At 35.7% G+C, this 72,089-nt stretch overlaps 1 protein-coding gene across 1 annotated transcript; it reads left to right on the plus strand.

Moving 5' to 3' along the window:
* The first annotated feature begins 19,852 nt into the window (after positions 1-19,852).
* LOC145674679 (uncharacterized) lies at positions 19,853-58,939 on the plus strand. Its single transcript, XM_081744906.1, has 2 exons — positions 19,853-19,985; positions 57,529-58,939. Exon 2 carries the CDS (start codon positions 57,546-57,548, stop codon positions 58,557-58,559), a length of 1,014 nt encoding a protein of 337 aa, XP_081601032.1. The 5' UTR covers positions 19,853-19,985; positions 57,529-57,545; the 3' UTR covers positions 58,560-58,939.
* The last annotated feature ends 13,150 nt before the right edge of the window (positions 58,940-72,089 follow it).

The following is a 72,089-nucleotide window of genomic DNA, read 5'->3' on the forward strand; positions in this document are numbered from 1 at the left end:
TACGTTCAAAACAAAAATTGAAATAAAATGAAATATTTATGTTTAACGTCCCATGGTTATGCCGGTTAGGCTAAAGGAGACGGTGATAATGAGAAAGGAGTGAAATGGTGGAATGAAGAAAGTGGGAGGAAACGGGAGAACCCCGAGAAAACCCACCAGCACGGCGTTTGTCCACCACAAAGTCCAAACGGCGCGAGCTGGGATCGAATTAGGGACCCGAAGCACCGGAGGTGAACGCTCTACCACTGAGCCACCGCACCCCCCAAAATAAAAATTATTCATGCTTCTGATACCTATATAAAAATGGAGAGGGAGAGAGAGAGAATAAATATGGTTGTATTTTTCATAGGACCAAAGTGGCTTAGTGGTAGAGCGTTCACCTCTGGTGCATGGGGTCCTTGGTTCGATCCCAGCTTGCACAAAGTCAGATTTGTGGTGAAGAAACACCGTGTGCGTTCGTTTCTTCAGGATTCTCCTGTTTCCTCCTACCTACATCGTTGCACAATTTTCGTTCACTTCTCATCATCACCGTCTCCTTTACCTAGCCGACATAAGCATGGGACGTCAAACTTAATTTAATTTCATTTCATTGAAAAAATTACTATAATTCATAATCTGCATCTTTATAAAGCAACTTTAACAATCATATGGATGTATAATGCTTAAATTGAATTAAATCGCAATTGCAGTAATCTGCAATATTTTAGGTTTCTCATTTATTTACATCAAATGTTTAGTTATTTGATACTTTATAGCAAGAATATTAACTGCTATATAAGACACTATTATATACCTGTGGCGTGGAAGACCCTGGTTTGATTCCCAACGGGAGCTCACGTTTTTCGGTTTCTATGTTAATCAGTAGGTCCCGTCTCATATAGCCTCGCTGCTGAAAAGGGCGCTAAACTCAAAATCAACTCAACTCAATAATTATCTATACATTGAATTTAATAATAAGGAGGGAGGCCGAATAAAGAGGGAGACCTTAAAATATAAAACGTAGGGTCAGTGTGAGTCAGAGAGGTCACGGGGGTGGTGTGTCACAGTGAGTCACGTCCTGTTGACCCACGATCCACTGACCTACTCACAAATCTTGACCCAAATGACTCACTCCATCTCTGGACTGTACACACAGATAAAGCAGACATATATGTAATCTGACCTTACTTGGCCTTCACTAATTTAAGATAATCTACAAAAAATGAAAGAAAGCAATTTCAAACGCAAAAATATAAAAATGTATTTTCAACGGAACAAAAAAAAAAAGTAACTGCCAAGATTTGAACCCGAATTTCTGCACTCAGCAAGCAGACGTCTTACCGACTTACCCACGGCATATCTTCCGATTTCTGGTTTTGAAACTTTATTTACACTGCGTGTGTTACCTAACAACGTTACGAGATGTCCTTACTGTCGTGTTAACACGCGTTCCGTAAATTTACGAAGTCGCTCTTTTAATCCAAAATCAATTCGACACATACACATACACACACACACACACACACACACACATATATATATATATATATATATATATAGATAGATAGATAGATAGATAGATAGATAGATAGATATGTTGGTGCACCAGTAAGCTCCCAAGAGTACAGATTAATTTATTCTTGATTTTAATCTACAGAACAAATGTTTTTTATGAAAGCAAGGGGACTGCTACCCATAGATGGCTAAGTGAGGTAAATAAAATTTAAACTTCAAATGGATCTGGGGTGATTCACCGACAATGGCTGATTTAACACGTTTGATAACAGCGCGGGTAATAGCTGTTTTATAGATAGAGCCTGTGTAGGTAAGTGGATACCGCGTGAGACTGTTATTCTAAGGGTGTGGGGTTCGAGTCTCGACCTAGACTGAGTTATTTTTTTTTCAACACTATAAATGATGTTCGCGTTTGATACTGAAAGAGATTTATCCTATGAAGGGAGAAAACCCACGATGGGGTCAGGGGGAAAGACGGACACTGTTTATCCTTAAGTGTTAAAATTTAATTTATTCCCATGTCTTTTGCTCTTTCCTTTCCCTCTTTCCTTCTTTTCTCATTTTGTTTAGCTTTCCATACTTTTTCGGTCTCTGCATGATGCGTATTATTGTTTTCGTTTCCTTTGCATTAATTCCTATCTCTTTGATCTTAAAGTGAATGGATTTTCTGCAGATTTATCTCGTGGTTGTTTCTCTAAGTGATGCTCTCAGATAGTAATACTTTTTCCTCCAAATGGAGGAATATCCTGGCATGTTATGTTTTCGGGCACGTATTTGCTGTCATGTTGGTTGTCCAACTATCAGACATCGAGTGAAACTATTCTCCTACTGGAAAAAGCTATCATTTCTTATGTATCCAACCTCCAGTTTCTACTGTCGCTGACTGTACCACGAGTTATATTATAGTTACCACAGTCTATGTAAAAATGTTTTTGATGCTTCGTGTCTCTATCTGTGAACAGTGTGAGAATCTCTTACGTCTCAGCCTTTTCATCAACAGTGAATTTCGTGCCTTTGCTCTTCATATTTCCTGAATTTGCCCTTCTGGGGGTTCGCCCCTGCACCCTCGCCTTTGCTCAGCCTACTTCTTCACACCTCTTATGCTTACAATTCTCGAATTTCAAGTTTCTTTTCCTATTTCAACTATCTAAAAGATAAGATTTTGTATTCCAGGAAAACGCCTATTTAAATAACATGGGGATTTCTTCATCTCCCTTTAGACTCCTTAAAAATTAAAAATATTCAATTTCAGCAATTCCCCTGTAGGTTAGTTCCGGGAGGCTACAATCGTGCCAAATTTTATCATTCTAATCCTGCCGGAAGTGCCTAAACATTTTGGGGTGTAGAAGACGGCCAATATAAATAACATGGAAAGGGTTTTTCTGTTCCCCATAAAACCACTCTAAATTTGGAAATTTTCATTTTAACTGATTGACTTAGGTAATATTAACGAAAACGTTGAAGCATACCGAATTTCACGTTTGTATTCTAATTTCAAGTACCTAAAATATGAGATTATAAGTCCATAAAAGGCCTATTTAAATAGCATGGGGAATTTCTTCATCTCCCCTTTAGACTCCCTAAAAATTAAAAACATTCACTTTTGGCAATTTTTGTGTCGGTTAGTTCCTAAAAACTACAATCAGTCAAATTTAATCATACTAGCGCTACAGGAAGTGCCCTATAATTTTGGGGTGTAAAAGGTGTCCCATATAAATACCATGGGAAAGATTTTTCAGTTCCTCATAAAACCACTCTAAAGTTGGAATTGCTTATTTTTACTGATTTACTTATGTAATACTAATGAAAACGTACAAGCATACCGAATTTCAATTTTTATTCCAATTCCAAGTTCCTAAAACATGAGATTATATGTAAAAAAAAAAAAAAAAAAAAACCAAGACCAATTTAAATAACATGGGAAAATTCTTCATCAGCCATCATCATTTCAACTTTCTACGTCAACCGGAAGCACCCCTTTAATTTATGTCAGTTCATGTAGTTTTATATACAGTTAGGATATGTTGGTGGCAAATATTATTAAGTTTACAAGCTATTTAAAAAGTGTATATCATTGGAAGGAAAACCCGAGGCGGTATGAAACTGCGCAACATGCGCTTCATGTAATGAACTCCGTAATTTTACAATGTGAAAAGGTAGAGAACAACTAAGTATATTGAAACACCAACTATGTCTAGTGATGTAGCAACGAGGATTCAGCATCAAGGATTTCGGGCCCTGTTGATACTCTTCGTATTTAGGTAATGAAAATTGAGATGTTAGCGATCGTGATTTTGTAGTTCGGGTAAATGAATTAGAATCTCGTTTGAACATAACTCTCTGACAGATATTTAATAGAATAAATCCTTCCCGCTGTTCTAGTGGCTAGTATGTGCGCCTTTCTTGTACAGGGTCTTGGGTTCGATTCCCGGTGGGAGAGCCCTTGGGAACTAATGTGGATGTGATACATTATGACTCCTTTAAAAATGTACAATTCCAGCAATATGCCACAATTTAGAATCGCAATATACGATATTGACATAGTGAACTACAAAAAGAAGTGAAATATGAACAAAAACACCAGAGGTGCAAAAAGTGCAGCCAAGTTCTTCAGTCTCAAAAAGTGTTGAGATAAGGATGGATGAGCCAAGTTCCTTGGCCACTGCATCTGAAAGGAACACTGGAACTTGGCGCGAGGTGTCAAGGAAAATGATGTTAAGGAACCTTAGGGATAGTGGTAGTGGGCGTGCTGGGTTTGGAACCACCACCAACCAACCTTAAGAATATCAACTTTGCTAAGGTGATAAGGCACATATACAGTATACTGCAGTAAGATTGGTGGTTGAAAACCCAGACAAGGAAAACTTGTATTCCTCCACGAAGTGTCAAAGTAAATGAAGTTAACGAGCCTTAGTGATGGTGTTTGTGAGCGTGGTGGATTTGGGGGGTCACCAATAGCCTTAGGGCTGAAATGTCCCGACCGTGAAACTAGGAACAGACATCATAATGTATTCGAAAATGTTAGACACCTCGCGCCAAGTTCCAGTGTTAATTTCAGATGCAGTGGCCAAGGAACTTGGCTCATCCATCCTTATCTCAACACTTTTTGAGACTGACGAACTTGGCTGCACGTTTTGCACATCTGGTGTTTTTGTTCATATACAATTTAGGCCGTTGTCTCTATTTCGGGACGCATCTAAAATACAATACAGTCTCTGAATCAAACACTTAAATTCTCCAGAAAAATGAAATGAAACCTTATGTTTAACGTTCCACGGTTATGCCAGTTAGGCTAAAGGAGAAGGTGACAATGAGAAATGAGTGAAATGGTGGAATGAAGAAAGTGGGAGGAAACGGGAGAACCCCGAGAAAACTCACGAGCACGGTGTTTGTCCACTACAAAGTCCACACGGCGCGAGCCGGAATCGAACCAGGGACCCCAAGCACCGGAGGTGAACGCTCTACCGCTGAGCCACCGCGCCCCCTCAAATGCTCCAGATATAGCACTTATAGATTAATTGACCCAGATGGGAATCGAACTCACGACCTTACGATTTGAAATCCAATGGTTTACCATTGACTTGAACATTACGGAAGTTAGAGAAGAAATATTTAGAGAGCTTCTAAATGTGGTGTTAGATGAAGATGGAGAAGATAAAATGGAGACAGAGAGAGATGGAAGATGGAGACAGAGAGAGCAACATACAAAGAAGTGTTAAAACGGATAGAAGAGAAGAGGACACTACTAGCCAAAATCTTTCGTAGGAAGGCCAATTGGATTGGACACATCTTGTGAACAAATTATCTTCTTCATACCGTCATAGAAGGAAAGATGGAAGAAAAACGAGGAATAGGAAGAAGAAGAGCGCAACTGATTTGAGGAACAGAAGAAAATATTGGGAGTTAAAAGAGGAAGCCGAGGATCGAGAAATGTGGAAGAAACATTTCCAGTCCTAAATCTAAAATTAAAAAAAAAAAAAACTCTTTAGTCCTGGGACCTGCCGAAAGGCAGAATACTTAATAATAATAATAATAATCTAAAATACGTCCCAAGAATTATGAGAAAATATTTACAAACATAAGGCCTTCAAATAATTTATCTGACAAGTCAAATAAATAAATAAATAAATAAATAATAAATGGAAAATAAACTCAATTTATTATACATAGCTTTTTTTTTTTTTACACGTTGCTCTACAAGAGCAGTTTTGTCATTTTCTAGTAAAATATCTAACAACATAGTAGAAAAGATATCGAAACGGATAACTGATTAACAAGGTGTAGAAGTGGAAAAGTCTCCCTCCTATCTTAAGAAGATTGAAGTGAATGTACATATTTGCACTAACGCGTCAATGTAAAAACTAACTACTCTCGACAAAAGGTAAAACCTCAAATTATCTTTGGTAAAATAAAAGAGCTTAAGTCAATGTTAGAAAAATCTTATCGATAGTAAATGTAGCAATGGGAAACAGAAAACTATATAGAGTAAAAAGTAAAAAAGAAGAAAAGTGGAAGCTACCAACTGAAATTTTACTTTGTATTTTTTCACCTGTTAATTATCAACTCACATACAGTTTAATTCATCTTATGTTTCCAGTTCTAGATCTAGTATACTAAAATACAGTCACGTAGAAAGTGGTACGAAAGATTCAGAAAACATACACATCCAAAATTTTATTTTAAAATCATCTGAAAGAATTATTCACTTTCATTCTTCGGTGTTAATTACTAATGATGTATTTCGCAAAGGGTCAAATATCTGGACGTTTAGAATTATGCGGGTCACGGTGGCTCAGCGATAGGGTGTTTACCTCTGGTGCGTGGGTTTCCTGATTCGATCCCCGACCAAGTAAGTTTGTGGTGGACAACGTCGGGTCTATGGGTTTTCCCGGAGTTCTCCAATTTCCTTCCACATTTCATTCTACTAATTCTATCATCATCATTCTCTTGCCTTAACTATCTTTCTCTGTTACCCTTAACGGCATAATCGTTGGATGTTAAACTGAAAGATTTCATTTCGTTACTTGAAGTTTTACGTCCCACGTTTATACCGCTTAGGCTAAAGGGGACGGTGATGGTGAGAAATGAATAAAATGGTAGAATGAAGAAAGTGGGAGGAAACGGGAGAACCCCGAGAAAACCCACGAGCACGGTGTTTGCCCACCACGGCTCGAGCTGGGATCGAACCAGGGACCCCTAGCACCGGAGGTGAACGATCTACCAAAGAGCCACCGCGCCCTCCAATTCATTTCATTACTGTGACACTAACTCTTTAAAGTGCTCACGGGGGCGCGGTGGCTCAGTGGTAGAGCGTTCATCTCCAGTGCTTGGGGTCCCTGGTTCGATTCCAGCTCGCGCCGTGTGGACTTTGTGGTGGACAAATACCGTGCTCGTGGTTTTTCTCCGGGTACTCCCGTTTTCTCTCACTTTCTTCATTCCACCGTTTCATTCATTCCTCATCATTACCGTCTTTTTTAGCCTAACCGGCATAAGCGTGGGACGTAAAACTAAAGATTTCATTTCATTTTTCCTTAAAGTGCTCATAATAAGTGAGTGATCCTCAGGGGCCGGGAATGATAGGTGAACTCATTCTTCAAAACAGAATGTATATAAAGTTCGATGGCATTCGAAAGATTGTAAAGAACAACGACTGGTAACAATCACGTATCGATATCCTAAAGGGATCACGAAGGTGACACATCAAACTACATGTTCAATCTTACTTATTTACTTATGTAAAGTTATCTGAAATTTCCGATTACTTTCAGACAGGCAACTACATATGAAAGTATATTATTTTATCGATTTGGTGTTTCGATATGTGCCATATATTCCCAATTATTTTCACTTGTGTGCTACAAGCCTATACCGACAAATATTTGAAATCGACAGAAAAGCTTAGACTACCACGAAATTAAACTACTGCTACTAATTAAATTACACTATATTTGGATTTAGGACCGGATTCGGATTCTGCTATGTGTAAAACTTACAAAAAAATCGAGCTTACATTAGTGTGACTATGCTGACGGACGCACGTGTGTGTCTGGAAAATAGTTCGGCAAACAAATTCCTGTACTTAGTAGGTAGCATTCAGTTGGTGCCTACACGGGGATCTATGAAATTGTGCATGCTATTCGTTAACTACTTCTTGAGTTGAGGTTTCTATTAGTTAGAATGTGCTGTGTGGTTCTCCACGCTGATATGCCTTGATAAGCTTTCGAAAATAAAAATCAAATGAAATATTTTAGTTTAACGTTCCACGATTAAACCAGGACATGGCTAAGGAAGACGATGATTACGGTAAGTGAATGATGACGAAAGAATTAGTGGTACGAAAAAGTAGGAGGAAACGGGAGTACTGCGAGAAAATTCCGCGGATACGAGGTTGTACACCATGAACTTACTTGACCAGAAAATGAACCAGGAACCCTATGCATCAGAGCTAAGCACTCTACTACTATACCACTGTGAGGCCAAGACAAAAGTAGAATATGAACAGTAAACAACATATTACCTGCAGTAGTTTAAACGTGCAGGGCCGTGCCGTGGAAAATCAGCGCCCGGGGCGGGAGTATACCATCCGCCCCATACATATATTCCAAGCAATTTTTCCTACCTTTTTCCTCTTTTCTCCCGAATTTTTCGCCCCCTTACCTCGGCGCCCGGGGCCATCGCCCCGTTCGACCCCGGCACGGCCCTGTAAACGTGCACATCATAAAAAAATATTATTAGTCTCTAAATGGAGGAGTATTTTGTAACGTTTTTAGTTTTATTAACCGTAGTGTAGTACCGACACCATGTTTTAATACTCTGTAGATACTAACACAGGTTAGTTTGCACCCACGTAAATTTTGGGTGCATAATTCTGAAGAAGCTAAGATTATCAACATGTGACGAATCTGTAATACAATATAGTTCTTATGACATATTTTTTATCGTAAAAAGTAAATTTTGCATTAAACGTTTCCTTGGCAAAATAATACTTTTTGGTACAGTCCAATGTTAATTTCTTATTTTAAAAAAAAACTTCTAAATTAATAGTTTAATTCAAAATTCCATAGCATACCACAATAGAAAAATAATAAGAAACACTATATGAATTTAAAAAAGTTTTAATACTCTATAGATACTAACACGGATGAATTTTCACCCATGTTAGTACTCTACGGTCAAGCGGTTCTCACTTTCATTGCAAATGATGACTTACATCCAGGCATGTAGCCAGAAATTTATTTCGGGAAGGATCCAAATCGAATATGAGGATAAATTATATTAACATTTATAAAATTCATCACTAAAGTTAGACTAAATTTTTCAGAAAAGTTGGGATTTCGGAACAGGTCCGGACTCTCAGGACCCACCTCTTGGCTACGTCCCTGGTTACATCTTAATTTTCAATTTAATACGTATGAAAATGCTTGTACTTACCTAGCAAAACTGCGTACCAGTCTCCAGTCCTGAATCCAAAATTCTGCAAATAATGAAATAAATCTCACAGTGGCGTCACTTCAGGGAAGTCACACTGATATAACTTTAAATGTTATTGCTACAATTAAAGAAAATAAAAATCTTCGAAATATTTCAGTTTAACGTCCCATTATTACGAATGCTCTTTAAGCTAACGAAGACAACAATTAAGGCAAGTGAATTATGATGGAAGAATTGGTGGAATGAGAATATAGAAGGAAACGGGACTACCTCTAGAAAACCCATGAACACGATGTTGTCTACCACAGACTTACTTGACTGCGGATCGAACCACGAAACCCACGCACCCAAAGTAAGAGTTCTACCACGCAGCCACCGTGCTCCCTGCTACAATTTAAAGAGTAGAATACTTCATAGAACTCAATAAATCTGTACAGATTAATTAGTAAATCAGATAAGCTTCTTGCTTCATATTCATGGCGAAAAAAATAAAATAAAGTAAAATTTTTGCCAATGGGACTTCTCACAAGAGCTACTACTGTAAAGGAGATTTTTTTATGTTGCATGGCGTTATGTGGCTAGTAAAATACTGTGTTAATACAGTTTCGGTGGCAAATAAACCACGAAAGTGAGTTTCCTTGATAAGTGGCTTTTCATTCGACTATGGCGTGGAGGACTGGGTTTGATTCTTGGTGGGAGAGTTTGTAATTCGGATATCCCCGTTCACTTTTCATATGTATCATGTACTATACTAAAAAAAAAGAAAAGACATAGAGAAAAATTAAGAAATTCACCTCTGAAAAATTTTGTGTCCAGCACTGAGTAATGCAAAGCCACCACTATGTTAAATATAAAAGTAATTAGAACATCTTCGAATTATGATCAATTACACATATACACAAACCCGTGGCGCAGCCTCCCTTCTGAACTGGAGGAAAACATTTATGAAGAAATAACAATGAATATAGAAGCACTATCTTTTTGTGAAGCACTAAAAATTACCGCTAAAATATACTTCATAAGTACAAATACTTTTTCCTACCTTTCTATTGTAGCTGTACCTCCGATACAAGAATTCAAGCTGCCGCACTACCACAGAATGAATATCTCGTAACGTATGTCGCAGAATTAGAATTGACCACGAGATGTCACGACCACTGATGCAGGATTAGACGCTAGATGGCAGGAACATCAAGGCATGATTTCGCGCCAAATGCCACGATCGGAGTGAAGTGTAATGCAGACAGATGATCTACTTATACAAGAAAATCATACGTCACAGTTTCGCTACCCCCACTCTGCCCGCTATATCCAATAAGATCGCAATGTTTTCACCCAACTTTCATGACGGAAATGAGAGTAGCCAATCAGACGTGCCCAGTGTTGAATTCAGACATGTTAAAGGGGGGCTTGAGCTAAGCCTCCCTAGAGTATATATGTGACCCCCTAGAATATCTATACACATACATATTTGTTTTCCGTTTTTTTTTCTGAATAAAAGTCTTAAAAGCAAAGACTTTTTTTTTTTAAAAAAAAAAAAGAAAATTAGTTTTTTCTTTTGCCCAACCTAATTGTTCTAATTAAGAAATCGCGTTCTCTTATTAAGTAAAAGTTAAATAAAAAATTTGGAAATTAGATACAGGTGCACACAAACGCTTTACAACGTTATTTACAAAAAATGACAATATGTTGGGTATTGCAACCACCCAGACAATAATAAGTTGCGAGTTTTGTTGCGACAGATTCTTACTGCACTAGTGCAATCTATAACAGAGGCCCTCTTAAATTTTTATTGCCCCCTTGAACAAAAGTCTAAATTCAACACTGGACGTGGCGATGTTCTGTTTTTATTTTTTATTGTTTATTTTTTGCTTCATTGAGATAATAGGATGAAGATAGATATGGGCAGATTTTCTATTTTATAACATCCTCGGTATAGTGCACTTTGTATTCATATTTCGTTTTTCTTTTTTTTTTCTTTCAGACTGCTTTTTATTTACTTTTCAGCAATGGTAAATAGAAAAGAGGAAAATATGGTGATCGTGAACAAAATCAAATTCTAAATTTCAACGAAATTACATGCTTCATGACCTCTATATACCAAGGATATTAACTGGTAGCCACTCACTGGTCAGTTGGCCAGTGGCAAAACCAGTGGCTAGTTGAACAGTGGCTACCAATTACTATTTGGTACTAAAATATTCACCATCCTTTTAGGTATCGATCAACACCAATTCTTATCTCTCTGTAATTTATGGTTACTTAAATCTCCCGAAATCGGCCATTTCTTGGCCAATATCTCGGGAATGGTAAGAGTGACATGAAAAATTTGATCATTTTTTGATGTTTTTTGATGTTTTTGATGCTCTATTAAATGTAGGGTTGAAAAAAATCACAAATAACAGACAGACAGACAGAAATACACACAGACATAGAGAATTCAGTAACGAACTTTTTAAGGTAGAGACTTTTCGGGTGATTTTTTTTAAAAAATGACTCAGTCAATTTTTATCATATTTCATATATATATATATATATATATATATATATATATATATATATATATATATATATATAATAACCTATAATGTTGAGTATGAGTTGTTCTCTTAGGTTAAGGCTTCCTTCGTAAACGCCTATAATGTTTATCATATTTCAGAAATAAGTGTTTCAGTTATAACTTCAGTATGTCGTAATTTAGTTTATGAGATTGGAGCGAGAAAGTATAGTGTCGTATCCTGTACCTTTTATCTAAGAAACTACAGGCATTAATTCTAGGTGCAACCTGAAATCAACATTTAAGTATATACGTCTTATCTTTACTACGTTGAGCTCCTTCGTGGCTAAGCTGTTAGCGTACGCAACTTTAGTGTGGGGAACCTGGGATTGATTCCCGGTGAGAGCCCAACTGGTTCGGATTCCAAGCTAAGCTGTAGGTCTACGCCTCATATAGCCTCGCTGCTGAAACTTATGTTATACTCCTACATACAAAGAGGCAATGCCATTAGCATATTAAACTCCTTCCCATCTTCACCCAAGCTAGACGAAATTTTTTATCTAAAATAAATATAAACATTTTCTGAATGTTAATAATTGCTACTTCAAAGACATATACAGTATAAAATGATATTTTTGTTTATTATTGTGTGACTGGGATTATGGCAAAATCTAAGTATAGAGGACTGAAACACTTATTAATCATCATGTGTTATCCTTCGTTTCTACAATTGTCGGTTTATATAGTACCAAAATTATGTTTAATTTTTACTGTTTGGTGTTTTAAATATGCTAATTTTGATGTTTCTCTAAATGTATTAGTACTTTTGTATATACTATTTTTTTTCTAGAAACTTCATTAACCAGAAATGTTATATGTGTACACTAGTAAAAAAATTGAGAAAATGCAAAAGATAAAAAAACAATAGAATTATTGTTAAAAATAGCAAATAATTGTTGTTGCAACTAAGAATACTAAAACAAAAATGTTGAATGTATAACAATAAATAAATAAATCAGAAAGTGAAAAAAAAAAATGTTATACTCAAAATCAACTCAACTCATCTCTTCACTACGTTTCCTTCTAAACTAACAAATGTACTTACCTTCCCTCGCCTATCTAGTGGCTAGCACGAGAGCCTGTTCCGTGGACGAGTTCTCGTGTTCGACTCCTCGTAGAAAGGCTTTGATCGCTTTACACTTATTCAGGACACATTTCAAACAGTAGATATTTTCTCTACATAATTTTGCTGTTACTAACAGACGTAAATATAAACTGTCAACAAACTAGAATTATGTAGATCTAAGAGAGGGAGAAAGAGAGAGGGGGTGGAGAGAGAATGAGAGGAACGCCAGTATTCGATTGCAACATAAAATCATTATGAATTATCAGGTAATTGAAACGAACGTAACTATCGTCCACCGTTCGATTCAACCGACATGTGTGTAACCGTCCGTCTTCCTCTACTATGATAACTCTTGTAAAATTTGTTTGATTTCATGAAACTTAGTATAGACCTTCCTCCAAATATACAAACGGCCCCGTCTAATCACTAACGCTCTCGGCCTTTGGTGTGAGCGGTTCCGAGCTCGACTCCTCGTGAGGACACTAGGTCGAAAAGTGTAAAGCGTTTTCAGGCCACCAATCCTGTGTTAGGTTTTCCTGGGTTTTCAACATCACACCAGGGGAATGCTGGGATGATACACTTCTAGTGACATATACTCAGACTACCTTCCAGAGAAAGAATTCAAAAAAATATCCCTTGGTTCTTACGAATTCTATTTAGGTTTGGCTCTTTTTCTGTGCATTTTCACCAGTCAGGGATAGAAATTGACCTATAATATTGCAGTATGTATATGAATATTTTGTTGTAGATAAACAAAACATCTAGAATACAGGAAATTACGGTAAATTAAGTCATAGAGGATGTAGCTGGATTAGACGGTGAAAGTACCCTAACACGGATTGGTGTGATATTTATACCAAGGGTACCTTATATCCAAAGATAACTTGGACCACAAAATCAAATTCCTACAAACTTCGACGTTATTGTTGAAAATTCGGAAATCAAAAATCGATCATACCTCTAAAACGACTTAAGTTACGAGGATAAAACAAAATATGAATTTGCTTTGCTTGAAGGACCTTACCGAAAACTATAATCGAAGTGTTTCTCCCTTCAAATTTCTAACGAAAAGCGCGTCGAAAATATTCGAATTAAAATTTTTTGCTTTATGTTTGAGTGACCATCTATTTTCCACCATAGAAGCTGCATCAACCCACCTATAATATATCTTGATCATGGTTGGATACTCGCGGTGCAACTTGGTGTAAAATGAGCTAAACCAAATTCTGATACGCCTGGAAGATATGCACCCAGTATTACGCCATACGTGTTTTGGCCGGCACGATCACTGCGAGAAGTCAAAGATGGTGGAGTTTGATTTTCTAAATCGTCATGAATGGTTCTACGTGGAGGTATAACTCTGATAATCGTATCTCTTCCAGAAAAAGCGTGAGAGCACTAGTGCATTGATTTTCAATCTGTCTTACTAGTTAGTAGGATACCAATATTTTAAATCGTGGTTTACATAAATACAAATTAACCCTACATATAATGTATGGCCATATATAATGTACAAAATATTATAATGGACAAAATCATAATACATAAATATTCAAAATGTTTTTGTAATGTCTTTTCTGTATTAGAAAACATTCCAAGGAAAATGAAAGGCACAGTATATGGAACTTTCAATCTTAATCACTATGTGCCTTTATTACTGGAGTGACAAGACCGGTGACACAATTTACTTAAAGTCTTTGTAGGTATCTTAGCAAAGTATTGAGCACGTGAAAGGAATGTTTGTAACATCATATTAACAACACCAAGCTATTCGATTCTCATGTGCGCACTCACAATTATACAGCTTTAGACCCGAATACCCTATTGTAGTTGGAACAAAATTAATATAACACCTGTATGTCTTATTACTAGTATGTAGAGATCATACCTTGCATTTAACGGTGTGGGTATTTTCTTTCAGGAAATGGAGATTGATGTTGTAATCTTCATTCATCATTGCATGAGTTGGTTTGATTTTGAGTTTAACGTCCCTTTCAGCAGCGAGGCTATATGAGACATGAATCTACTGATTAAAGTGGAATACGAAACACATGAGCTTCCGCCAGGAATCGAATCCGAGTCTCTCACGCCAAAGGCATGTACACTAACCGCTTAGCTACGAAATAAACTCTCGTTCATCATTTCAGCTAAATAGAAAACTGACTGAGATGTCCAGTTGGTGACGTAGAAGACAATACTTGTCCAAGCATTCCATGAAAGGCCTCAAGAACCTAACGAATTTTTGTAACATAGCGGGAAAAGTTTGCTTCAGCCGTTCTCAATTGCCTGCGCTTACGTTTTGTAGACATTAAAACTGTAAATCCTCTTTCTTCCAAATATTCAGCTGTATCCCGAATGCTGCGATTCAAGCAATAAATATTACCTTATACCACGAGAATCGCTTGTCCGTTTGGATCTTATATGTTGGCCCCACCATATCTACAATATAAACAGTCTTAGTATAAATAGTAAATGGCTTGCATAGAGGCAGCGTTCTTTTTTTTGCCCAGGGTACAATTTTCATTCATACTCATTATTCGACCTCTTGCCGTGTTGAATATATCTTCTATCAACGATTAATACCAAAATGTCAACAGTATTATGAAGTTTCATTGCCACAATTGCTTTTTCAATTGATATGAACTTTTTCCCGTGAACAGACTGCGACTCCGAAATTATAGGGTAAAATGATTTTTTTGAAACTTGCTGATTTCTTTCCAGGCCTAGAATTGCAGCACTCAAACTACTCGAATTGCCAGTGCGCAGTTTAAACAAAAACGCAAAAGTTTTTAAACGACAATTCGATTTCAGCGGTACCAGCGCTCTCACGCGGTATCTCGAACAGGTAAGATTATGAGAATTGTACTGTCATGTACAGCCATTCATTACGAGACAGAAATTCAAACCTGACCATCTTTCACTTCTGACAGTATTCGTTCCGGCTAAAACACATATGGTGTAGCACCGGTTGCATATCTTCCAGGTATGTCAGAATTTGATTTTCCTCATTTTACAGTGAGTTGCACTGCGAGTATCAAACCATGGTCAAGCTATATTATAGGTGGATTGATGCAGCTTCTATGGTGGAAAATAGAAGGTGGCCACTCAAACATAAAGCAAAAATATTTGAATTCGAATATTTTCAGCGCGCTTTTCACTAGGAGTGTTAAGGGCGAAATACATTGTTTCTAGTTTTCGGTAAGGCCCTTTAAGCAAAATATACGTATATTTTGTTTCATCCTTGTAACATAAGTCGTTTCCTAGGTATGAATAATTTTTGATTTTCGAATTTTCAACAATAACGTCGAAATTCTAAGGAATTTGAAGTTGGTTTTGTGGCCAAAGTTATCTTTGATATGAGGTACCTTTGGTATAAATATCACAGCAATCCATGTAAGTTCACTGTTCATTGCCTGTCCGACTACACTCTTTGATACACTATTCATATTTTAAATCTAGATATAATAAATAAATGATTGAAGTAGATGAAATATAACTACAAATATACTACAATGATTAATTATATCCTTTACGTGATATGTTAATTGTTTCACTGCTAATTCGAGTGTCCCAAAAATGTCTTTGTCCGGTTACTTTCCTTGGCGCCAATACTAATGGTTAAAGAGCAATTTCTGAAAAGTCCATCTGAATCTAAATATTGTATAGCAGGTGTACATGTGTCCTTAAAGATTTATAAGGACACTAGCTGAAATGTCCTTTCTTCATATGGAAAGAATAGGTTTATGAATAATCTTTTAATTCCTTTACCATTATTAAACTCATTTCAATGAAAGTGTAATAACAACACGCACAATATATTATATTTTGTCATGTATTTATAACTCCCGTACTAAATTGAGAAACACTCTTTAATCAATCTGGCATGGCAGGAAAAAAAAAAACACTAGACAGCATTTTCTTCCTCTTAAAACCATAATTTCAAAAATGCTGAGTCAGGTATTTGCTTATTCGTAAAGAGGAGTACATATTTTTATCTTCCAAACTTAAAGGATTTATGTGGTATTATGTTTTGGGTAGAACATGTGAATCATCTTTTCACCTATACTTCCTTTATCATACTATTTTCAACGAACTTAAAAGTTCGTTACTGAATTTTCTATGTCTGTCTGTCTGTCTGTCTGTCTGTTTGTCCGCTTGTCTGTTATTTGCGACTTTTTCAATTTTGAGCCGTCTATTCGATAGATCATGTAAAACTATATGAGAAAGTGATGGAATTTTTCATGTCACTCTTACCATTCCTGAGATATTGGCCAAATATGGCCGATTTCCGAAGATTTAAGGATCCATAGCTCTGGAACGATAAAACATAAAGAGATGACGTTGGTGTTGATCAATAACCCCCAAATAGTAACCGGTGGACACTGTCCAAGTGTTCATTAGTTTGGCCAGTAGCCACTAGTGAATATTGGTACCAAAATATTTACCATACTCTTACATATTGATCAACACTAACATCATCTCTCCATGACTTACCGTTCCTCTCATATTGGCCAAAAAATAGTTCCGATTTCGGGAGATTTAAGGATCCATATCTCAGGAACCGTAAGTCATAGAAGGATCATATTGATGTTCACCAATACCTAAGAGGATAGCAAACATTTTGGTACCAAATAGTAACATGTGGCTACTGGACAACTGGCTATTGGCAAACTGGCCACCGTTCCCCAGATATTGGCCAAAAAATTTCGAATTTCAGGAGATTTGAGCAGCCTTTTCTCGGGAACCGTAATCATAGAGGGATGATATTTCGTGATTTTTTGCAAGAAATAGAAGAAGGTATGGATAAAAAGATTTACTTTTCATGTAAATTTACTTTTACATGTGTACACAGTTATCCTTCCCGCTCCATCTCTACATTCTTTTCAAGTTCGTTCTGGCAATGATGTTGGAGCATTCTCAACTGGTTTTAAAATCATCTCTTATTGATTGAAAAAATGAAATGAATCCTTTAACTTTTACGTCCCACGGTTGTGCCGATTAAGTCAAAGGAGACAGTGATGATGAGAGGTAAGTGAAATGGTGGAATGAAGAAAGTGGGAGGAAACGTGAGAACCCCGAGAAAAGCCACGGGCATGGTGTTTGTCCGCTACAAAGTCCACACGGCGCGAGCTGGTATCGAACCAGGGACCCTAATCACCGAAGGTGAACGCTCTACCACTGAGCCACCTCGCCCTCTCTCTTGTTGATTGATATCGTAGCAAAATTACTTTTCTCTTCAAGTCTCAAGTTTATACATATAACATAGACTCAATTTTAGGAAATCCCTTCCACTCTTCTGTATAACCGTATACTTGTTGCCCTTCCACAAGCAACACTTTCGAGAACGCGGAAATACGTGTAAAACGAAATGAAAAAATCTATCAGTTTTATATCCCACACTTGTGTCGGCTTGGTTAAAGGAGACGGCGATGATGAGAAATGGCTGAAATGGTGGAATGAAGTGACAAGAAACGGGAGAGCCCCGAGAAACCCACGCACACGGTGTTTGTCCACCACAACGCTCACTTGGCGCGAGCTGGGATTGAACCAAACACCCCATGCGCCAGAGATGAACGTTCTACGAATGAGCCACCGTGGCCCGCTGAGATTCGTGTTCTCGTTATTTTTAATTAATATTTTATATAATGAATTTCATACTTCCAGCTTAAACGAATTCTCACATTAAGCATTTTCCGAATAAATAATGGGAAATCTTAATATGATCGGAATTGTCCCTCTTACCCCTTTCAGGAGCTGAATTGGTATAGACGATGAAAAACGTATTTATTTATTTATTTATTTATTTATTTATTTATTTTTACTTAAGATTTGTATAGCGATTTTGATATCTCCAACTTAAACACACAATGGGCACATTCTCAGTAAAAATTGGAAATTTTAATATTATAGTAATAAACATTTTTTCCTTCTAAGGAGCGTAATTTTCCAAAATACTGAAACGTGTCTGGTATTAGTTGCACTTAATATTTCATATACCGAATTTCACATCTCTAACTTAAGTAAAATTCTACATATGACACCGTCAACAGATAAATACAAGTCAATTGTAATATTGTAGAAACATCCTCTCTTTCTCTCTTAGGAAAAGATTTTTTTTTTAATTCTGAAACTCATATTCACTTATTTTTACTTAAGAGTTTGTATATCGAGTCTCACATCTTCAACCTAAATGAACCCTCACATTGGTCATTTTGCCATTAAAGAATGACAAATTTAGGAGAGAACGAAAAAAAAATGTGTACTGACACTATAAACAACATGACTATAAAAACTTAAAATGATGATAGAAATATGTTAAGTTTTCAAGACATCATTTTTATATCTTTAAGTTAAACGTCCCACGATTATGCCTGTTAGGCTAAGTGAAACAAATAATTACGTCAAGTAAATGGTGGTGGAATAATTTATGGAATGAGAATGTGGAATGAAGGGGAGTACCGAGAGAAAACCCAAGGACACGATATTCTCCACCACAAACTTACTTGGCCAGGGATCGAACCTGGGACCCATTCACAAGAGGTAAACGCTCTACCACTGAGCCACTGCGGCCCCTTTCTCATGACATCATTTACCAATGTGTCGAAAGATTGATTTGTCAAATATTTAGTACCAGAAATAATATCCAGTTTCACGAAAAGAAAATATCTTTGTTACATGTGATTCACCAAAGGTTGAATATAGTCTGAGTTTGAAAGACCGAAAAAAACATTTTTGAGTTTACCTCCCACGGTTATGCCGGTTAGGATAAAGGAGACGGTGATGATGAGAAATGAATGAGATGGTTGAATGAAGAAAGTGGGAGGAAAAAAGGAGAACCTCGAGGAAACTCATGCACACGGTGTTTGTCTACCACAAAGTTCACGAGCTGGGATTGAACCAGGAACTCCAAGCACCAGAGGTGAACGCTTTACCACTGAATCAACCCTGTTCTATTGAGAGATCGAATATATGTGCTATTCGACTTTGTAATTCGTTATATCGACTCTCTGTGTTTGAAAATATTACGTTTCTTTCCCTCTGTAACATTTGTTTGCTAATTTCTATTTTTTGAAAACAGTACAGATGATCTATAAAAAGCAACAAATTTAGTATTTGTTTCAATATTAGAATGCTTTATTGTTTTACTATTAAATTTTGCATTAAAACAATAGCTTTAAGAAACTTTCTATGTAACTAGAGCTACCTACATTTGCGCATGCGCGAAGGCGTCAATGGGGTATATTTATATATATATAAGAAGCGTCCACATGAAACTACCACTTTTACAGCGGCTTCCTAGTAGTGTACACTTAGTAATTATTAGTGTGAGTTCTCACTTTGATTCTGCGCATGCGCATCTATAAGGCAGTGTCACATCAGCAGCACAACGGTGGTGGAATTTGAAGATTTTTTTCTCCTTCGGAAACGATATAGAAGGTATGTTAGTTTCAATAAATTCAAGTTTAGAGCATTTTTCACTAATTTTCTTTTCTTTTTTATTTGTAATTCTAGGTTTTAGTTAACCTTAAAATCTACATCGTTTTATTTTCTCCTTTTTCTCCTTTATCTCCTTTCGAGCGCGCGCGCGTGTGTGTGTCTGTGTATGTGTGTGTAGAATGAGATTTGCTCTTCACTTATTATTATTATTATTATTATTATTATTATTATTATTATTATTATTATTATTATTATTATTATTATTATTATTCGTAATTTAAGCTGTCTTCAAGTGTGTATAGTTACTAAGTTAATCTTCTGCATGTGTAGTTTCTTACAAAATGTTTTAGATTTTCTTTTAACCACTACAAGTATTTTCTAAGAAACCTCTTCAGTATTGACTTTTTTTTTTTTTTTTTTACATGATGACTTCTTTATTATTCTAGACTTTGCCACTGTATTAAATGCCTGCATGAAGCTTCCGAGAACTCTATTATCAAGTTAAGGTACTTCTATATTTGACAACATCTCTCGGAGAAGACAAAACATTGGCATTAAAAGAACTGTAACGCACAGTAAGGACATATTTATGATTTGTGTTGTCACTTAAATAAAAAAAAAATGAAATCTTTGAGTTTAATGTCATACTCATATGACCTTTAGGCTAAGAGAGGTGATGATTAAGTCAAGTGAATGCTGATGAAATAATTGGTGAAATGGCAAAGTGGGAGGAAACGGCGGTACAACGAGAAAATCCACGGACACTTGTCCACCACAAACTTACATGGTCAAGAAATGAACCAGGGACCCGCGCACCAGAGGTAAGCGCTCTATCACTGAGCCACCGTGTTATGCGTCATTTAAATGAGAAAAAGAATCGATTATTTGATGCGTGAATTTATATCCGTATTTCTTTATAAAGTAAATGTTTGGAATGTTCTATCTTTGTGTTACGAGTAGTACTTCTAACCTAACTGCAGGTACATTGTTAGAAGTGTAGCTTACTTACTTAACATATGGTTAAATCTGAAGAACGGAATCAGAATTAATTATCCTCCATAACATAATATTTTGATCAAACCGAGCTAAATTATTATTATTATTATTATTATTATTATTATTATTATTATTATTACTAGGGGACACGGTGGATCAGTGGTAGAGCGTTTATTCCTGGTGTGTAGTTTCCCTGGTTCGATTGCCTCCAAGTAAGTTTGTGGTGGACAAGTGTCGTGGGTTTCCTCGGGGTACTGACCTTTCCTCCCAGTCTCCAATTCTACCAATGGGTGCGTGGGATTCCAGATGTTGCCACGTGGTCTTTGTGGTGGACCAACACCGTGTTTGTGTGTTTTCTTGGGGTAATCACGGTTTCTCCCACTTTATTCATTCCACCGTTGCATTCATTTCTCATTATAAGTGGGGACGCGGTGGCTCAGTGGTAGAGCGTTTACCTCCGGTACTTGGGGTCCCTGGTTCGATCCCAGCTTGCCCCGTGTGGACTTTTGTGGTGGACAAACACCGTGCTCGTGGGTTTTCTCGGGGTTCTACTGTTTCCTCCCACTTTCTTCATTGCATCATTTCTCTCATCATCACCATTTTCTTTAGCATAACCGGCATAAGCGTGGGACGTAAAACTAAAACATGTCATTATTATTATTATTCATATTATTATTATTATTATTATTATTATTATTATTATTATTATTATTATTAGTAGTAGTAGTAGTAGTAGTAGTAGTAGTAGTAGTAGTAGTAGTAGTAGTAATAGTAATTTTAGTGTTGTTACTTTCTGAAATTCAGCGTTTAATATACTTTCATGCAGGTGACCTAGAAGTTTCCTTTAATGATATTTCTTGGTACAGAACCATCTTACTGAAAATTATAAATTGAAAACAGGAAATACTATCTATGTCTTCCCTCTCAAAAAAAAAAAAAAAAAAAAAATCCCCGACAGTTTCTACAACTCGCGCATACTGCTTCTTTGATAGACGTTGAATAGTTGCAAACAGTAATTAGGTTTCCACTGTTATTATGATTTAAATCTATGAAAGATTTCAACAATATTTCTAGTTAGTGCGAGCATTTGATTTTTTTTTCAAACATTGTGCGTACCTGCTTCTTTGACTGTAGGCTTCGAAATTCAAACAGGTGGTTGTTCCTAAGACATCTAATATCATCAAATATGTTCATTTTGTTTGGACCTGGAATGGATTTTATCATTTCACTTTGAGGGTACAACGTTGGGGAGGAGGAAGGAGAAGATATATCAAAATAAATAAAACTTAATAACTCTTGAACAGCCAGACCGATCTCGACCAAATTTGGCACATAGATGGGGTTCAGGCATGGGATGTTTTTGCTATTTCACGTTGACGGTGCAACTTGAGTTATATTTAAAGAGGAGAATATTTAAAAATGACTGATATTAGTGTCGAATTCATAGTTTTCGGGGCCACTGAGATGAAAAGTTACACTTTCGATGCCATTTAAATCCAAATTCACCCCCGCAACTTAGGAGATGGGAAGGGGGAGATATATATAAAAATATTAAAATGGCCGATATTAGTGACGAATCCATAGTTATCGAGATCGCTGCGATGAACACTGGCACTTCCGATGTCGCTTAATGGAGAGGGAGGGGATATATATATACAGGGTGTAACATAAACTTACGGCAAAATGTCAGGGGTGTGTTCCTTATGGGTAGACAAGCAAAAAAGTTTTAAATGACCAAATGTCAGGAAATGCATCGTTACAGATCCTTCAAAAACACATTGATGCCCATAGTATATTTGTAGCTTAAACAGGGCTGAGATGTTAAGGTTTAAATTGATTTACATTAAGAGGCAACCAGAATATGACTATTTAACCGCATCAAACGTCTCAATGGCCGTAACTCTATAATGATGCATTTCCTGACTTATGGTCATATGAACTTTTTTGCTTGTCTACCAATAAACAATCCACCCCTGAAATTTTGCCGTACCTTTTTGTTACACCCTGTATATATATATCGGATGTCCCAGGAGGAAGGGGCAATATTTTGGGATACGGTAGTATCGGTGATTCTAAACAAAAAAGTTGATACGAACATAGGTCCTAATCTCGACAGTTTGAGAACTACAGGTTGTGAAGCATTTCTTGCTTTATTGCGTATTGTTCACCCTCTAACTATTTTATAGAGGTAAGTCATAGCAGATTTGAAAGCTGATAAAATCACCTTTGCAACAGTATGCAGCATGTGGCAGTGTTGTCTTTGGAAGGGAAGCTATTGAGGAAAATTTGAGAAAGTTAAGGTTATTTAAAGAAAGTGGATGGCAACACTGTTTTCAAAATATCTCTCAATAACTTCTTTTCCAAAGACACCAGTGCCACATATTCCATATCGTTGAGAAGGCCATTCCATCGCTTTTCAAATCCGCTATGCATCACCTTCGTAGAGTAACTAAAGGGTGAGCAATATGCAATGTAAAATAAAAAATTGTTCTCAACCTGTAGTTCTCAAACAGTTGAGATTAGGACCTATGTTCATATGAACTTTTTGCTTATAATCACCCATACTACCATTTCTCAAAATATTGCCCCTTCCTCCTGGGACACACTGTATATACAGGGTGGCCCATTTTAATCTTTCCACGGAAATATCTCGAAAACGGTTGAACATGAATGAACTGAACAAAAACCTAAATAGTAAATACTATGGAGCAAATCAAACGGTGATTTTGCGGTGCCCCTCAGGGCCGCTCTTCAAGGGGGCCCGGGGCCAACCTTAAAATTTTAAATAGAAACATGAGACGAGTGACACCTCGTTTGATAGATCTTTAAAAACTAAAAAGCGACGTGGAAAAAGATGTTTTCACATCGGTTAGCGTATTCAACATGGCCGCCAAGATATGTTACCTGTATCAGATAAACGTCCAGTAGCACTAATATGAAAACGGTTGAATATAAATGAACCAAACAAAACCTCAAATAGGAAAGCCATGGGGCAAATCGAATGATCTTGTCGCGGTGCCCCCGGGCTACCTTTCATGGGGGCCCAGGCCCAACTAAGAAATTTTAAACGAAATTATGGGTCAAGTAATACCACGTTCGATAGATCTTCATACACTAAACAGCATTGTGGCAAAAGTTTGTTCATAGGGGTCACCGTTTTCAAAATGGCCGCCAAGACATGGTGCCTGTATCAGATAAAACGTTCAGTAGATGTCTGTAATGGAAAAAAGTAGGTAAAATTCTCGTTAAATATTACCTTCCATTTTGATTGCAGGCAACGATTTGTGAAAAAAATAAATCAACTGAAATGAATCAACTGAAAAACAATTTGTCGAACAATGTAATTTTAGAACAATGTGTACAAACGTTTGTTTTCTCAAAAGTCGTCTGCACAATATTGGTTCATTACAGTACCAATCACTTGTACACCCAACTGTTTCAGACAAACCATACCTATTGCAAGTAAAAGTGCGGTTCTCCCGCTTCACCCACTTATGGAGGGAGATCGGAAGGTAATTTTCTAAGAATTAGATTTCCTCTTTAGCATTATGTCACTTATACTTTAATAATCTTTTTCTCCGTTGGATTATTCTCGAGGCGTGGAATGATAAATACCCTCTGTGATTTCCTATACGAGTTTTATCCTGTTCATTTATGTACAATCGTTTTTATATTAGTGGTACTGGATGTTTTATCTGATTCAGGCACCATGTCTTGGAGGCCATTTTGAATAGGGTGTCCGATATGAAAAATCTTTTGCCACATCGCTTTTTAGTTTTTAGAGATCTATCGAACGAGGTGTCACTCGTCTCATGTTTCCATTTAAAATTTTAAAGTTGGGCCTCGAGCCCCCTTAAAGAGCGGCCCTTGGGGGCACCGCGACATCACCATTCGAGTTTTGTTCATTTAATTTATGTTCAATCGTTTTCGAGATATTTCCGTGGAAAGATTAACATATGCCACAAAGATTAACATATATACAGGGTGTTTCAAAATAACACCGACAGCGGTTGGGAGGTGATTCCTGTCACCAAGATAAGACAAAATATAGACCAACCTGGGTGCACATTGCTTCCTTTCGGAGTTATAGGCTGCCGAAAATATGTGAAAAATGAAATTTAGAACTCTATAGCTTCAAAACTTTGGGACTAACTGTAGTCGGGTCAAGACTTCACTTTGGAACTTGTATGTATCCTATCCTTATATCCACATATAAAGGAGTTGTGTATTTAAAGTTTTTATTTCAACCGAGCAAAGCGATAATCAACGCTGGTACTTGATATCAAATAGAGAGATGTTTCTCTTCTTTTAGAGGGACGGTGGCTAACTGGTAGAGTGCTTACCTCTGGTGCATGAGGTCTCTGGTTCGATCCCGACCAAGTAACTTTGTAATGGACAATGCCGTGTCCTTGAGTTTTCTCTGTGTACTTCCATTTCCTCCCACTTCATCATCCCACCAATTTTTTCTATCATCATTCACTTGCTTCAATCGTCGTCTCCCTTAGTCTAAAGGACATAATCATGGGACTCTAAACTGAAAGATTTCATTTCCTTTTTTCTCTTCTGTTCTTAGGTCTTAGTGAGCAACAATATCAACATTTAATTAGATTGTTTTAGAATACAAATTAGACATATATTTTAAAAAGGTACAAAAATGAAAATAATGTTTATTTCGATTAATAGACAATTAAATAAATTTTTAATTCATTTTTGTTTAGAGTGATCTTTATTCAGCACACATCATGAGATAAAGTGATATTTTAAAGAAAAAAAAAATAAATTCAATCTATATTTAGTTTAACGTTCCACAATTATCCACTTTATTCTAGAAGAGACAGAAGATTGATGGAAGTGACATATTAAGAAAAATATGGTGTAATTACAATGTCGAGGAAACGTAAGAACTTCCAAGAAAACGCAATGATAATCTTGTCTATCACCAACTTGCGTGGTCGGGAATCGAATCATAAACTCCTTACTCTAGAGATAATCATTCAACCACTGAGTCACAAGAAGCCTAATGTAGAAAGAACTTATAAGCTTGACACTATCGAATTTGAAAATTAATTAATCAAGCATCACTCCTAAAAGTGAACCACTTGCATCCCTCTTAAAATTCAAAGCTTCACTTGGCCAGTTTGGCAACACATTGAATACTTTCCACCAAATGACTAATTTAAACTTCTCTCAAAATGGAACAATTGCCTCTCTCGTCGATTTAATTATTTGGTTTTTGAGTTTATCGTACCTTTCAGCAGCGAGGTTATATGAGACATGGACCAATAGTTTAACGTGGAATTCGAACCACATCAGCTTCCGCAGGGAATCAAAATCGGATCGCCAAAGTCTCGTACGCTAACAGCTTAACCACATGGGAGCTCGGCTCTCTCTTCGAATAGATGCATGTTTGATTCAAAGGCGCATAATTTACACTCCAAAATAGGGTATGCTTTTTCCTTTATAATTTGTATGATTAAATTGTAATTCGCCATCCAAGTTCCACTTGACAAAGATAGATTATTGTAGAGCTTATACCATCTGCGCTTTTTAATACTTTTGCTAGCATTCATTTCTTACACTGTTAGTTCAAATTTTAGTTGTCCCAATCAAGTTTTGGTTAGCTCTCCTCAATTTTGAGGACAGGAGTGTACACATGCCTCCCCCCAAATCTTGACAATTTGCTTTATGATATAGTTTATATATTCATATTTTAGTTTTCCAATCACATTTCAGTTGACCTGCAAACACTTTGGCAGGCATATAATAAGATCTCACCCACTTTTAAAATATTGTATTAGGTCTATATTTTGTTTTTGATGAATTTAGAAATCAGTTCTACATTCTAATTTCAGTTGAGCTACTTACATTTTGACAGGAGTACATATGGTTCCTCCCCCATAATTTTGGCTGTTATCCAGATTCCTGGGATAAGGTGACATAAGCTACTGAATCCAACGGTATGACTACAGCCCGGCAGAGTCCAACCCAATTCAGGAAAGGCTTACATACATCGGACAAAAAGAAGGATAAAATAGCGAGAAGTGGTTTCCCGGAATCGGTTAAGAATCACCTCAATATGCTCCATCTCCGCCATTAACTTTTTATTCAAACCGGAAGTCCCAAAATTAACCGTTTCCTGTTTCAGCGTTAATCACAATATAATAAACGCAATAATAGATAGCGATAACTGACTTTTTCGAATCAATTCAGCGACCTAAAGATAGATCTTGTTTCACTTTTATTTCTCTATTTAAAATGAAAGTGGTGGAAACACTTGGTCGAAAAAGTGTAAAAAGCTTCTTCAGGCCAGCCATCCTAAATGAGGCTTTCCTGGGTTTTCCTCATTCACACTAGGCAAATGCCGGGGTGGTGCCTAACTTATAGGTCCCAGGCCACTTCTTTCCTTCCCCAATTCTTTTTCCTTCCCTTCCCCTGGATAGTGTGATCACCGAAGGACGCCATGCTTCATACGCGACGGGCTAAATGGTTCTATATGCCGACAGCCCAGAAATCGAAATTCTAAGTCCTTAAAACAAAAGTGGTCGAAATCTTCGATTTAAGGTTTCGAGACTGATGAACGGTAATAAATAGCGAAAACAGATTTTTGAGGTAGATTCAATTCCGCAAAGATATTTTCCTTCTACAACATTATTATTGTTTTACAACAGGAAGCTGTATGAATCATTTTCCCTTTCCGGTTTTAATATTGATTGCTATAGAGTATAATCGGTTAGAGATAGTAAAACTGGCTTTTGGCATGGTTTATCGTTCCAAGAATAAACGTCATATCGATCACTGTCCTATTCAAATCGGATGGAGAGCAAATTCACATTTTTCGGTGTCAGAACGGGTCGTTATAGTGACAAAAAGTATGGTTATCTTTACTAACTAATAAATTATCTATGATCTATTGAACCCGAGGTTCAATGCTACGTTAACAAAATATCTCCACTGAACTCTATCCTAAGCCAACTAGTTCTAGTTTCTGTATACTTTGTTTTGTTATTTCTGCAAGATTCCCCTTAATATTGTCACCTCATCTGCGCCTAGGTCTTCCTGAAGGTCGTTTTCCGATTGGATTTTCTGTTAAAACTTTGAAAGCGTTAATACTTTTTTTTTTTCATTTTGGCTACATGACCTATCCACCTGAGCTTCCTAGACTTAATGATCCTAACAATGTTGAGTAATCGGTACAAATTATGCAGTTATTCGTTACAAAGTTTTCGCCATTCTCCAGTCCCGTTCCTCTTGGATCACCATTTTCGTGTCAGGATCTTGTTTCAAACACTTTCAGACTACTTTCTTCCTTTAGAGTAAGCGACCATGTTTCGCCACCATACAAGACAACAGACATAATTATCTTTTTATATATTTTAAACTTCAAATTTCTTGAGATAATTAGCAACGACAAAAGATTTTGAAATGAATAATAACACGAATTACCCGCTTTTAGTCTGCATTTGATTTCTTCGTGAATATGATTTAGGTATGTTAATATTGATCCTGGATATTTGAAAATATCCACTTTGTCGAAAGTAGTATTTGATAATTTGACGCATCCATAATTTGCCGTACTTTGGTCCCGCCAAACTTTCATGTACTTAGTTTTCTTTGTATTTGCTTCCCAACCCAAGTTCCTGCAAGCGTTTCGTAAGGCCTCTGCATTTTCTTCTATTGTTCTCCTATCATTACTTATTAAACTTACATAATGAGGATACGCCATAATCTGGTGAATACCATTTAATTCTAGACTCTGGTTGCTGTCTTTGATTTTCCTTATCTTCCGATTATCGTTACTAATGTATAAAATAGCATGTATGTGTGTGTTTCTGCGTGCGTCTGTTCTCATATTTTTACATAGAAAGACTTAGTTTAGAGCCACCGACTTGTATACAAAGATATATATTCTATCAGATCTAATAGAATATGAAGCACCGTTTTTTTTTCACTCTAATAATAATTGCTGTTTCCTATAATCTGTAATTTTTTTTTAATATATAACAGTGTTTCCAATTGGTGGTCCGTATATACCTATGGAGTCTACCAACAAATTGTAGAGTATCCATGGCATTATTTACATATCACAATTTGCAACGTACTCAATTTTGCTAAACAAATATGTATATACCGTTTACCAAACATTGTTAGGGTCATCATATCTAGGAGGCTTAGGTGTGCAGGTCATGTAGCCAGAATGGAAGAGTGTAGAAACGCTTTCAAAGTCGTAGCTGGAAATCCAATCGGGAAAACGACCATCAGGAAGACCTAGGCGCAGATGGGAGGACCATATTTAGTTGGATCTCGCAGAAATAAGAATACAAAGTAGAAACTGGATCCCGTTGGCTAAGGACAAAAGTCAATGGAGAGCTTTTTCTGAATGCGACATTGAACTTCAGGGTTCCATTGGCCATAGAGTTAGTTAGTTACTATTTTATAAGCACTTTGATAATTCAGGCGAAAAATTGTAGTGACGTTAACTATGCGTCGATAGGAATAGAAGCAAAGTTAAACTGCTAGTCTGCATTAGACCTATCGATCAACTATTTTTATTTGTCGTTTGTTCTCGGTAATGAACTGTCTTGAGTGTAAATGCTTGGGTCTCACCAAAAGATTTCAGATACTATTTCCTCTCTTTCCCATGAACTTTGTAGGCTGTAACAATATTCGTAATGGTTATATGAAATTGAAGAGTTCAATCTTGAAAAGTTGTCCAGACACAAGTTAAATGGATAATTAGAATGTGCTAGTAATTCCTGTAATTCTTGATCATGTTGTTTTATCAGTTGTTCAAAGTACTTGAAATTACTCTTCAGAGGCATTTTCCTAACAACGAAACTATTAGCAACAGAAGATACAAAAACAAACAATATAAATAAACCTGCATGTAATTATTGGGACAAAATTTGAATTCATGTCTTTGGACAAAGTTTTTGATTCCTGAATTCCAGAACTGTGTTGAAATTATGTGGAGAAGTTGCAAACCGGTTTACTCAATTAGTGTTGCACTTTTTTTTGTTAAGCAATTAAGTACAACCATTTCTAAGGGGTATATACTAAATTTCCATGTGACCACTTTAAGAACTTTCTTGGTTGTGCATAACGGCCTCCATAGCAGTTACTTTTCCCAAACCTGAACACACTGAACACCAGTCTTTAAGACAATGAAATAAACATTTTTTTTTTTTGCGTTGGAGACAGAGTTGATATAGCAATTATAAAAATACAGCTATGTAAAACTGAGTTTAAGGTATTACTATCTCAACTTTCACAAAGTGGGAATCATTTCTGGGGTCCGCTGATGTAGAGCTGTCAGGAAATGTTCAATGTGCATGTCATCGTTGACTCGTTGAGAACCTGAATAACACTCCCCTCCCCCAGATCACACTCTGAAAACTCACAGATAAAAAAAAACTCTTTCCACTAGATTGTGGTACATTTTTAAACGTATCTAAGGAGGAGCACTTGCAGTTTTTAGAGAGGATATTTACTGAATGTAAGAAAGCAGATGAAAAAAAAAGTATTGAAACACCTACTTCCATTTTGTAGCAGATTTATTTTGAAATGCTTTGTTTCGTGAAAAATAAACATAGAAATTACCTCGATGTTGAACCTGATTTATGGCTAAATGCAACAAAATTGAGCCGGTCGTGGAATGAATTGTCTGAAATAAAAATGTTTATGTACTGACATGCTATGACATACAGATTCTGGTATCTACTGTGCACCATTTGTTTATAACATAAATAAAACAGTTGCCATTTTTCTTTCAATTTAACGTCACAGGATTATGCCCTATAGGCTAAGGGAGACGGACGCTTAAGGCAAGCGAATGATGATGGAATAATTGGTGGAATGGGAATGTAGGAGAGAAAGGAAGTACCCCGAGAAAACCCACGGACACGATGTTGCCCACCTCAAAATTATTTAGCTGGGGATCTAACTACGGACCCCATGCGTCAGAGGTAAACGCTCTACCACTGAGCCCCCTCTAAAGTGTTGCTGATTTCATAATTGTTAATATTGCTGCCTAGTTCTAAACTACTACTTCTACGCAGATACCAACCTTTAGTGATGTGAAATCTGTAGTTCGTTTTAAAATAAAAGGGTTCAACAACTCTGGAATAATTGGGAACTATTCGTATAAAGTATAAGTATTTACGAGGCCCGTAATGTAAGAAACACCACACTACACTCTTGTGTTGCGGGTTACATAATATTCCGTTCATGCTGAGAAAAGGCATTTCTGCTAGTAAAATATATAGCGAGAAATAATTTTGTGATCTGGATACAGTACCGCAAGAAACATTTTGACATGAAGGAACAAGTTGCAACTCTGACTTTATCCTTCCATTCAAACCAAGAATGGAATAAATCAACGATTTTATGTTTCATCATTAATCGTAAAAAAAAGTAAGTAATGTTGGAGTTAGAGAGACGCAGTGTTTCTTTTTTAACCATCTTGAAAGAATAGGAGGTTCTCACAAGGAACGGACTTCAATGTGTCATCCGGACATCCGAATCAAGCTTAGTCCATTCGATAAACATAACAAAGATATGTTCATGCAAAAAACATTAGGTGCCATGGATAACAGAGGAAGTCCCTGGGCCCCATTAACCCTGTTAGTATAAAGAAAATCGTATATTCGCAGTGAAATAGCTATTGCATCAACACTGTTCATTGGAAAGTCATGGTTTATGGTTCATTCTCTTCAGCATGAAACAAGCTTTCCAAAAATGCTATGTATTGGGACCCGTAACATACCTGATCAGGGAAAATTGGGATATTGTCGAAAAAATTCCCTCCAGAAATCCCTCAGGTCAACTTTGGACCTCTCTGAAATAGCCCCGGGTGAAAGCACACAATCCAAATGTGTCTGGAAATATAATATAATGGATAAGAAATGAGTGTACCAAGTTCTGTATTGATAGACGAATAGATATGAGGGAAAAGTTTGTTTAAGAATACACGGTTTCCTTTCATACCTAATCTGTCTATCAATACAAAACTTGGTACACTCATTTCTTATCCCCTATAGTATATTTTGAGATACATTTGGATTGTGTGCTTTTACCCGGGGCTATTTCAGAGGGGTCCAAAATTGATGGGAGGAATTTCTGGAGGGATTTTTTCCGACATTATCCCAATTTTCCCTGTTCAACTATGTTACGGGCCCCAATACATAGCATTTTTGGAAAGCTTGTTTTGTGCTCAAGAGAATGAACCATAAACCATGACTTTCAAATGAACAGTGTTGATGCAATAGCTATTTCACTGCTAATATACGATTTTCTTTATACTAACAGGGTTAATGGGGCCCAGGGACTTACTTTGTTGTCCATGACACCTAAGTTTTTGTGCATGAACATATCTTTATGTTTATCGAATGGACTAGGTTTGATTCGGATGTCGGAATGACAGGTTCATGTCCATTCCTTGTCAATTTGACATATAAACTGTATGTGTATGTTTGTATGTACGTATGATTGTATGTGATTATTTCGAGAGCCATTGGTCATATTTCAATGCGTTTTCACTTATCGAATAAACTATTCCCAAGAAAGGTTTATACAAATAAAATAAAATAAAAAGTAATAAATGTATAATTATTATTTTTAAATAAATTAAATCCTGCAACGCATGAAAAAAATACATCTTGAATACCCTGTAACCAGATATTCAACAGAGTAAGGTGGGTTGCATGCAACCCAGGAGGAAAAGCCCTTTTCAGCAATCTTTCTCGGAATGATTTAACACTGGTGATAAAAGTTTAGGTTATTAACGACAGGGGCGGACTGGGTATATTAGGGCCTAGGCCGCGGTTACCAAGAAGGGCCTTCAGACTATAACACTAATTTCTAAAATAGCATACAATTAACATCTGCGATGAGCCATTGTGTTATGAAGTTATACATTCGTTGTTACTTGGTAGTTTTTCCAAGTTATGATTTATCATTGGTCATTGGAAATTTGATGTCACAGCAAGTTATAAACAAACAACAAAGCACAAAATTTCCAGAAACATAATCTCTTGAAAGAATATTTTGTTATTTGTAGTGTATTGCTATATAATAACTGAAATTTTAAACGAATAATAGCCAATAACTTTTTACTGTAGAATGAACACGATAGTTTTACTGGAAATGGAAAACACTACTGGAACACTAAACAACTAATAATTTTAAAAAGTTAAGATTCTTTTCAGTTCAGATGATGAACTGCAGAGTTCCTGAATAACTTCGTCTACGAACACTAAATTTAACATGTGACTTTCCATACTCATTAGTAAAAATGTGTCCAAAATGTCTTCAGACAAATTAGCTCCAAGATTTATTTTTACCAACTTTGAAAGCATATTTCCCATGTCACTTGTGTGCATGGCAAAGACAACGCATATTTGTATATAGTGTATAAATCATTAAAACAACTAGGCTGACATAGAAATTGATTCAAAATTTTAACTGCACATGACAAACTATTTTTACACAAGGTGTTTCCAACATCATTATTACCCTTGCCGTGAATCCAGTCCAAAAATGGTCCATTCAGAATTTCGTTGAAGATTTTTTTTTAATTCTGAATAAATCATAGTCATTTACATTTCAGTTATTTCTCAGGTCATCTGGGGTAAGCTCTCCTGGCATTTTCTTCTTCTTTGAGATTCTTCAGAACGGAAAGTCTTCCATTTCTATTTCGATACCAGATTGCGCAAGTTGTTGATTTATTTTCTCACGAAATATTTTTGTATTTTCGTAAAGCATTAAACATACACCTTGTTTGGCCTCTATTTTCTTCTGAAGCTGCTGCTTCAAATTGTCTACATGTCTCCAGGCCGTAAAACAGTCCAATCCGTGAGAATGCAGGCATTTCGAAACAGGTTCCGTTTCTATAAACAAGCCCTGATACACAGAGCACATCATTACAGTGTTAAATTCTGCCCATTTATTCAGCAAAGTCTCAGCTTGAAATTTTGATTTCGTATCGCCTGTCCTGTATCGCCTGTCCAGCGCCTGTCCTGTACAACATCATTGAGGAACAATAAAAATGTAAGAAATCTTGATGATGATGGACAGTCGTCCTCGTCTTGGCTTCATGTTTCATAGCCAAGCCATTTGTCATAGCCAAATTAAGAGCATGAGCAATGCAGTGGGTGCAAATAATTTCAGGATTATCCTTCTCCAGTAATGCTGCACCTCCTTTATTGCACCTACTCAAGTTAGCAGCACCATCAAAAGAGCAGCCTACACTATCAGACATCAAAATATTGTTGACAGAAAGTACTCTTTTGATTTCATTATAAGTTCCTTGTCCTGTAGTGTCACTGTTCACGACAACTGCTAACAGCCTCTCAAATTCTACACTGAGAGAAATATGTTATTTGTTTACATTGTTTCAGGTAGCCTGTATATGTTCTACAAATGCTGCTGATGTGCCTTCGATGTTTTTACCGGCACCACGTGATCAAAACACACCTGTGTCGTAATATGAATCAACCTTATTCAGTAGACGCAAAAATAATAACTTGGCTCTAAGGAAGAGGTATTGCTCACAGCATGGCTACGTCTGTTCTGAACAGACCCTACTCTAAAACGTCGTGCATTGTCTTCTGATTAGTAAGCACGTTATTTTGGGTCTACTGTAGTAATTACCTACATCATTATACTCAATATTGTACTTTATTGGCATTATCGCCTACTGGACATGATTGTGATAGCACACTTTTATTCCAGAGCTGGATATGATCATGGTATTTATGCTAGTGGGAAAAAAATCCATGTCAATACTATAGCATAAGCTCCAGCAGATAATTCCAAAGACAAAGCATGTTTTATGGTCTAAATGAACTTGATATTTGGACTAGGCAAAACTAAATACATTTTTAAAAATGCGTTTTTCCATTTTTGTTTTTATCAAATATAGACCTACGACATGTGTTAACATCCATAAAGGACCAATCAGCCTGTGGTTAAGTATGAACCCAGCTATAAACCAGGTCCCAGTCTTCAACGATAAAAGGGCCCCAACTACCCAACATAATGAAAGACTACCTGACATAATGAAAAAGGGCCCAGGGCCCCAACTGCCCAATATAGTAACCAGTTGCAACTGCCCAACTGCATAGTAACCAGTGATTTACCGAATTATTTAGCCTTCTTCTGTTTTAGCTTTTCTCTCTTTCTCTTTCTTTATTATTTTCATTAATTTTTATTCGAGAGTGTCTAGGCCGCAATTGCGGCCTAGCGGCCCTGGCTAGTCCGTTATTGATTGGCGATGTCATGAGTGTTTACATGCCAGTATTGCTCAACGTTTGCCGGAATATCATGCATATTTTGTGTGATTGGTCGCCTACTGCGAGGAGCATCTTGACGATAGATTTCCCGGAACGAAGTCGACTGTTTTTGTATCTATATTTCAAGTTTTGTGTGCCTAAATATCCACACCCTAACAAAACAAACCTATAAAGAGCCACGATGGCCATTGGTAGAGACTTATATTTTGTTTCAAGAGTCGGACGTTTGATTCCAAGCAATGTGAGTTTGTAACAGACAACATTCTGACAGAGAGGAGGGAGAAATATTCAAATATGGGGACAGAGAGGCTTAGAATTGGAGAAACAAATGATCGGATAGCAAAATGCACTAAAAGCAAAAAATAAAAATAAAAAACTTCGGTTAAAATATGAACTGACTTTAAACAACCACTAAAAGCAAAAAAAAATAATAAAAGCGCTAAAAAGCAGATATGATAAGAATAATAAAGAGCTTCAATGCAGGAAATTATTTATTACTATTATATATATATATATATATATATATATATATATATATATATATATATATATATATATATATATATATATATATATATATATAAAACATTTCTTGAAGTGGTGCCAAGTGAAACACACCAAGGTGGATTGGAAAATCCGTCGCCTGATCTCCAAAATAATAATAAAAAAAAATACTAGGATAAGTTATGTTTTGTTTTTGTACGTAATTCCCCTCAACCAAGATACATTTACGCCACCTCTCCGGTAACGCTTCTTTACCACTTTTAAAAAACGATTCATCTAGCCTGCAAAATATCCCAGTACAGCACTTTTCACCTCTGCATCCAAAGAAAATCACTGGCCCCCTAATTTTTAATTTTTTCTAAAGAAATGAAAGTTCAATTGGGCTAGATCAGGCGAATAGGATGAGTGCGACAACAGTTCGAATCCACAGGAATTGATTTCTGTCACGGATGCAAAGGGCGTGTGAACACGGGCATTTAATGACAACTCGATGCTCAATTTTCTCCATGTCACAAATTTCCATCAGTTCCGCCGACTTATAACTTTATAAACTCATATGAAACAATAGAGAAATGAAATTTCATACAGTGACTACCAACAGATATAGCTATGCAGCTAGTGTATACAAACGTAAAACAGTTGGTTCCTTCCTACTCAAGCCACGAACTTTCCAATCCACCCTCGCATTAACGAGTCATTAAATTACCTTCAAAAATATTTTATATTAGGTAATAATTGTTTGGCTTGGCACAACTTAATAAAAGTTAATAGTAACAAATTATTTTCTGCTTTCAAGCGCTTTATTATTATTATTATTATTATTATTATTATTATTATTATTATTATTATTATTATTATTATTATTATCGTCGTTTGCATTTTAATGAGTTATTTTATTTTATTTTATTTTTTTACCTTTTACTGTTATATTGAAAGTCGGTTCGTACTTTTTAAAATAAGATTTTATTTTAAAAGTTATTCTTCATTGCACTTACGTAAACTTGTGAACTTGCAGCTTCGGGTTAATTTTGCCTGCGTTTAGTATATTCTTGTAAAGAGATTTCAATCTTAACAAAACATGTTTATTTCCTAAACATCAAAGAAGATACATACCAAGTTTCATTTATGTGAAGTAAGGTTTTCGAACGTTATCGTGGATAAAAAAAAAAACAATCAAATACTCGTAGTGCCTAATGGAAAAGATCTCTTGCTTACTATTACTTGAACTAATGCTGCTCTACATAGTAAAAACTAGCAAAACACTGCTTGAAGAATTTCAAATCCAACCAATGGGAGTAGTTCATACAGCTACGATTCTTGTTCAGCGAGAGTTGCGTTTAAACAGTTCTTAATGTTCGGAATGAGTGCATTGTCTTATCCCTTGAGTGACGTGAATATCAAGCAATACGCTCATTGGGAAATCTCAAAGGAAGTACATATCATGCTTCACTAATGATTAATAATTTCAAGAAAAATATAATTAAACATGCTTATCAAAATTGAGTGAATTCACTCTTTTGCCCTGATTGAGTTTAGCCGTAAGATATAGGCCTGCTTAGGAAGTCTCAAGGTGAAGGCTTGCAGCATTCCATGATTCTTTTTAAGAATAGTTATCGTTAAACGTAGTATTGGAAATGACGAGGAACTCACTGTTTTACCTCTGACAAATTTCAACCCGAAACAACAAGAAAAAAAAAAAAAAACATACAGTGCTCCACAAGAGACATATATCCTTTACCAAATTTAAGGTTAACATACACTTTTAATTTTTTTCTTTTTAATCGCAGAGAGTAAAATCACCCCTTCATTATTGAATGATTTGAACTTCAAACCAGAGAGGAGTTGAAAATCTTTGAAGAATATGCACAGAATATTGCATCACAAAATATGACAAATTAAATTTTTCAGTTTAAGGTCGCACGATTATGCCCTTTAGGCTTATGGAGACGATGATTAAGGCAAGTGAATGATGATTAAACAATTGGTAGAACGAAGATGTGGGAGGAAACGAGAGTGCAACGTAAAAAAACATGGACATTATGTTGTCCAACACAAAGTTGCTTGGTCGGGGATCGAACCAGGGACCCCACACACCAGAGGTAAACACTCTACCACTAATCCACCGTGTTCCCCATATTGCATCATGATTGAATAATTTCTTTACGAGATTTATCGTAGCAGGTAGTTTCACTTTACTTTCTACGAGAGGAAATTTCAAAATTCTTGTGAATTCACTTCTTTTACACTTTTTCTTCTTAATCGTTTTGAACTGTAAATATTTGGTAAGTTTGAAAAATCTCGAAAGCTTTCCTATGTTGGTGCTGGTGGTGCTTTGCATAGTAAATGCAAGGCAAATAGTTTTACTTGTAACTTGAAAGTTTTTTATAGTTTTACCTTTGGCTAACTTTAACAATCAAAAGCAGTGCTAATTATTAACAGACAAAGCAAATGAACGCCATTTGTTTTGATTTTAAGTTTAGCGTCTCGTTTAGCAGCGAGGCTGTATTAGATGTGGATCTACAGCTTAATGTGGAAAACGAACCACACGAGCTCCCGCCGGGAAAGGAACACCATGCTTCATGAATGTTAAGCAATTATTTTAGATAAGGTAAATCCGAAAAATAAATCTTAAGTTAAAAGTAAATTCTTATTGAACATCTGACACTTAGTAGAAAATACAAAAATAAACATGTTTCTGAAAAGAAAAAAAATGACTTCAACTTCTTGTCTCTGACTAACTTCAGTCTCAAACAATACGAAAAAGGGTTGTGTTTTAAACTAAATGGATACTATTACTCTTAAACATTGTAGGAAGTTTATGAGAAATATTTGGGCGGTGTTACGGAACAACCATTCAACCCACAACGAGTTAGTTTTGAAGAAATCGCAGTTACAGGTTTCTCGACCCCATAAGATATTACCGTATATGGATTGACTTTTCTCTTCATAAATGGCAGACCGATCGCAAAACGCGTTACCAGGATTTTTTAGTATGTTCCTTACATATGATCGAACACTCCAGCAGGGCTAACTTTTTTTTTTTAATGTGAGTTGACTGGTTGTTGCATAACACCGCCAATTTATGGAACATATTTTTAAATGGAAATAAATGCACGCCGTTTCAACTACAGGCAATGTAATAGTTCGCGATGTATTATATGAACAGAACTAATAACAAGATGCGAAAGTTTTATTATAATCTGATAATTTCTAGTGAATATTTATTTAAGGTGTTCTTTATATTCAATATGCGGTGAATTGGAACTAATAATAATAATAATAATAATAATAATAATAATAATAATAATAATAATAATAATAATAATAATAATAATAATAATAATAATAATAATAATATCGCGAATATCTTGTCTGAAACAAACCACATTTATGTTTAATTGAAATTGGAGAATTTTAACCCTATTTATTTATTTATTGATTTATTTATTTATTATGTTCTTCTTGTTTAACTTGGGGTAAAAGTCACTTCTCATTCATGGTCGATTCAATTCCACGGAGTAGTAATGATTTGCGGGATCTAAATAAAATATTCGCTATATTGCGTAACAATTGATTTATTTATGAAAATTATTATTTTGACAAGAAAATATATATATATATATATATATATATATATATATATATATATATATATATATATATTAGAAGTCTGAATACCTTCTATTTGATGACTATCAAGTTTGGACCCATGAGGAAACTGTAATTAAAACATTTGAGCCATTTTCCATAATGTTAACTGTCGCAGAACTAGCTATGTTAATGTTTAGTCTTAAACGAGAACCCGTTAGTAAATGTGTTATTTAACGACGCTGACATAGGGCTGTTATGTATTAAGATGGAAATTTGACTCTTAGCTATTATCACAAATGTTTCTTTACACAAAAATTATACCAAATGCAGTTACATAACTCATGAAAATATGTATACTGTTGAGTGAAGACAAAAAGTGATATTATTCAATTGCATACTCAACAGAGAAATTTAAATGAATCTTAAATGTTATATACTATAAAGCTGCCGTTTATAAATAGATTGTACCTACCATTGTTTATAAAGTATCTTATGTCTTTACTAAATTCCCTTTGCTTGAACCACAACTAATTCATAAATTCGCTTCTGACACGATCCCATAATTAGTTTTGATTTACGTAATGAAGTTCTTCTTTCCTCGTTTTCGCTAACTTTAAATTTGCAAATACACATTGTCTTGTATTGTGTTTATCAGAATCTTGTTTTTCTTCTACATCTATAGATGGTTATATCTGTGGTTGGAATTTTCCTCAACACTTAGCAACTGCATGCTGGGTGTCTCATAAGTCAGATCTTACTGGCTGGATGTTGAAATAGGTAATGCTATGTTCTCTATAACCTCTATAAATAAGGCATTTACCAATCCCCCCCCCCAAAAAAAACGCCTGGACCAAAGTAAGAGAGTGAGGAATATGACATGTCCCAAAAGCTAACATGGAATAAATACAAGAAACCAAAGGCACGCCCTTGTTTGCTATGGTTCTCTTATATTCATGATTACGTATCACTATAATTTGACTTTCCTAACTTCGGTGGAGTCACGACAATTGCTGTAACCAAATATAATAGGGACTCCGGTGTAGCAATATATTGGAGCCTCGCAATAACTTAGTTGCCACCTGTGTGGGAGAGTATTTGGGGGCCTCAGTCAGTGAGATGGTTCCGGTGTAGGATGGTACTTGTTGAGCCTGCCAATCAGCGAGTTACTTTCAAGATATACCCTTTGAAGCTAGTAGCAATGGCAACGACCCTCCATTTAATTACTGTAAATGGTTCTGCGGTTGGACCTGTTTGCTTTTTGTCCTCTGTACCTCTTGTTGCACAAATGTCTGTCCCCTGCTTCTGATAGCGATAAGAAAGAAAAGGAGAGAGAACAGAGATTGAAGAGTTTCATGGAAAAAAAAAAGATAATTCCGTGCCAAGTTCCAGTGTTCATTTCAGATGCAGTGGCCAAGGAATTTGCCTCATCTATCCTCATATCAACACTTTTTGAGGCTGATGAACCTGGCTGCACATTTTGCACCTCGGGTGTTTTTATTCAGAATTCAGTGTTTTTTTGTAGTTCACCATGTCAATATCGTATATTGAGATTATTAATTGCGGTATATTGTTGGATTAAGATTTAGGATTTACATTTGTAGATTTATTAAGAAGTACATAATGACTACGGACAGTTTTTTGCCCATAAAAAATTCCCATAGTATATTTCTTAAATTTCGAACTTTTTTTTTTACCATACTCAAATCATTATGAGGTACCTTTATGCAGAGTTTCATGTCTCTGTCTCATTTCAAAGTGCCTAATCAATGTGATGAGTGAGTGAATGAACCGATTTCTGCTTGACTAAGGACAGGTTTTTGCCTAGTACTCTAATATGTTTTAAGCTAGAAATATGAGATTTGGCACATGAGCACATCTCTCGGATATCTTCTTAACTTCTAAACCTAATATTTCTACTTTTAACAAAAATCCTTTTTACAGAGCCTCAAAATTGGCGATTTTACCCAAACCTCTTCTTCGTGTATAACATGTTTACGGCAACGCAGGCCAGTTTTCATTTCCGATTAATTTTCTTCGCGGAACTTGGCTGCCATGCACTGCCGTGCATGTTGATAATATTAATTTAGTAACTAAACTTAATACTAGGTACTGTTTTAGTATTTCATCATATTCAAAAGAAACATAATTCGTACATATTGTCCGTCTCTTAAAGTACAAACGTGACTGCTTGCAAAGTCAGACTTCAGACAATATCCCTGAGTACACTTTGTGACACACTTACCTACACTATGCACATCATACTGTCTAAACGTTTAAGGAGAAACTGCTTTCAAGCTCGCGATTAAGACCCTAAAGACGAGGTAATTGGATTTAATAGGGTACATTTTTAGAGTTCGCAATATAGTTAATATAGTCTTCATACAATTGTTCATGTTCCTTCAATATTAATTTGCTAGAATTATCCTGGAAGATTAATTTATTTCTACACATCAAACTAATTCTCGACTATATATTTAACATATTACCCAATCGAGAGTTTCTAGCATTCAATCCCATACCCGACCAGTCCATTTCGTTCCTGTAGTGTTCCCTCTACCTTAATGCTAGCCGTTAGGATATGGAATCAAAATGTACAGAGTGAAATTCAAAAAATAAATATATAAATGCGCGAATAAATAAATAATACAGGTTCTGAAGTACAAGACGAATTACTTTCTCAGCCTCAAAGCCTCACGAACAATCTTCCATATCTTCATACAAGTTCTACTGATAATATAGTTCACTTCTTCTACGAAACCAATCTATCCAAACGACCTTGTCCAATGCAATTTGTACTCGTATTTCTCAACTATATAAGCTAGCATTAGCGAAGTGTCTACCATTTGGATCGATTGGCATATGTGTGAATGTCCAACTGTCTGTCTCTCCGTCCGTCTGCTGTACAATAAATCTTGTAAAACTTTAACCGATTCTAAGGGTATAGACATGCCGAAGCTTCCACGCGGTATACATCGAGGTTTAACTCTCGGTAGCTGCTTCGATGGTGGCGCAAACACATTGATATTTCTGATGTGAAGCAATATCATAGGTCAATGAAAACTTTTAAAATCAACACACACACACACACAAGTACCTCACATGCGTCACAACAATGATACTCCTCAAACTGAGTACTTAGAGCAAGAACGCGACCTCTTCGCTATGTGTGTCCTTCATCCATTGAGACCTAGATATCGAGATAGAAACAGCAAGGCATCTTCGGCATGTTTTTACCTTAACACAACTTTAATGTACTTCCCTTCAACATACTGAAATACCCCCTATTCTTTGCGATCTCAATCTATGAAGTATGAGGGGCAGGATAGTTTCCACTCGCACAATCAGCGACAAAATTTCTTTCCGTTTGGTAATATTTATTTTAGGAATAACTGTGGTATGGCTGGAACTTACAACGGTGGTATAGCTGAAACGCACAGAAAATTACATTCTTTTTAATTTACTGAAAACTGTACTCAAATTGTCACTCCATTCTGAAGTTATTTGCGAAACTAATTTCATCAAACGGAAAGAACTTTTGTCACTAAAGGTACATGTAATCAATTTTCCAACACAAACCGTGTAAACTTCTTCAATTAAGACTAAAATTAGTGTATATTTTCTTCATGGCATCGTAAATGTCCCTACAGCTTGGGGGTAAAATATATTTGCAACGAAAGGATGAATATACTTTCCACTCTAAATTCAAGAAAACATGTTCTACGACAATTTTTGTTTTAAAAAGGGCGATCAATTTTGGCTTAATATGTCCCACATTTTTCGGAGGCTTTCGAAGTATCCCCACTGGGAGAAACTGAAATCAGTAAGGAATAATGTAGTGCATTTACCCTTCTCGCCCCACTTCGCGATTACATTTAGAGTTCTACAAGAACTTTTCTAAAATTCAGTCAGTTTTGGTACAATATAATCTATATTATCTTCGAACTATTTTCCGTAATTCCCAGTGTTTGAGATTAAAATCAGTCAAGAATGAGCGGTAAATTCAGTTCCAAAATATGGTATGGATTACTACGCCTCCCCTCCCGACACACTTATAAAATGTTTCATTATAATTTTTGCTAACATTGTTTGATTTTGATGGAATATGTAGTACTGTTTCTTTAAGGCTTCGTAATCGTTCATTCTGGACGGAGCTGAAATCAGTAAAGAATAATGTAGCAGTATTATCTCCACCCTCGATTTTTTAAAGTTCTACGAAAATTTATATAAAAATCAATTGGTTTTGATACAATATTTTGTATGTATGACTACTTTCCGTAATCCACAATGCTTGGAATGAGCAGTTAATTTACTCCAAAATATGGAATCGATTATTCCCCCTTTCCAGTGAAAAAGTAAATATGTTTCTAGGTACATTTCAAAAAAATATTAGGGTTTCATGGAATAAGACTTCTAGGTTTTGAGACTTAAAATCATTTCCACTACTAATTAACTAACTAATTTTATGACCCATGGAACCTGAAAGTCCAATGCCAAGTTCACCAAAGCTCTCCATTGACTTCTATCTTTAGCCAACTGAATCCAGTTTCTACTTTGTATTGCTATTTCTGCGAGATCCATCTTAATAGTTTACCCCCGTCTGCGTCTAGGTCTTCCTAATGGTCGTTTTCCGATTGGTCTTCCAGTCCAGACATTGGAAGCGTTTCTACTTTCTTCCATCCTAGCTACATGACTTGCCCACCTAAGCCTTCTAGACTTGATGACCCTAACAATGTTGGGTAAACCGTATAAATTATGTAGTTCCTCGTTAGGAAATTTTCGCCATTCCCCATTCCAATTCATCTTGGGTTCGAATATGCGTCTTAGAATCTTGATCTCAAATACTTTCAGTCTATGTTCTTTCCTCAGAGTAAACGATCATGTTTCGGATCCATACAGAACAACAGACACCATTATCGTTTTAAATATTTTAAGCTTCAAATTTCTCGAAAGAATTCGCGACGGAAAATATTTTGAACTGAATAACAACATTACCACTACTTGGATCAAAAATGAACAGAAAATGAGAGAGGTGAATTTTTCTCCCTTCTTGGTATAAAAAATGATCTTTAGTAACTTTCTGAAATATTATTCGATTTTATCACAATATGATGCATGTGTTAATTAAGTTTTTCACATAATCCCTACTCTTGCAGCAGGAGTCAACCAAGCAACCAATTATGGACTTACGAGGGAAGGGCGCGATGTCACTCGGAGATAATTGAACCAAACTTGGTGTAGGAGTAGGTAATGGAAATAGAAAAGAACGTGTGGTAGCATTCGTAACCAGGCTTTCGGAATCAGAAATAATGGGCCCTACAGTTCAGGAGAAGTATGGCCTGTCAATCAGATATTGATGGGACGGAGCCTTTGAGGATGGGACGGAAGTTAGTAGTACTTGCAGCACCTGAGGAAACTTTTTGACCCCTGGGTCCCTGCCTCAGGACCCATGGTCCCTGGCCGGGGTCAATGACCTAGGGGTACATAGGACCACCCCCTCTAAATTTTGGCAGGAACACCATGGCCCACCCCCTAAATTTTGGCAGGGGTACATAGGACCACTCCCCTTAAATTTTGGAAATTGCCAAATCTAAAAATTTGGTATGGTAGCCTAGGACAACAGTATGTACTTCTATCCGTATTGGGTGTCTATGTCGTTCCCTTTCATGGGTAAAAAAATGCCAAAAAGTCAAATTTCGGGGGGGTTTGACTTAATTTATCCCCTTTGATGAGGTGTTATTACCCTATATGGTTATATGGGCGTATACACGGGTCCATTCCCTTTCATAAGACATGGGTATATTAATGCACCCCTTGAAAAATTTGGGAGGGGTACCTTGGCCCACCCCTTAAATTTTGGAAAATGCTCAATTTAAACATTGGGTATTATAGTACAGGACCCTAATATGTATTATGATAAATTTGGGTGGTCCACCTCGTTCCCTTCTAGGGGTACAAAATTGCCAAAATATAAACGTAAGCAATACGTAGTACCACGTGTTTGGTTTTTGGTCGATTTTATCCCCTTTGATGGGGTGTTATTATCCTATATAGTTATATGGTCATGTATAGGGGTCCATTACCTTTCATAAGATACGGGTATATTTGTGCACTCCTTTAAAAATTTGGGAGGGGTACTTTGGCCCACCCCTTAAATTTTGGAAATTGCTCATTTTATATATTTGGTATTATAGTACTGGACCCTAACATGTATTATAATAAATTTGGGTGGTCCACCTCGTTCCCTTCTAGGGGTTCAAAATTGCCAAAATATAAACGTAAGCAATACGTAGTACCACGTGGTTGGTTTTTGGTCGATTTTATCCCCTTTGATGGGGTGTTATTATCCTATATAGTTATATGGTCATGTATAGGGGTCCATTACCTTTCATAAGATACGGGTATATTTGTGCACTCCTTTAAAAATTTGGGAGGGGTACTTTGGCCCACCCCTTAAATTTTAGAAATTGCTCATTTTATATATTTGGTATTATAGTACTGGACCCTAACATGTATTATGATAAATTTGGGTGGTCCACCTTGTTCCCTTTTAGGGGTACAAAATTGTCAAAATATAAACGTAAGCAATACGTTGTACCACGTGTTTGTTTTGGCTCAATTTATCCCCTTGGATGAGGTCCTATTATCTTATATGATTATATGGTTATGTATATTGGTCCATTCCCTATTATAAGACATGGATATATTGATGCACCCTTTAAAAATTTGGGAGGGGTACCTTGGCCCACCTCTTTATTTTGGAAATTGCCCAATTTAAACATTTGGTATAATAGTATAAGACCCTAATATATATATATATATATATATATATATATATATATATATATATATATATTACTATAAATTTGGGTAGTCTATCTTGTTCCCTTTCATGGGTACGAAATTGCCAAGTTTTAGTACAATCACGTGTTTCGTTTTTGACCTAATTTATTCACTTGGATGAGGTCCTAATACCTAATATGATTATATGGTCATGTATAGGGGTCCATTTTCTATCATAAAACATAGGTACATTGATGCACCCCGGGAGGGGTACCATAGCCAATCCCTTAAATTTTGGAAATTTTTCAATTTAAGCATTCGCTATCATAGTACATGACCTCAATATGTATCATGATAAATTAGGGTGGTCCACCTTGTTCCCTTTCATGAGTAAAAAAAATGCAAAAATATAAATATAAGCAATATGTTGTATCACGTGTTTGGTTTTTGGCCCAATTTACCCCGTTTGATGCGGTCTTATACCGTATATGGTCATATGGTCATGTATATAGGTTCATTTCCTATCATAAGACATGAGTACATTGATGCACCCTTTAAAAATTTGGGAGGGGTATCTTGACTCATCCACTCAGTTTTAGAAATTGTTTAATATAAGCATTTGGTATCTTCGTACAGGTCTTCAATATGTACCACTATAAATTTGGATGGTCCACATCGTTCCCTTTCATGGGTAAAGAACTACCAAAAATCAAATTTCGGATTTTATTGACCCTTTGATAAGTATTTAGCACGTTATATGGTTTATTACCTTTATATGTTTATGTTCTCTTTTAAATTTGGGAATTATAAAATAACATAATTTGGTAAACGTTTTCTAGGACCCATTGTAGATGTTGGTGTTCCTCTTATGGCCAAATATTAAAAATTTAAAGGTTATTGACCGGCTTTATTATTGAATAACTATAGGATTTATTACTTTTTCATAAGACACAGGTGTATTTGTGTACCAATCTTAAATTTTGGGAGGGGTACATTTCTTATTGTCATATCAATAATTGGTAATTGTTCTTAAAATTGGATAGTATCTCATTCATTGCGTAAATCATTATGATCACGTGATCAGTTATTGACCTATGATGGGATTAGGAGTCCAGGACATTGGTACATTTAAACTTTGTAGGATAATTTGAGAATGCGTTATTGGTATTGATTATTACAGCCAAATATAAACGTAAGCAATACGATGTACCACGTGATTGACCTTGATGAGGTAGTGTACAGGGATACATAGCTAACCTTATTGAATCTTATGACTCATAGTCTTAAGGGAATACATGCTACAACACTGGCAAAGTTATTGTTGGTGCAATTTGATTGGTTGATCACTATCTTTCGTACAATCTGATTGGCTGATCACTATCTTTCGTGCAATCTGATTGGTTGCTGATTTTCAAATCTTTGCTGCATTCAGTTTTAAGTTTTGTTTAACATTTAAAAATCTTGGTTTCGTTCAACATTTTGCACTCACTGATAAATATGATCAAAACCGTTTATTTGTTAATCGAATAGTTAAAAACCGGATAAAGTTTGACGGTTAACCGTGAAACGTGAATTTTTTTTAGTTTGAAAATTTTTTGTTTGAAAGTTTTTGTTTGAAAACTCTTGTTTCAAATTTGTGTTTGAAAATTTTTTGTTTAACATTTTTTGTTCGAAATTTTTGCTTTGAAATTTTTAGTTCGAAAATTTTTTGTTTGAAAATTTTTGTTTAAAATTTTTTAGTTACAATTTTTTTAGTTCGAAAAAGTTTTAGTTTAAAATTTCTTGCACTCTGTGGAACCGTTTCGAAAAAGAATCGGAGCAGTTTAGATTTTCAAAATCTGGCAACATTGTTTCCATCAATGAAGCACTTACTGATCAACAAACGCTGAGCGTTTAAAAATCGCTCGAACAATGAACTAATCAGATTTAAGCAAAGAGTCATCTTTTTATTTAATCCATGAACGGAAACGAGAGTTACTAATTAGGTCCAAAATCACATCATCCCATCCGCGTTTGTCACAATGTGTGAGGTCCCTGCTTCAATCCTCAATCAAGTAAGTTCATGTTTTTCTCATGTTTTCGTCCTATCACTTCTCATCATCATCGTTTTGCGGAGACGTTAAATTCAACATTTCCTGAAACTAGCACCAAGAATCGAACTCGGGACGATTGCAACACATGTACGGTATCCATGTTCACCCCTAAAGCGGAACAAAATGACCCCTAAAAGGGAACGAGGTGGACCACCCAAATTTATAGTAATATATATTAGGGTCCAGTACTATTATACCAAATGTTTAAATTGGGCAATTTCTAAAACTTAAGGGGTGGGCCAAGGTACCATTCCCAAAAAATTTCAAGGGGTGCACAAATGTACCTATGTCTTATGATATGGAATAAACCCCTATACATGACCATATAACCATGTTAGGTAATAGGTCCTCATCCAAGAGGATAAATTGGATCAAAAACCCAAACACGTGGTACAACATATTGCTTATGTTTGTATTTTGGCAATTTTGTACCCTAAAAGGGAACAAAGTGAACCACCCAAATTTATCATGATACATATTAGAGTCCAGTAGTTTATGCTTAAACTGGAAAATTTCCAAAATTTAAAAGATTGGCCATGGTACTCCTCCCAAATTTTTAAAGGGGTGCACAAATGTACCTATGTCTTATAATAGGAAATGGACATCTGTATACGTCCATATAACTATATAAGGTAATAGGACCTCATCCAAGGTGATAAAATGAGCCAAAATACCAAATACGTGGTTGTAGTAAAATTTGGTAATTTTGTGCCCCTAAAAGGGATATCATAATATATATTAGGGTCCTATACTATTATACCAAATGTTTAAATTGGGCAATTTCTAAAACTTGAAGGGGGTGGGCCAAAGTACTCCACCCAAATTTAAAGGGGTGCACAAATATACCCATATCTTATGAAAGGTAATGAACCCCTGTATACGTCCATATAACTATATAAGGTAATAGGGCCTCATCTAAGAGGATAAATTGGGCCAAAAGACCAAACACGTGGTACAACTTATTGCTTACGTTTATATTTTGACAATTTTGTACCCCTAAAAGGGAACGAGGTGGACCACCCAAATTTATCATAATACATATTAGGGTCCGGTACTATAATACCCAATGTTTAAATTGGGCAATTTCCAAAATTTAAGGGGTGGGCCAAAGTACCCTTCCCAAATTTTTAAAGGAGTGCACAAATATACCCATATCTTATGAAAGGTAATGAACCCCTGTATACGTCCATATAACTATATAAGGTAATAGGGCCTCATCCAAGAGGATAAATTGGGCCAAATGGCCAAACACGTGGTACATTGGAAAGGAATGTGCTGACGTTTGAATTTATGGTTTCATCACAGTTGCTGACGTCATGCTGACCAACCAAATTCATACAACTATGTCTGACGTCAAAGGAATGTGCTGACGTTTGAATTCATGATTGCATCACAATTGCTGACGAATCTGGCTGTGTACTAAATTCAAATTGATGACTTCGACCCAAGAATCCTTTGTAACATAAAGATACAGATCCAGTATTTAAGAAACGCAGCAGTTCTTCTTGTTTTGATGTTTCCATGGATAAATATCTTGCTGGTAAAATTATATTCTTCTCATTTTCAAGCTTCACTACGATTCTTAATCCAAACTTTGTAGGGATCATTTGGCTAGCTAAGATTCTATAAGGTACATTCTGTTGTAAATCAGTAATCTTGGTAAATGATTTTATCACATCACGTGTGTTTAGAAACTGCAGACAAGTAGCCATGATGATGTTATCATGAATACTAACTCGAACGATACGTATATATGATGAAAAACTGATGACGTTGCATTATCATGTTCTGACGTGTACTATTGCACCACAATGTTGCCAGAGGTTTTAGTTCTAAACAGTTCCGGTTCTTTACTAATGAGTGCACAAACTTTAAAAATGTCAAACCAAACTTTGAAACAAACATTTCAAACAAAAATCTTTGAAACAAAATTTTGAAACGAAAAAAATTCAAACAAAAAATTTCAAACGAAAAAAATTCAAACAAAATTTTGAAGCGAAAAAAAATTTCAAACGAAAAAATTTCAAACAAAAAATTTGGAAACGAAAAATTTCAAACAAAAATTTTAAACAAAATTTTGAAACGAAAAATTTCAAACGAAAAATTTTTAAACAAAAAAATTTTGAAACAAAAGTCAAAAAAAATTTCAAACAAAATTCTGAAACAAAAAATTCAAACAAAATTCTGAAACAAAAAAAACAAAAAAAAATTGAAAGCAAGTATTTTCAAACAAAAAGTTTCAAACAAAAAAATTTCAAACTAAAAATTTTTACGTTTCACGGTTAACCGTCAAACTTTATCCGGTTTTTAACTATTCGATTAACAAATAAACGGTTTTGATCATATTTATCAGTGAGTGCAAAATGTTGAACGAAACCAAGATTTTTAAATGTTAAACAAAACTTAAAAACTGAATACAGCAAAGATTTGAAAATCATCAACCAATCAGATTGCACAAAAGATAGTGATCAACCAATCAGATTGCAGGAAAGATAGTGATCATCCAATCAAATTGCATTAACAATAACTTTGCTAGTGTCAGATCACATCACCTTATGATTAAATTTCAAACTGTTGTAGCATGTATTGCCTTTCGTCTATGAGTCATAAGATTCAATAAGGTTAGCTATCAGATTTCTAAAGCTCAAGGTCAAATCAATCACCACTAATGATCTTAGACTATGAGCTGTGACTAAAGTTCAATGTATTGTTTCAAATTTCGCACCTTATGTTAAAATTCTGTTTATCACCATTCCCAAATTTAAAGAATACTTCTCTTGATATACCTAAGTCTTAGAGTTAATCATATCATTATATGTTCAATAAGGTTAATAATGTCCGTCATTTGTTTACCTGAGTAGAACCAACTGTTTTCTAGAAGTGTGTGTACTCAAACTTAAGAAGTACCACAACAAAGGAAATGAATCCCTGTACACTACCTCATCAAGGACAATCACGTGGTACAACGTCTTGCTTACGTTTATATTTGGAGGGAATAATCAAAACCAATGACGTAATTTCATTTGACAATTCTCAAATTATCCTACAAAGTTTCAATGTACCAATGTCCTGGACTCCTAATCCCATCATAGGTCAATAACCGATCACGTGATCATACTCATATTTGACAATGATTTACCCAATGAATGAGATAATATCCAATTTTAAGAACAATTATCAATTATTGATACGACAATAAGAAATGTACCCCTTCCAAAATTTAAGATTGGTACACAAATACACCTGTGTCTTACGAGAAAAGTAATAAATCCTGTACTTATTCAATAATAAAGCCGGTCAATAACATTTAAATTTTGAATATTTGGCCATAAGAGGAACATCAACATCTACAATGGGTCCTAGAAAACGTTTACCGAATTTTGTTATTTGATGATCCCCAAATTTAAAAGGTAACATAAACATATAAAGGTAATAAAACTCTGTACATACCCATATAACGTGCTAAATAGGGGTCAATAACCTCCGAAATTTGATTTTTGGTAGTTCTTTACCAATGAAAAGGGAACGATGTGGACCATCCAAATTTATAGTGGTACATATTGAAGACCTGTGCTATGATACCAAATGTTTATATTAAACAATTTCTAAAACCGAGTGGATGAGCCAAGATACCCCTCCCAAATTTTTAAAGGATGCATCAATGTACCCATATCTTATGATAGGAAATGAACCTATATACATGACCATATAACCATATAAGGTAATAAAACCTCATCAAAGGCGGGAAATTGGGCCAAAAACCAAACACATGGTACAACATATTGCTTATGTTTATATTTTAGCAATTTTGTACCCCTAAAAGAGAACGATGTGGACCACCCAAATTTATCATGATACATGTTGAGGCATATACTATGATATCGAATCCCCTCCCGGGGTGCATCAATGTACCTATGTCTTATGATAGGGAATGAACACCTATACATTACCATATAACCATATAAGGTAATAGGACCTCATCCAAAGGAATAAATTAGGTCATAACCAAACACGTGGTACAACGTAATGCTTACGTTTATATTTTGTCAATTTTGTACCCCTAAAAGGGAACGAGGTGGACCACCCAAATTTATAGTGATCCATATTAGGGTCCTATACTGTAATACCAAATGTTTAATTGAGCAATTTCCAAATTAAAGGGGTGGGCCATTGCACTTCTCCCGGGGGTCCACAAATGTACCTATGTCTTATGATAGGGAATGAACACCTATACATTACCATATAACCATATAAGGTAATAGGACCTCATCCAAAGGAATAAATTAGGTCAAAACCAAACACGTGGTACAACGTAATGCTTACGTTTATATTTTGTCAATTTTGTACCCCTAAAAGGGAACGAGGTGGACCACCCAAATTTATAGTGATCCATATTAGGGTCCTATACTGTAATACCAAATGTTTAATTGAGCAATTTCCAAATTAAAGGGGTGGGCCATTGCACTTCTCCCGGGGGTCCACAAATGTACCTATGTCTTATGATAGGGAATGGACCCCTATACATGACCATATAACTATATGATGTAATAGGACCTCATCAAGGAGATAAATTAGGTCAAAATCAAACACGTGGTATAACGTATTGCTTACGTTTATATTTTGGCAATTTTGTACCCCTAAAAGGGAACGAGGTGGACCACCTAAATTTATAGTGATACATATTAGGGTCCTATACTATAATACACAATGTTGAAATTGGGCAATTTCCAAAATTTAAGGGGTGGGCCAAGGTACCCCTCCCAAATTTTTCAAGGGGTGCATTAATATACCCATGTCTTATGAAAACTAATGGACCCGTGTATACGCCCATATAAATATATAAGGTAATAACACCTCATCAAAGGGGATAAATTAGGTCAAAAGCCCCCGAAATTTGAATTTTTTTCAATTTTTTACCCATAAAAGGGAACGATATAGACACCCAATACTAATAGAGGTACATACTATGGTTCTAGGCTACCATACCAAATTTTTAGATTTGGCAATTTCCAAAATTTAAGGGTGGTGGTCCTATGTACCTCTGCCAAAATTTAGGGGTGGGCCATGGTACCCCTGCCAAAATTTAGAGGGGGTGGTCCTATGTACCCCTAGGTCATTGACCCTGGCCAGGGACCATGGGTCCTGAGGCAGGTACCCAGGGGCCAAAAAGTGTCCTCAGGTGCCCCCATTACTACTAAGTTAAATAAAGTAGAATGAAAACACAAAAGATGAGCTGAACAGAAAATTTACCAACGTCGGCCTTCAGTCCCACCAGGTGAATACTGGGATACTAAATCATCAACTGCCCTTGTCAATACTCACCTTTTCTCTGTAAAGAGCAATTGAAATATATTAAAAAAAAAAAAAAAAAAAAAAAACAGTCTCATCTGTTTCAGACTGAACGTGTGTTGTGTTTTTAGCATATTTATTTTTTTGAATACAGGTCCTTGTACTGTATGTGTCTGTTATACTTTTTAATGATTCTGTTAACAACTGTTTCGTTGTCAAAAGAACAGTATATAACTCACTGTACGGTATATTAAGGTTAACTACAGGTATTTTCTAAATTTGTTGAGACCAATTTGGAAGCTAATTTTACGAACATGGCATCTGTGTAGAAAGTGAAGACATTCTGTTTCATGTGTGCTAGGCAACAGAAGTGAAAACGCTCATGTTCATTTTGTGTTCACACTATTAACGTGCAGTGTTTGTGAAACATGCGTGAGTTAGGCCTATATTTGGAGTCTTGAACGCTGCTATTAAGAGGCTGTTTCTGTTCATTACATTTTGCTGCTTTCTAGTGGTGAGTAGGCCTTTGCGTTAACATAGTTGTGTTAATGAACAGTCTTGTATGTATTCAAACGGTTATTTTTGTTCTGGACGTCCACAGTCATTCCCATTTTAAACATTACTAATCCCGAAATATATATTTAAATTCGCCTCACAAACACACATTCCTTTAATTTTGGTGGGCGTCACGTCATAGATATCAAACACCCGTATAAATGAAATCAGTTAATATTCGTGGGTTCAAACATTTAATAATTGTGTACTGACAGCATCTTATAGTGTGAAGAAATACAGCAACTTCATTTCAAGCCCTTCCCTGGAAAACTTCTGGCTACGCCCATGATTAATTTCTGTGTATATTTTCTTCATTTTTTAAATATAATTTCATTAAGCTAAGTAGTGATGCATACTCAATTAGTAACGGCAAGGGCATGGCAGTTGATAGGTTTAGTATCCCGGCATTCGTCTGTTGGGACTGAGGGCGGACATTGACACATTTTCTGTTCAGCTCATCTTTTCTGTTTTCATTCTACATTATTTAACTTCCATCCCATCCTCAAAGGGTCCGTCCCATAAATATCTGATTGACAGGCCGTACTTCTCCTGAACTGTAGGGCCCATTGTTTCTGATTCCGAACGCCTACGAAATGAATGCTACCACACGTTCTTTTCTATGCCCATTACCTACTCCTACACCAAGTTTGGTGCAATTATCTCTGAGTGACATCATACCCTTTCCTTGTTTTCGAAGATTTAAATAAAATAAATCTAAGCTAACTTTCGTAAAAAAAAGAAAAAAAAATAAAGAAAGAAAAAAATACAATTTCGTCGAATATGGTCTATTTTTTCTGAGAATTTCCAATGGATTCAATTGCTTGCAGTTGAAAAAGGCCAAAAATGAGAGAACAATTCTTGTTAATTTTATATGACATATTTTTCTGAATATGCATTTTAAAAAAAATCATACCTTTGTGCACCATTGTGTATGTGTTTCATCGAAAATTACCTCTACGGTTTGAAGTTCAAATTAGTGATGGGGAAGACCGCTTGCTTTATAGCAATGGACAACATTGCTACGAATTTTCCATTCTGCTATTGGTCAAACTTTATCTACTCAGCTATATATTTGTAAATAGCTAATTACGTAGCTAAGATATTTTTTCTTCTTGTTTAGTAACTCGATGTTACTCCTGACTTTTAACTATGTTCTCTAAGCCAAGGAACCTCCACAGCTTACCAGAAACGCCAACACAATTCTTTATTTCCCTATATTAAACGTAACTTGCAGATTTTTTGAATCAACTTCTTTATTCCAATCAGGTTGTCATTCTTCCAGAATTTAAGACTCTGTGAATGCATCATCGGTATCTTCTGTATCTCTATTTTATTACTCTCATATCATTCTTGGCTGTTGTAATCTTCTGATTATTCAGCTTCGTTGTGTGTACAGTTTGTCTGGTTTCCCTGTGTTATTCTTATAGTTTCTTTATTCCGTGTCGTCCTCTTACACTAACTACACCTCTGTACAGTTATTCTCTTCTTCAACCAAATGCTTAATTGTCATGTGCCAAAGTAATCATCTCAGTTTTTTTTCCTTTCTTGGCCTTGTGAATTACAACCAAATTTTTGCTATAGATATCAATAACTTTCTTTTATTTTTTTCATTTCCTTGTTTGACTGGATTGTGTATCATGTTCTGCGAAATACCATATTTCTGATTGTACAACAGACTTAGTCTCATAAAACTTTTCTTCCTTTCGAAATAGAGAGTCACTCTTGAAAATGTGTAAACTCATTTAACAATCACCTTGCATAGTGAATGTTCGTAAACTATAAACATAAAATACAAGTAATTGAAGTAATACGAGTAATTTGCCAAATTAGAAAACAACCCTATACAATGGGAGAAAAAGCACTATAAATTGTTTGTATGAGTATTCCTTAACGTCTTGTGAACATATGCAAGGCACGGTCCAACAAATTCAAGAAATAACAAAAAAAAAAAAAGAAAGAAAAAAAGGGGCGTTCATCTAATTGAAAGTGTTTATTTAATATTAGCTGAATGACTCCTTCTTCGTACTGGGATAATAGATTTATAAGAGATTCTTGAATCTTCTTCCTCTTAGAATATTTATTTCAATGAAATTTTAATAAAAAATACAGCAGATACTCTACTTTTGACATAAATATTGAAACACCGTATCCCCACTAAATACGCCTTTAATCAAATTGATATGGATAAAAAAAACGGGTAAAGTGGATACTGACTATTTTTAAAAAAAGAATTTCAAACGGGTTAGACGTTTTCCTGACCCTGAAAACTAGGAATTCGATACAAATATCAGTCATTTTTCACATTTTATTTTTCAGCCCTAACTTCTCTCTTTGTAAATGTGAATGAACTTGGACTTGAACGGCATTGGGAGCATCACTGTTCACTTCAGCTAGCCCAAAAACTATAGATTCAACACTAATATCGACTGTTTTCGATCATTCTCATATTTACCCCCTTCCTTCTCAGTAGGTTTGCAAAGGCGTCTTACTCTCATCGAGGACTGAACTTCAACTTAAAGGGCATCGAGACTATCACCATCAGCTCATGGTCCCCCAAAGCTATTGATTTGACACTAATATCAGTCATTTTATATTATTTTTATACGTTTCCCCCTGTTCTAGGGATCTACCCCAACAATCCTCTTTTCAAGACTACAAATAACGCGTGTATCAATGTTAGTTAAATTGGTACAGGTGTTCAGAGTTATTGTCATACATACTCTCTCTCTCGCACGCACACACATCCGTTTTTAAACATATACCGTCTTATGCAGAGTCGTTTTGACGTATGATTAGCGTCATACTGTAGGCCTGACTACTGCAGAAAACATATGTTAGTCGAACTCTTTAGTATAACACTAATCACGCTTCAGAACGACTCTGCATAAGACCCATAAAGATTTACAACATTCTAAAGATATGATGATCTTATGAAACTTGATTCAGACGCTCATAATAATATAAGAGAATAAATAAACAAAAATTTAAGGCGAAACGCATTTAATGAACATTGATTAAAGTGCTCCAAAAACTTCATGGAAAATCCTGCAACTACAGCATTAGCCAAATCTTACCAAATATATCGATTTTCTCTAGTTTATATATATATTACAACTTCTTGACCCTAAAAGTCGTTTGATATATTAGTCGTTGCCATATGAATAAACATTTGCGGTTAGTGCCTTCTAATGAATTGTACTTCATTTTACCTGGAATCTTATCCGAGCTTTCGAATACATGTTTTACAGCATTTCCCATTATCTTTTCCCAACAAGTTATCTTATAGAATGTGCGCTCTGATTTAAGAATCTCTCTGTATTTGATATTGCATAAATGTATGAATTCATTGTACTCTGAAAAGGTGTGTTACATGTGTGCTGTTTTTGAGTAGAAGTTCAAAATGTATTTATGAATTAATTAAGTTCATTACTACCTTTTTTATTTTAGATTAGCAACGACTCAATATGAGGGCTCAGAAGAAAATCTGCAACCTTGGCATATTCAACCCAAAGACAACTATTCGTGATGCTGTTATGGATTTTTACTGGATGGTCACCACAGTAATGTGCTTTGCTCTGGTTCCTATTATCTTCATCGCTTATAAGGGAATGAAGGAAGTCTATGATCTTGATGGAAATTACTTTCAGGCGAACGACTCCGATACTCGTTTCATTTTGTTCAGGTCCAATGTTATGTCATTCAATACCAAAACAGGAGAAATCAGTATTCGTGATGACATTGGAGAGATGCTGCTTGCTGATATATGTTGGTATTCTCTGATGTGGGCTTGGATTTCGATTCAAACATTTAATCTGCGTCTGCCAAATTGCATATGGGCCATGTTTGACAATGGTAGGCTGGATAAATTTATTCACAAGATCGATAAGGCTCTTTCTCTGAAAAGTCCGGTTACCGATGTTGCAAATATGGTTGCTGGAAATTTACACAAATTCAGATTCTACGGGTTAATGCTTTTCGTTTGTCATATCTACAATCTAGTTGCTGCTGTGATGTACTGTTTCACATCGTATGCTCTTCTAATACATGAAGATCGCACATTCGGTATTGTAAAAATATTTAGTACCGATAGTATCGAGTATAAGGCCATCTGCTCTTTCCTTTGGTGTTGTTCTGTTCTCCTAATCACAATTAGTTACATTTACGTAACAATTAATGTGTTACTGTGCCATTCCACTTCGGTCCGGTCTCTATATATTGGTTGGCTCTTCTATAGTGAGGATCGCAAAGCTACGGATACCCTTGCTAAAACACTGTCGTATGAAGATATCGCTTTCTTGCTCCTGCTGCGTAGAAACATAAATCCCAAGTGCTGTGAGGAATTAATTTTCAAACTGTCATCTGTGCTAAATGATCCTCAGGAAGATCGTTCGGCTCACGAAAAATGTATGGTGATACTTAAACCAATGATTTCTAAGCCAATTGGGTTTTGCGTACAGTGTACTCTCGAGCGATACTAAAACATATTTCGTAAACTAACCAGCTACTTTTTCACATAAAAGAGTTAAAGATGACAATGAAATTTAATGGACTTAAAGATGTACGGAATTGATTTTAAATGGTAACAATTTGAAATCCCTTGACATCAATGAACATCAAGAGTAATTAATGTAGCTCGGTTCACTAATTATATATATATATATAGTTGGTGTTTACAGAAATGCGAACTTTGGCTATCCCACGGCTAACGATGATCTGGTAGAAATAACCAAAGTCAAGGCTAAATAATTGTTTGGTAATTCCTAAATGTTAATCATTGCCTTTAAAAATCAACTTAAAATTCAATTTTGCAAATTATTAGTTATCACTTTTTGTTTGTGTAATTGAAACAACTTCTTTTTTTTTTAAAAAAAAATGCTATTCCAGTAGTGTTTGTTTCTGACTTCTAATTGTAATTTTGTTTCTAGAAAGAAGAATTATGATTCAATTGATGATTAAAAATGTGTCTTATCCTTTACTTAATTCACTGTTGCACGACTGTTTTTGCTTGTGCCTTATGAAATGGCAATTTGTTAAATGTTAGATATAGTTCAGTTGATTTGATGCAACATATAAAGCACACAAACTTAAAACGCTTCAATTGGTGAATATTTCTTAAAATATCCTACTGAATTAAACAGCTTAGTATTGGATCTTGCAAGACTATATTTTTTACTTGCTCCTCATAAAATGTCAATTTGTTTGAAGATTTAGTTGAAGTTTGAGTGATTTGTTAAGACAACTATTTTAATCGGGAGAAGTACAACTATTTTTAGGCATTTCAATTGCTAATATTATTAAAACAATCAGTTCTCTGCTGAAATAAATATTTGAGTATTAGCTCTTGCTCGACTATTTTCACATGTTCTTTATAAAATGTAATTCGCAAAAATGTAAATCTAATAATGTTCGGTTGGTTTGATGTAACGTACGAAAAAAAACACTAAAAATAAGCCTTAAATTTGCCTGTTTTTTTTAAATATGTGGTATTGGTTAGTTATGGATTAAAGTAAAGAAGATACTTGGTCAATTTCTCTAGGCCATTAGTTCAGTTTATAAATATCTGTACTGGATGCGTTTTCAATATAGGTTTCAATATCAACTCATGTACGTGGTTCTGGTTTATGCACTTGTGTGGTTTGTACACTTGTTTCATTTTACATACGAAAATATACATTGCACATAGGTCTATATGTAATACTTGTTTCCAAATATTAATTGTACTATTATGTACTAATTTCATTTATATACGTATGTAAAATACACATTACAAAATAAATTGTTCAAGCATCATTATTTTATTTTATTACCCCGTGCATAGCATATATATATATATATACTAAAGGCTAGTTTCTTAGTAGCTTAAATTACTTATTGCCAATAGAGATATGTCCTATTTAGTCCGTACCAGTGTTTCTTTCAGAAAACATGTGCCAGGGGGCTACTTTAACATATAGAAAAAAGCAGCATTTAGTTATATATATATATAAACAATAGCTTCAGTGCGAGCTTTAAAACATTTGTAAAGTAGCAATACTAAGATGTTTGTTTATTTATTGTATTATGATACTATCCTCCAACTACTGATTTTATTTTAGTTCGTGTTAACCTTATCAACTCCGGCGGGCACTCTCAGAGCTCTGGGGAGCGCTGTCCCTCCTCGAAAAGGTATACCTGAAAGAAACACTGTCTGTACTCTGAAATAGAAGTTAAGAAAGGTACATTTCCTTTTTAGCATTTAAATTTTACATTGATATATATCTTAAATGGTAGCTATGTATATATGTTAGGTAACTTCCATACATTATTACCAATGCAGTCACTTCTGAGTAAATATAATCTTCATGTCGTATGATCAAAACGTTTAGGCGAAGATTATGCATGGTTAATGACAGTAAATGGAGATGAAGAATTTGGTGGAATTAACCTAATGGGTATAGAGAGAAACAACAGAAAAAACTACCAACGTAATAATGTCTACCTGCAGCTAATATGCAATACGAGAAAATTACGAATCGTTTACTCCATAGGTAAGATTTTCCGGTAATGATTACGTGGTTCCAATCCAATGATAAAAAATGTTATTGTTTGATGTAGCATCCCTATTGTAAAGTTACGTTAAGCCACAAGATAACAGTCTAACTGCTTTTGCATCTACAATTTTGTCAATTGGTTAAAAGCGATTCTTTGTTATAGAGGGTGTTTCAAAATGTTATCGATATTTTAAGGATTTGTAGTTATTACATTTTAGGTAGAATTATAAATAATACCCAAATGGAAGAGCAACTGAAACAGTATTTTTGCAACAAGTGTTCAATATGAGGACCATTCATCACATGGCACACATCGAGTCAATAGGCGAGTTCTCTCCAAACCTTGATCAGTGTGTCTGGAGTCATTGTTGCAACAACTGTTTAAACCTCTTTCTTAAATTCCTAAATTTCCTTAAAATTCTCCACACACAGACGTCACTGGAATCGATAATTCATGACTAGCCTTCCGAATCCATTTCTTGGGGCTGCGCTTAAAAGACTATCTCACTTGTTCAACACGTTCTTCAGTCACTCTTGGTCCTCCCGTACTCTTTCCTTTGAACAGAAAGCCGGTGTTTTCAAACTGATGATACCATTTACGGATGTTATCATTTGGTGGATTGAAATTGGACTTAATATGGAAAGCACGTTGCACTGTAACCACACATTCAGTGTTTGCGTGGCGTAATACACAAAAAGGTTTTATGCTAATTAGTAGGCATCTTTGCTACTAGCAGTTTCTAACGGTAGACAGAGGAAACAGTGCATGCTCATGAGTGCGTAAAAAACAGTTTAAGTTGCTCTTTTATTTGATATATTATTCATCATTTTAAGTTAATTGTAATAAATACTACAAACTCTGATATACATTTTGAAACACCCTGTATTTTTGCTGTGGAAAGTGTACTATACTTCCCATGGAATATTTAAAAATTTTGATTTATTTTTTTTAACAAAAATTCATGAAGTCACATACGAAACATGTACCTCTACGCTATCCTGTGGTAATTTTCATTTTTTTTTTTAATTTGCGTTCCATACAGAATCAATTTCAATGTTAAAGACTTTTCATAAAATTGAATATTTATTCACGATGTCAAGCTATCTTCATCTTAACTCTATTTAATAAATGCAAAATTATTGCACATGCTATTGAACATGCCGTTCTAGTATTTATTTGGTCTGGAAACATTTATTTTATCAACACCACGACATCTCTGGAAGTCGGCCATTTTTTGGCCAATATCTCGGGAACGGTAAGAGTGACGCGAAACATTTAATCACTTCCTCTGACAGTTTTTGATGCTCTATCGAATGCAGGGTTTTAAATTTAAAAAAAATCATATATAACAGACAGATGGACAGACAGACAGACAGGCATAGACAATTCAGTAACGAACTTTTTAAGTTCGTTGAAAATGAAATGAAATATTGGAGTTTGACGTCCGATGATTATACCCTTTAGGCTAAGGAAAATGTAAGTGAATGATGATAGTGGAATCAGAATGTGGGGGAAACGGGAGTAGAACGAGAATACCCACGGGCAAGATGTTGTTCACCACAAACTTACTTAGCCGGAGATCGAATTGGGGACCCCAAAAGACAGAGGCAAGCTCTCTATTACTGCCCCCCCCCTACAAATTCTTACACAACATATTCTTTTCTTTTGCATCGCTGTTTTGTGTTTGTTGAAGTATTGAAGGTACATATAATACCTAGGGAAGGAGTACATCAACGCACACAATTTTATTTTGTATTAACATTAAACAGTCTTTTATGTGACGCTCACTTGTATTTCTTTTAATTTGGAAGGGCGACTGAAGTTCTCCACGGCAGAAGTGCCCCCTGCATAAGTTTTCGTATTGTGTTACTATTACCATGTTTTTGATGTACTTGTCACTTCGCTGGATTTTTGATGGAGGTATAAAATGACCAGACATGAATTACTTTTTTGTCAAAGTAGCCATGTTTAAAGCCACATTGCCACGTTAAATGAATCTTGTAGCTGTCATAAAAAAAAAAAAAACACCTTTCAACCCGATCTTTCTATTTACACTTTACATGTTACAACTTCTTGAAGGCAAGAAAGGTTTCTCCACACATGCAACACTGCGCTCTAGAGGACAAACAGTGAACCTCCTCATTAGAAACGTGTATTTTGGCGCACTTCCCCTCCCTGTTCAAAAGAATCCGTTGTTTTGGAAGCGGCAAATCATTTATGTCAGCGGGAGGGCGATAGCAGGTAACAAGCAAAACGTCCCAGAAAGTTGCGCATCGTTCAACTCCTTGCAAGATGGAAACAATGTTTTATGAACCTTTCAAGACTACGTGTACACGGTGAAATATGGTAGGGTTTCAAGATTTTTTTTATGACAGCTACAAGTTCTTCTAACGTGATAATGTGGCTTAATTCGAATAAACTTCCTCCCTAGACACTTTTTTTTCTTCTAACTAGTGGTGATTCTTCCTGGTTACACCGGTTATCCCACAACAAGCGTGGGAACTAATGATGCCATGATAGAAATCCTTGAATTGCACTTAATGCGTCTCATACAGAGTTGTTCTGACGCGTGATTAGTGCCATAGAAAACGAGTGCAACTAGCATATCTTTCCTGCAGTAGAAAGACCTTTAGTATTACGCTAATCATGCGAAAAAACGACTCTGCATAAGGCCTAATGTGTTTTTAGATTGCTTTGTGAACTTTTGTTATTTTAAAAGCAAATGACAACTTCGACAGATGACAGCACTTCTTTTACTTTTCTCATTCCTCTTTTGAAGTGTTTGTTTTTACAAGGGAAGTACTTGAAGTGGTATTCGAGGATCTGCATGTGTTATATATCGTTGGAAAGGTCACACCAAGTACACCTCACATGTGAAATATTTCTCTTGAGTTTGGACTGTAAGGGGCATGGCGACCATTTGAAGATCACAAGAAGACACGCTCCGAAGCATCACGAAAGATGGATAAAATAGGAAGCTATGATGTAATTGTTTTGAGATGTGGTATATATAGATTTAAAAGGCAGCTGAATAAAATCTGACATCAAATGTTTAAATCAAAATGAGGATCCAACATGGTGGATACAAATTACAAAAACATATTATGGATCTGAAATTTGGCATATAGGGATATTCGACATTGTTTTGTATGAATCGAATACCAAAAATGTAAAATTCGAAATGGCTGATCCAAGATGGCGGACAAAATGAAAAATATCGCTATGAAACTTAAAGCTGGAGGGTAGAGATTTTCTTTGTCGTGGAGTACGAATCCAATGTTAAAGCTGCAAAATGCAATATGTCAGATCCAAATATGGCGGACAAAAGGTGCTAAAATACAGAATGGACACATGCGTATCGAGACGAGCCTGGGCTCCATCTCAGTCTCGTCTCGATTTAGAGAGCAGGGCCCGGTCTCCAATTAGAGATGAAACCAGATTTGGCGTGGGTCAATGAAAGCTTGACCCACGACTCACTGACCCACCACCCACCATGACCCACTCTGACCCACGACCCACTCTGACCTACGACCCACCGTGACCCACTCTGACCCACCACCCACCATGACCCCTCTGGCCCACCACCCACCATGACCCCTCTGGCCCACCACCCACCGTGACCCACTCTGACTACCACCCACCATGAACCACTCTCATCCACTTTGACCTACTCTCACCAAAATCCATCGCCATCAACTCGGAACACAATCCACGGCCTCTTCTGAACTGACTAAAGAGTTTGCACTTGTAATAAAACAAGACTGTGAAATTGTCACTAATCGGAGTTTGAATATCTAGTCAATCGCTCAAACACCACTCTGTTACAATAACGGTGGATCTGACCTTTACGATATAAAAATGGTAAAGTGTTTGTCAGTGAGGAAATTGAAACAGTTCGAGGTGGAGGGAAAATTAGTGTGTGCCTAAAATATACTTGTACTAAGAGAGTATTCTTGCAAGTGTTAATTTCTGAACGCATTCCACAAGAAACTTGTATTCGCAGAAAAATACCCTGTACAATATGGAAAAGGTTATGGTTTCTCAGTTCACATTATTTTTCTCACAAAAGACTTGAAAAATCAGTTGTTCATAGTGTATAAAGGTGCTCGGGTACCCTACGTGAGAGCATCTCCATAAAGTATGCTCATAATTGTAATTTGTGTAATCACTAAAACACACGTTAAATTTAAGTTACAAATATGCATAATTGCAATTATTATGAATATTTCTTCAAAGTAATTTACCTAAAGCAAAGAAGAGACTTACTAAAAATAGGTACAAAGTTCAATAACACAAATAAGCCATTAGTAATACAAGTATACATTTTCTATAACTCGTAATTTTCCACCTTAAAACAAATCTGAAATTGGGTTTATTTCCTGTTGGTAAATTTTTCGTGATAAATCATCCGCAGCGGAATGATGTCCATTCTTCAGCCAAGAAATAACTAGCTCGTGTACTTTGAGCTTGTCTAGCGGTGGGCCATTAACATTGTTGAACAACAAGTTAGACAATGCGTGAGCACTTAGTCTATTTCTAATATCAATCATCTGTAAATTCATAAGGGGAAATCCCCGTTCGCACTCTGTCGTGGAAATTGATAATACTTCTACCCGATTTCTGCAACTCCTCATCGACAATCTGCTTGTTAGACTTAAGTCTGATAACGACTTTTCTCGGTCAGTTTTGAAATACTCAGCAAGAAGTATCATCTCTCTATCACCATACAACATGTTTTCCATATCGACCATGTCAGTTGGCAATGTCAACCCATGTAGAACAGAAACTTCATCTACCACGCCTTTGGTAGGGAATCTTTTGAATAAATTATCAATTAAAGCCTGATAAACTGATGATTTCTTATTTGTTTATACATTTAATTTTTGTAATTACACATGAAGGTTTGATACCATTACCAATTTCCCTCCCCCGCCTAGAAAGTGAAAGAGAACGAGGTTTCTGGAAAGTATTCAGAAATGAATGGGAATTTCCCTCCTTCTTCAACTTCAGTTACCACACTGCTGTTTGCCATGTGCCAAATTACGATGAATTTCAATTAAATTATCATAGTATAATTATTTCCTTGTTGAATTATCAATACTTTTCAGTGGAAAAAAGGATGAAATTTCAAAGTTCCAAATCAAAGTAAGTAGACCAACGTAAAGGGAAAAAAGTGTAAAATTTTTCATACAATTATGCATACAATCTGAACTTCAAATTTCCGTGTAATTAAGCTTACAGTACAAATTTTATGCCTATTTTAATCACAACTTTATGGGTTGATTGCCCTGTGTTGTGAGCCCTCCATATAATAAACATAAGCTTCAGCAATTATTATAGCAGAAAGCAATGGATATATGAAACCAAGCACTGTATTTTTTGTTTCTGATTTTTTTTTCTGAAATAATATCGATCGTTTTCGATGATTTTTCAAACCAACTCTCTACCAATTTTCCATATATAGAAAGTGACCCCCCACACACTCACATAAAGAAGAATTTTAAAAAAATGCTAGGACACATTCTGTTTATTTTCAATAAAGAGTTAATACACTGAATTTCAGCTCCGTAAGTTTAACGCCTTGCCAGATACTCATTTTTTTTTTCGCAAAAATTCGGATCCTCACTACCTCCTTAGGGTATTATGCATTATAATAAAAGCAATATAACATCCCAATTTGGATTAAGGCCTAACTATATACCAAAAGTAATTTCATTTGACTTTGTAATTTGACCGTGATGATCAGGCACGCATAGTTACATTCAATTTTTTGTAAATTTATTTATATATTACAGTGATTCAAAAATGTATTTTTTCCAGTAGTTAGCTCTAAAAGCCCACAGGTCTCGAAAGCCAAGTTGTAGTGTAAGTCCTATTGCTATTATTACTATTAAAAATATCAATATCCAAAAGTGTCCCAAGTTCTTTTTTTCACTTAGTTAGATATACTCACCTCGGGTAAGTAGACAGAAACAAGTGGAAAAGAAAGGGAAATGAAGGTCTTGAAAGTAAAACGGAGACAAATTTACCAGTCTTCAGAAGATACTCTCTACAATGCAGTGAGCAGAGAGGGTCGGTAGATCATACTGAGTCGGTGGGTCGCAGTGGGTCACGGTGGGTGGTGGGTCACAGTGGGTCACATGCTGTTGACCCACGACCCACTGACCCACTCAGAAAACTTGACCCACTTGACCCACTGACCCACCGACCCACTGACCCACTCCATCTCTGGATGAAACCCAGACGAGATCGATACTAGTCTTGGTGTCGGTACCATCCCTACTCAACAGAGTGGACATTTGTCATACATATGCTTCACAAGTATACACTGCATGATGTGAAACCGGAAAGAAGCATAACGATGTTTCAAACTCCAACGTGCACTTTTCTCTATCATTGTTTGGTTCTTCAGATGGTACCTGCAAATAATCGCCATGTGCCCTACAGTCACCATTCAATCGAGATCTTACAGATATAGAGTGTACTCGGTGCGAGCTTTTCAAGGATATATAACACATGCCGATCCCCTAGGGGAAGGGAGAGGGAGTTGGCAGTAAAACATTGGGAAAATTTGGGAGAGGGAGTTGGGGGAAATTGGGAGGTATGCTTTTATCAACCTTTTTTTCCTCACAGGTTATAGGTGTTTTTCTAGATTTAAGAACTGATTGTATGTTGCAGGTTCTTCTGCACCCACTGTGATAGTGGTAAGCTTTCGACATCTTTACTTTTGATGCTGCAAGATTCATATTATAGTTGGTCTGATTTCATTTGTGCAAAATGATTAAAGCCAGTGACGGTGCACATAAACCCGTGGGGATAATTGGGTGCAAATGAAGAAAACTCAAGCTTTCATTTGGTGTATATAACTTGCGTTCCACTTAAAAACTAATAGTTTTGTGTGGCCAGAAAAAAAACATATACAGTATATCTTTGTTTACGCAAAATAAATAGTAACTTATTTATAACTCTCAAAGAAATTTGAATGCCTTTTCAAGCCTTCCAGCTATTGTTTATAGCATAGTATATTGTCCTGTGAAATTAATGCAAAATGTACCACATACGAAAATAAAATTATAATGGGTCAAAACTTTGGTCGAAAACGTAATAATAATAATAATAATAACTAGGAATGCAATGGATGTACCCGATTGCAATGAAATGAGCTGAGCGAGCTTAAACTACGTAATCATTCCTGGCCATTATGCAATAATAAATGCCATTTTTAATTGTTGACAAAAAAATCGCGTGAAAACTTTTTCCCCATGTTAAGTCTATGGAAGCGTTTTTCGGTGATTATTCCTCGATGGTACATCGGATTTTTGATTTCGACCTATGTTCTCACTCACCACGACATACTCTATCAGCGTGCTAAGTTTGGTTGAGATCGGCCAAACGGTCTAGAAGGAAGCGTTTTTCGGTGATTATTCCTCCATGGTACATCGGATTTTTGATTTCGATCTATGTTGTCTCTCACCACGACATACTCTATCAGCGTGCTAAGTTTGGTTGAGTTCGGCCAAACGGTCTAGGAGGAGTTCGCGGACAACCAAACGGCTAACCCGAGTATAAGAGCTTCGCTTCGCTCAGCTCTTTAATAGTAATAATAATAATAATAATAATAATAATAATAATAATAATAATAATAATAATAATAATAATAATAATAATAATAATAATAATAATAATAAAACAAGAGAACAGGCCCTGATATACAAACAAACATAGGAGAAGGTAATAAGACTAAAGCTAAATAACTATGAACTATTACAACAGAACACGTGTTGGAAGTCTGGGTTGATAAACAGATCCTATTTACAGCATCAGCACTATTGGTATACGCAACAGCCACTGAAGGCCAAAGTTAAACAAAATAGCTTAGCACAATACACTATCAAAGAAAAGTGTACACCACAAAAGACAAAAATAGCACAGTATTTAACTGAATTCTAAGCAAAAAATATTCACTTAAGCATTCCACCCATTAACCCCCTCATCATGCGCCCAATTACCCCGTAGGGGTAATTGGTGGATACAAATTCTAACGAACATTTAACTGCCTCACAGTGAGGATTCATGATTGCTGCTCTTCACGGCATCATTCTTATGATATTTTCAGGCAGCAGAAAAAAAAAACTAACATGTGTGCAATTTATTGCAACTAATACCAAAACACACACAAACCTGAAACTCGGTTTCAAATACGTCATTCTCAACCAAATCAGTTTTTGATTTTTGTCATTATTACACCATCTAAGCTTTTTCTCTGATCAGTATCTACCCACCCTAAATTTGGGTGTGATTAAATTTATAAAAATATACTTAAATGCAAAAAAAAAAAAAAAAATGATAAAAAAAATAAAATAAAATAAAAAATAAAAAAGTTTTCCGCCTAATCACCTCCTGCACCCAATTTCCTCCTTCTACTCTACTGTCTATGATTGCAATCTCTTCATATCATAAAACTTTCATGTTCACTACAAAATCTGCCCTACATTTCGTGTTTCAATTTTGGCATGATTGTATAGCAAAGCACTCTCCTTGTTTATTGTAAAACATCACCTGCCCCTACTTGCCCTATATGTTATGTACTATATTTATTATTCTATCATGTGTGTAAGAATCATATATGTCCTTTCTGTACACATTTCTTGCACTTTTTCAGCCACAACGAATGTGTAGTATTGCATTTTGCACTTTTAGCATTGAATTCATACTCAGCAACTACGGAAACCTCTACCTACCCGATTTAAATTCCATAGCAATGTTTTGCATTTTGTCCGCCATCTTGGATCCGCCATATTGAATTTTACACTTTTGGTATCCGATTCATACGTGGCGACGTCGAATATCTTTATATACCAAATTTTAGATCCATAGCTTGTTTTATTAAATTTGTGTCCGCCATGTTGCATCCGCCATTTTGATTTGTAACAATTTGATATCAGATTCGTATTCCGCTATCTTTTAAACCTATATATACAACGTCTCAAAACAATTACGTCATAACTTCCTATTCTGTCAATGTTATCTGGTGTTCCCGGCCGTGCCTTGTTCTGATTTTCAAATTGTCGCCACGCTCCCTACAGTCCCTGTTCAATCGATATGTTTCACATGTTAGGTGTACTCGGTGTGCAGTTTCCAATGATATGTAACACATGCAGACCTCCGCGTACCACTTTGAGTATTTCCTTGTTAGTATTATTATTAAACTATTTCATATAGTGTATAATGTAATGGTATATATATGAAGGTGGAACTAGTTGCAACACTTTTCAGATCTGATTTTTTACTCGAAGTATATTATAGATACAATAACTATATTGAGTGGACTAAAAGGTACATGAATTAGCTACATACCAAGAAAAAATAGGAGTGCAAAACATCGAACAGTAGATTTGATAGCATCAATTTTTGAATTAAGTCCGACTGTTGACACTTGCCCCACCATGGTGTAAATTGCAACATCATCTGGGGTGACTTGCAACAATCGGACTTGGTTCAGAAACTTAATGCTATCAAATCTACAGTTCTCACATTGTGTAACTCACTATCACTGTGGCAGTCAATGCTATCAAATTTACAGTTTCAACTTCGCTTCACTCACTTTCACAATCCAAACAGATACAATCTTCTGTGGAAGGACTTGAAAATAAATTCTTCTTAGCTAATGGTTTCACTTTTCGCCTCTTCTTAGACGCTTCTTTTCCATTTCGATAGCACTTTTTTCTGATGTGTCTATGAGAATAGCACATCTTTTCCTTTTACGAGCTGTCAGTTTTCGAGGTCCAGCTTTTGGATAGGACAGTACATGTTCAGGAGAGAAGCAAAGTATGTCTGGAAATCCACTTATCCTGGTATTTGATCATCTGAAGGATTCTGCACTATCTTGATAGATCCGTTTGCAGGTGATCCATGAAGCTCACTTTGACCTGCAGTCTGAAGTTCTGAGGAGACGAATGGAAACAACTACTACTTGGCACTGCAACCAATAAGCCATTGCTATTGTCCTATAATAATAATAATAATAATAATAATAATAATAATAATAATAATAATAATAATAATAATAATAATAATAATAATAATAATAATAATAACTACAGTAATTACAACAACAACTGTGCATATAACAATTCTTAACCGGAATTTTTTTTCAATGCCATGGTGCATGTTGCAACAGATGTTGCAAATTACCCCATCACACAGTGGTCCAGACACCCTTCAAACCTGGCTAAAAACACAAAATTCGATATTATCACAAATATGAAAGACCATACACATTTAATTAGGAAAGATGTAAGGTTTGCAGAAATATGTAGGTTTTCGTACAGCTCCTAAGGGTTGGGATTACAGTTAGTACCAATGTGAAAGATCACAGTCGATGGAAGGCCATGTGTCTACTCCGGTAGCAGATGCAAAGTTCCTGATGTGAAAAAAAATAATGTTTCGTTGTTAGGCGTCAACAATGATTGTGCAGAATGTTGTTATACAGTCATCGTTCACGACACATACATAGAACTCTAATATAGTTTCATGTACACTCCGCACCAAAAAAGCAACAGCTAACGCCGTGCACTCAGGCCAGCCAGTATACTCCTTCTTATTCCATAATCGTGTCAGGTAAAGAGACAACCTCTCTCTCTCCTCCTTTCTTCTCTCCCATACTAAAATTACCTAACAACATGGGCGCAATTCTAATTTCAAACTACACAAGTATAAGTTTCGATAAAATGAAATAACAAAACAGACGAAAAAAGATTCATAGGTTGATGTATTGAGAAAATGAAACGCACAATGAAAAAGTGAAACTAATGAATATCTATTACACAGAGATTCAGAAATGAGGCAGAGAGAGAGAGAGAGAGAGAGAGAGAGAGAGAGAGAGAAGAGGAGAGAAGAAGGGAAAGAAAAGGGAGAACAGATAAAACTGTGGAATTCAAACGTAGTAAGAAAATGACCTAACATTATAAATATCCGTTTTCAGAAATCCAACAGTAGTAGAGAAATAACGTATATTTTTAAATATTCTTTTCAGAACTATTCGAATATATAGAGGATACTTTAAACATTCATAATGCCACTTTTATAATGGATAACACACTCAATTTCAAGTAGGAATGTAGATCTCCGAGACACATCTAGGATAATGTCAAAAGTTTAACACACATGCTTTGTTTCCGTGTGGTTCGATTGCAAAGTCGGTAGTGTTCATTGGAAAACAAGACAAAGGAAACGAAAAAAAGACAAAGAAAGAAAGAAAGAAATAGAAAAATAAGGAGTTCTATTTTACTGCTAGATTTCTATCAGAAAGGCCCTATATTAAAAGTCAAAATTGTATCGTACTGAAAAGTTAGAAATGTTCGAAAGGAATAGTTTGTTCCTCATAGATGTAGTATGTTTCACATTTGAACGTAAATAAAACACATTGAATTATAGGATGGAAACAATTTTTATGTCGAAGTAGTATAAATAAAATT

The sequence above is a fragment of the Thermobia domestica genome, chromosome 17 (assembly GCF_964235325.1).
Source record: "Thermobia domestica chromosome 17, izTheDome1.hap1.1, whole genome shotgun sequence".
Taxonomy (NCBI): Eukaryota; Metazoa; Arthropoda; class Insecta; order Zygentoma; family Lepismatidae; genus Thermobia; species Thermobia domestica.

Bases quoted from the DNA above. Each gene is read 5' to 3' on its own strand.
- LOC145674679 (XM_081744906.1), top strand. From the start codon at position 57,546: ATGAGGGCTCAGAAGAAAATCTGCAACCTTGGCATATTCAACCCAAAG.